We start from the raw sequence: 72089 nt of genomic DNA, 5'->3' as shown, positions 1-72089 counted from the left end.
AACATGATAGAGACCCCTAGAATTTTTCTTCAAAGCCCAGAGCTACTGAGGACGTAAGTCATTTAAAATGAATAAGTGATATTTTGATTTGCAAGGTCAAAATATATACTGAGAACTGGTTTGATTGCAAATTAAAGATATATAAGAAAATGCAAGAATAAGTATAATATATATATATATATATATATATATATTTGTGTATATATATGTTCAAATGGAAAAAGACTCCAGCTGAAAGTTGTTTTCGATTACAACTTTGTATTAGCCTCTTATGTAGGTTCAGTTCAGTTCAGTCGCTCAGTCGTGTCCGACTCTCTGCGACCCCATGGACTAAAGTACGCCAGATCTCCCTGTCCATCATCAATTCCCGGAGTTTACTCAACCTCATGTCCATCGAGTTGGTGGACATGATGGTTGGTTGTTATCCAACCATCTCATTCTCTGTCGTCCCCTTCTCCTCCCCATGTAGGTATTTCTGTTTTAAATAAGGAACTTGTTTACTTTCTCCAATTACTTATACTAAGCATGTCTTTATTTTCTCTCTTGTTTTATCCTTTTCTTTTTTTAAAAAAAATTAACACTCATTTTTAAGTGTTAAATAATGAACAAGTTGATTGCAAAAACATCAGTTGTTTTTTTCTTCCTGTCTTCCCCGTTTTCTCCTATGCATATCCTCTGAAGCACCGTTTTGGTAATTTAGTTATTATCTATGAGATTTACACTTCTACATGTCATGAAATATTAAGCACCTCTTCTGCTATCTTCTGATTTGTTAATTTTGAATATTGACTTTCATTTTGGTATGTCAAGATATGAAACTAGTGGGCTAAATCATTATTAAATGTAATAGCCTTACAAATACATAGGAGTATTGTAGTTGACCCTGGAACAGCTTGGAGGTTAGACCAGATAACTTCTGGCAGTTGAAAATTCAACTATAATTGTACAGTCACCCCTTCCAATCTGTGTTTTATATCTGCAGATTCAAATAACAATGAACTGCTCATCCAGTAGTATGTGTCTATTGAAAAAAAAAAACAACAACAACACTCTGTATATAAGTGAATACTGGCTGTTCAGAGGCTACTGTACTGTGTATCATGGTTATGCTTTCAGTACTATTTTATAAAGTCTTATATTTTTTAAATTTATTTATTTTTAATTGGAGAATAATTGCTTTACAATCTTGTATTGACTTCTGGAATACATCATCATGAATCAGCCATAGGTATCATAGGTACACACATGCTTTTCTACTGTTGAGTTTTAATCCAGCCTTTTCACTCTCCTCTTTCACTTTCATCAAGGGATTCTTTAGTTCCTCTTCGTTTTCTGCATTAAGGGTGTTGTCATCTGCCTATCTGAGGTTTTTGATATTTCTCCCAGGAATCTTGATTCCAGCTTGTGCTTCATCTAGCCCGGCATTTCACATGATGTACTCTGCATATAAGTTAATAATTTTATATAAATAGAAACATATAGTAGGTGAACTTCTGAAACTGACTTTTTTCTTCACTGGGCTAAATGCTATTGAGGTCCATCCAAACTGTTACATGTAGTAATGGTTCACCCTCTTCATTGTTGAGTGGTGATCGGTGGTATGGATACACCACTCTTAAACTTTAAACTTCTGAAAGACATTTTGGTGGCTTCCATTTGGGGCTATTACAAGTCAAAGTGTTATAAACAATCAAATAAATATTCCTGAATGGATATAAGCCATTACTTCTCTAGTCTAGGAGTGCAATAACTGGCATTAGTTAAGTGTCCATTTAGTTTTTAAAGAAATAGCCAAACTATTTTCTAAAGTAGTTGTATCATTAAACATTCACCACAATCTATGAGGGATCCCTCTTCTTCACATCTTTGCTAATATTTGATATTGTCACTACTTTTAAACAAAAGTTCTGCTCTTCTAATGGATGTGTTGTGATATCTTATCATCGTCTTGTTTTTTTTGTTGTTTTTTTTTTTTTAAGTTGTCTGCTTCAGTCTTAATTGCAGCACACAGGATCTTTGTTACATCATGTTGGATCTTTGATTGAGGCCTGTGGACTCTAATTGTTGCGCACCATCTCAGTTCTGTGGCATGTGGGATCTTAGTTCCTTGACCAAGGATTGAACCCATGTCCCCTGCATTTCAAGGCAGATTCTTAACAATTGGATGGCTAGGGAAGCCCCCTGTTCTTAATTTGTACTTCCCTATTGACTAATGATGTCAAACATATCTTCACTTGAGTATTTTCTACTGATGTATTCTATCAGTAGAATGTGTCTTCATGTATTTAGCCAATTTTCTGTTTTTTACTCTATGAGTCCGTTGTCATTTAGTGGGCAGGTCTTTTTTTTTTTCCCCCGACTCTGTAGCTTGTTTCTTAATAGTGTATTTCAGAGAGAAAAAGATTTTCATTATGATGATTACTTTATCAATTTGTTGTTTTATGGATTGTGCTTTTGGTATCACGTTTAAGAATTATTCACCATGCTCTAGTTCTAGCAGATTTTTGCCTGTATTATCTAAGAGTTCTGTGTGTGTGTGTACACACTCAGTCATGTCTGACTCTGTGATCCCATGGAATGTAGCCCAGCAGGGTCCTCTGTCCTTGCAACTTCCCAGACAAGAATAGTGGAGCGGGTTGCCATTTCCTACTCCAAGGCATCTTCCTGACCTAGGGATTGAAGCTGCATCTTCTGCACTGCAGGCAGATTCTTTACCCACTGAGGCACCAGGGAAGCCCTAAGTGTTTCTTTCCTGAATTTTCTGTTAATATTCTTTGCTTTACTCTTTAATCCAAGCTTCAAAACTTTCTTCTGTCCAGTGTTTTTGTTTTAACAATATCTGGAACTTGTTACAGCAAGGATTTGGGGGTTTTGCTTATATAAGCCATATTTAGATAGAATATTATTACTTTGCCCAACCCAGGGATGACCACCACCCCATCCCACCCCCATCTCCTGCATTGCAGGTAGATTCTTTAGCATCTGAGCACCAGAAAATCCCTGGTGGTTAATATCACATATGTTAACCATTTAATGTATATTTTCCCCACCTCATATGTTGTTGATGGTTTATTTGGTTGTGCAGAAGCTTTCTACTAATTTATTTTTTGAAACATTTTAGTTCAGTTTCTTCATTTTCTAGGTCCTTAGGGCATAGATTTTGGTTCTTTATTTGGCAGCCTTCTTGTTTGATGTTGGCATTTCTTGCTACGATCTTCCCTTTTAAATCGCCTTCCAGTTGCATCCTATACATGCTGGTATGTTGTGTTTCCAGTTTTGTCTCAAGGGAGTATTTTTATCCCCCCTTTAATTTCTTCATTGGTTATTTAGGAGACCATTGTTAAATTTTAATGTATTCAAGAATTTTCCAATTTTTTTCTGATACTGATTTCTAGCTTTACGCCAGTTTGCTCAGAGAAAATACTTGTTTTTTTTTTTTTTTCTCTTAAAGGTATTCCTGTCTGGATTGATCTATCCGTCATTGAGAGTGCAGTATTAACGTCCCCAACCATTATCATATTGTTGTTTATCTCTTCTTTTGTCTGTGATAATTTTTTTTTTAGGTCCTCTACTATTGAGTGAATAAATACCTAAAATTTTTGTTTTGGTGAATTGCCCTCTTTACTATTATATAATGACCTTATTTGTTTCTTTTTACCATTATAAAAGAATTGATCATTTTTGTTTTGTGATTTTTATTGAGTTTGTTACAATATTGCTTCTGTTTTATGTTTTTGTTTTTTGGCCCTGAAGCATCTGGGATTTTTAGCTCCCTGACCAGGGACCAAACCCACACACTCTGCATTCAGTTCAGTTCAGTTCTGTTCAGTCGCTCAGTCGTGCCTGACTCTTTGCATTAGAAGTCCATATTGCCTGATATGCGCAAAACTATCCCTGCTTTTGTTGTTGTTGTTGCCACTTAATTGAATCGTCTTTTTTCGTCCTTTCACGCTTGGCCTATTTGTGTCTTTATAGCTAAAGTGACTCGTTGGTGACATATTTCTGGATCTTTTTTTTTTTTTCTTATTTCTTCAAGCATTCTATATTATTGGCTACCTTATTTAATCTACTTACATTTAAAGAAATTATTGACAAGTAAGTCTTACTATTGACATTTTATTCATTGTTTTTGGTTGTTTTGTAGATCAACTGTTCCTGGCTTCTTACCCTACCATCTTTTCTCATATGTTGTTGTCTTTTGGCAGCAGTACACTTTGACATTGTTACTGTGTTCTTTGTTTAACTTCTACAGATTTCTTCATGTGAAGTTTATACAAAATATCTTGAAATTATAAAACCCTGTTTTAAGCACATAACAACTTAACTTCAATAGAATTCCTAAGCTTTGCCCTTTTATTTCTCCCAACCACATTTGGATTGTTGCTGTTACAATATGTTGCATAGCTAATAACAGATTATTATAGTTATGGCTATTTTTACTGCATCTTTTTTACATTTTAGAGTTGCAAATGAATTATGCACAACTATTATCAATGTATAGAATCTAACTTAGACTTTATATTCACCACTGTCAGTGAGTTTTACACTGCCTTATAATGTTTTTAAGATGTTAGTCTCCTTTTCTACTAAAGAGCTCTCTTTTGCATTTCTTGGTAGGCAGATCTAGTGGCAATGAACCACCTCAGTTTTTGTTTGTTTAGAAAAGTTTTTAATCTCTCCTTTTCTGAAGGACAGTTTTACCTAGTATAGAGCTACTGGTTGACAGTTTTTTCTTTAATATTTTGAAAATGTCATGCCATTTATTTCCTCTCCTGACAGGTTTCTGCTGAGCAATCTGTGAATGATCTTATGAGGGTTCCCATGTCACAACTTTTCTCTCTTATCTTGCTGCTTTTAAAATTGTTTCCTTGTGTTTGACTTTTAAAATTTTAATTATGGTGTTTCTTGGTATAGCTCTGTTCAAGTTCAATCCATTTCTTGTCCCTTTTGGCCTCATGAATCTGGATATCTATTTCTCTCTTTAGGTTCAAGAAGTTTTCAAACATTAATGATTTAAATATACATTCTCTCTTTATCTTCCCCTCTGGAATCCCCATAACACCAATATTGTTTTTCTCATTGTGTCCCATGAGTCTCTTAGGCTTTCTTTGCTCTTCTTTATTCTTATTTTTCTTTTAGATCCTCTAGTTGGATAGTATCTACTGTCTAGGTTGCTGATTCTTTGCATGGTTGAGTCTGCTTCTGAATGTCTCTATTCAATTCTTCAGTTCAGCTATTGTATTTTTTAATTCTAGGATGTTTGTCTTTTGATAGTTTCTATTGCAATGTTGAATTTCTTGTTTTCTTCATGCATTTTCCCCCCTAATTTTGTTTAGTTGCTTGCTTCTGTGTTCTTGTAGTTTATTGAACTCTATCATGATTACTCTGAAGTCTTTGACAGCTGATAGATCTCCGTTTCTTTAGGGTCAGTTGTTAGAGCTTTATTATGCTCCTTTAATGTCGTATTTACCTGGTTCTTTGTGATACTTGTTACCCTGCATGCTCATTTGAGTAATTGAGTTCTTCTTCCAGACTTCACAGGTTATGTTTTGGTGGACCGTCTTCACCAATCGGGTCAGTTTAGGTTTTTGGACATGTTTGGTAATGTCTTGACCCCACCTACCCAAGGACACTATCAGCAGACATATCCAGACACCCAGCTGGATTTTTATCAACAAAGCCTTTTGATGTTTATTTCCTCCAACCCGTTATTGTTTGTTTTCCTGACACACAGTCACTAACATGGTCTAGTTCCAAACTGATCATCTGCTTGTTAATATCTTCTGAATAGTCCGCATATTTTCAAAATTTAAAATGAAATGTTTTTATTTTAATGATCTTTCTATTGATTTTTAAACTGACAAGAAAATGGTAAACATACTTCTAACAATCTGAGGTAACAGGTTAAAATTTTAAAAATGACTTTCTCGCTGTCTTTTGTTTGTTAGAATTTAGGGTTATCATTTTTATTCAGTAATTTTATTTTATAAACTGACATTTTGGGCTTTGAATGACATGCCCAATTCAAATCATTTCCCAAACTCGAATTAGAGTTTTCCCCATTTGTTGGCAGTCTGTTCTCACAATCATGTTGTGCTGTTTCCATTTCCAAAATTTGACAATATGATGCAAAAAAGTGTCATTCTAGCAAATGTGAAGTAGATGTTTTCCCCCTGAGGAGAAAACTTTCTGCAACAGGTCAAACAGATGTCTGAAAAACACTTAAATTTATGAACTCTTCATACATTTACATGACAATATAAGTCACAATATAAATTCATGTAGCCTTGTTATGTAAACTGAGAATAAATAGCAAGATATAATTGAAATTGTATCTTTAAAATGACATTAAAACCTAAGAGTGTTTTTTCCTTTGTTCTTGATGTTACTCTTACTCTGTACTTAATATAATAACTGCTAAAACGATTAGGAGAAATACTGTATTCAAAAAGGAAACTAAATTCATGAAGAAAAAGAATTGTACTCTGTCAAGCATTAAATGTAATCAATTTCCTCAGTAATGAACCTTTAAATTCTAAGAATGAAAATAACATTGTGTAGGAAAAAATGAAATGAGTTAGAATCTCTTAGTAGATAAATCTTCACTACTAGACGAGTACTTTAAAAAATTCCTTTAATTCATTTTTTCTCTAAAAAAGGAATAAAATTATGTTGTTAGGTCCTTGAAAAGATTCTATTATATTCAGTCTTACTCGGTATCAAATAACATGCAGAGATTTTAAAAATACAATGTGTGTGCTTCTCCAAAAAAAAAACTGAGAATTATTGTGATGGGATACAGACATCATATTTCTAATTATTGAATTATATGTACATAAATAAAATAGGCGTGTAGTTATATCTATATGTAGATATCTCTACATATTTTATCTGTATATACTGTGAGGAGGTTTAATCAATTTGGCCATTTGTAATTTTCAGTTTGTTTTTATAAGAAACAGCATTTAGAGGCACTTGTGAGGTGTTCTTTCCTTACTTGTAATCAAATATGTCTAATATGTGATTCTACCACACATGCCCCAATATTTACTGACAAATAGTCACAAGAACAGCCTATACTATGTATGGCTAATGACTTGGCATCTATCTGCTGGTTAAGCACTGTCCAAGAAAGGCACACTGAAACAAAAGCAAAACTGTATCGATAACATTACTGACAAAACGTGTAGTTTGAGAATGCTGTGATATATTTTATGTTCCATTGGAGAATGTAGTAATGAAAAGAAGATTAGGTGTAGGATGACACTCAAAATGTTAATCTGTTGGCCTACAAGCCACTAGAAAAAAAAATATAGGCAAAGGTCAATATATCTGTGAAATACACATTTTATGAACACCAGTATGTCAAGATGGAAAATAAAATCAATGGTAGTTTTGCTAATTATTATTCTGTGTAGCAGTGGTCTTGTGGTATTTAAATCTGCCATGCAGACTCATGATTAGTGTCTCTTTAGTGCTAAAAAATACATCCACTTTATATACGAATGAGTTGCATCTTCAATTACCAAATTTTCGGATGTAGGTAGTTAAGAGTTAATTGAGACTAGTGCACAGACTCCCACCACTGGCTATTGATGAAGCAACCAGAAATAAATGAATCCTCAACCTACCTATACACTAGTAAAATGAGGGAAAAGAGAGCAACAGTTCTCAAACTAAGCACCGAGGAAACATGATCCTTGTTAGAAGTGAAACAAACAAGACACATCCTACAATAACCCCAGAATTCTCCATGGAAATAATTTGTGACAGTGATAAGAGGGACTAAAAGTAATAATAAGTCTCATAGGTTGGCTGGTTTAGGTAAATTGGATTTTGGAGATGGTGAAGGCTGAGGAATCTGGAAGTTCTGAGACACTTGTCATGAGAGGTAGGAATTATGTCAAAGAAGAATTTATTTTAAAATGCATTAATACAACAAAGTAAATGGCAACGGGATCATACTTATCAATAATTACCTTAAATGTAAATGGGTTGAATGGCCCAACCAACTGGCTGAATGGATACACAAACAAGACCCCTATATATGTTGTCTACAAGAGACCCACCTCAAAACAGGGGACACACACAGACTGAAAGTGAAGGGCTGGGAAAAGATATTCTACTCAAATAGAGACTAAAAGAAAGCAGGAGTAGCAATACTCATATCAGATAAAATAGACTTTAAAACAAAGGCTGTGAAAAGAGACAAGGATGCTACATAATGATCAAAGGATCAATCCAAGAAGAAGATAGAAAAATTATAAATATATATGCACTCAACATAGGATCACTGCAGTATGTAAGGCAAATGCTAACAAGTATGAAGGGGGAAATTAACAATTACACAGTAATAGTGGGAGACCTTATACCCCACTCACACATGTGGATAGATCAGCTAAACAGAAAATTAACAAGGAAACACAAACTTTAAATAATACAATAGACCAATTACACCTAATTGATATCTATAAGACATTTCACCCCAAAACAATGAATCTCGCCTTTTTCCCAAGTGTACGTGGAACCTTCTCCAGGATAGATCACATCCTGGGCCATAAATCTAGTCTTGGTAAATTAAAAAAAAACTGAAATCATTCCAAGCATCTTTTCTGATCCCAATGCAGTAAGAGTAGATGTCAATTACAGGAGAAAAACTATTAAAAATTCCAATATATGGAGGCTGAACAACACGCTGCTGAATAATCAACAAAGCAGAGAAGAAATCAAAATATGCATAGAAATGAATGAAAATGAAAACACAACAACCCAAAACCTATGGGACACTGTAAAAGCAATGCTAAGGGGAAGATTCACAGCAATACAGGCTTACCTCAAGAAACAAGAAAAAAGTGAAACGAATAACCTAACTCTACACCTAAAGCAACTAAAAAGGAAGAAACAAAGAATCCCAGGGTGAGTAGAAGAAAATAAATCTTAAAAATTAGGGCAGAAATAAATGCAAAAGAAACAAGGGAGACCATAGCAAAAATCAACAAAGCCAAAAGCTGGTTCTTTGAAAGGATAAGTAAAATTGACAAACCATTAGCCAAACATCAAGAAACAAAGGGAGAAGAATCAAATCAACAAAATTAGAAATGAAAATGGAGAGATCACAACAGACAACACAGAAATACAAAGGATCATAAGAGACTACTATCAGCAATTATATGCCAATAAAATGGACAACTTGGAAGAAATGGACAATTTGTAGAGAAAAGTACAACTTTCTAAAACTGAACCAGAAAGAAACAGAAAATCTTAACAGACCCATCACAAGCACAGAAATTGAAACTGTAATCAGAAATCTTCCAGCAAACAAAAGCCCAGGTCCAGATGGCTTCACAGCTGAATTCTGCCAAAAATTTAGAGAAGAGCTAACATCTATCCTACTCAAACTCTTCCAGAAAATTGCAGAGGAAGGTAAACTTCCAAACTCATTCTATGAGGCCACTATCACCCTAATACCAAAACATGATAAAGATGCCACACACACACACAAAAAAGAAAATTACAGGCTGATATTACTGATAAACATAGATGCAAAAATCCTTAACAAAATTCTAGCAAACCAAATCCAACAACATTTAAAAAAGATCATACATCATGACCAAGTGGGCTTTATCCCAGGGATGCAAGGATTCTTCAATATCTGCAAATCAATCAACATAATACACCACATTAACAAATTGAAAGATAAAAACTATATGATTATCTGAATAGATGCAGAGAAAGTCTTTGACAAGATTCAACATCCATTTATGATAAAAATCCTCTAGAATGTAGGAATAGAAGGAACATACCTCAACATAATCAAAGCTATATGTAAAAAACACACAACAAATATTATCCTCAATGGTGAAAAGTTGAAAGCATTTCTTCTAAAGTCAGGAAGAAGACAAGGGTGCCACTCTCACCATTACTATCCAACACAGTTTTGGAAGTTTTGGCCACAGAAATCAAAGCAGAAAAATAAATAAAAGGAATCCAGATTGGAAAAGAAGAAGTAAAATTCTCACTGTTTGCAGATGACATGATCCTCTACATAGAAAACCCTAAAGAATCCACTAGAAAATTACTACAGCTAATCAATAAATACAGTAAAGTTGCAGGATACAAAATTAACATGCAGAAACCCCTTGCATTCCTATAGACTAACAATGAGAAAACAGAAAGAGAAATTAAGGAAACAATTTCATTCACCATTTCAACGAAAATAATCAAATACTTAGGAATATATCTACCTAAAGAAACTAAAGGCCTATATATAGAAAACTATAAAACACTGATGAAAAAAATCAAAGAGGACACAAATAGATGGAGAAATATACCATGTTCATGGATTGGAAGAATCAATATAGAGAAAATGAGTATTCTACCCAAAGTAATCTATAAGTTCAATGCAATCCCTATCAAGCTACCAATGGTATTTTTCACAGAACTAGAACAAATAACTTCACAATTTGTATGGAAATACAAAAAACCTCGAATAGCCAAAGCAATCTTGAGAAAGAAGAATGGAACTGGAGGAATCAACCTGCCTGACTTCAGGCTCTACTACAAAGCTACAGTCATCAAGACAGTATGGTACTGGCACAAAGACATAAGTATAGATCAATGGAACAAAATAGAAAGCCCAGAGATAAATCCACTCACCTATGGCCACCTTATCTTCAACAAAGTGGGCAAGAATATACAATGAAGAAAAGACAATCTCTTTAACAAGTGGTGCTAGGAAAACTATTCAACCACTTGTAAAAGAATGAAACTAGAACACTTTCTAACACCATACACAAAAATAAATTCAACATGGATTAAAGATCTAAACATAAGACCAGAAACTATAAAACTCCTAGAGGAAAACATAGGCAAAACACTCTCCTACATACATCACAGCAGGATCCTCTATGACCCACCTCCCAGAATATTGGAAATAAAAGCAAAAATAAACAAACAGGACCTATGCTATGCTATGCTAAGTCACTTCAGTCGTGTCCAACTCTGTGCGACCCCATAGATGGCAGCCCACCAGGCTCCCCCGTCCCTGGGATTCTCCAGGCAAGAACACTGGAGTGGGGTGCCATTGCCTTCTCCAATGCATGAAAATGAAAAGTGAAAGTGAAGTCGCTCAGTCGTGTCCGACTCTTAGCGACCCCATGGACTGCAGCCCACCAGGCTCCTTTGTCCATGGGATTTTCCAGGCAAGAGTACTGGAGTGGGGTGCCATTGCCTTCTCCGAAATGGGACCTAATTAAACTTAAAAGCTTTTTCACAAGGATGGAAACTATAAGCAAAATGAAAAAACAGTGTTCAGAATGGGAGAAAATAATAGCAAACAAAGCAACTGACAAAGAATTAATTCCCAAAATATACAAGCAACTCCTATAGCTGAATTCCAGAAAAATAAATGACCAATCGAAAAATGGGCCAAAGAACTAAATAGACATTTCTTCAAAGAAGACATACAGATGGCTAACAAACATGTGAAAAGATGCTCAACATCACTCATTATCAGAGAAATGCAAATCAAAACCACAATGAAGTACCATTTCACGCCAGTCAGAATGGCTGTGATCCAAAAGTCTATAAGCAATAAATGCTGGAGAAGGTATGGAGAAAAGGGAACCTCTTACACTATTGGTGGGAATGCAAACTAGTACAGCCATTATGGAGAACAGAGTGGAGATTCCTTAAAAAACTGGAAATAGAACTGCCTCATGACCCAGCAATCCCACTGCTGGGCATACACACTGAGGAAACCAGAATTGAAAGAGACACATGTACCTCAGTGTTCATCGCAGCACTGTTTATAATAGCCAGGACATGGAAGCAACCTAGATGTCCATCAGCAGATGAATGGATAAGAAAGCTGTGGTACATATACACAATGGAGTATTACTCAGCCATTAAAAAGAATATATTTGAATCAGTTCTAATGAGGTGGATGAAACTGGAGCCTATTAAACAGAATGAAGTAAGCCAGAAAGAAAAACACCAATACAGTATACTAACACATATATATGGATTTTAGAAAGATGGTAATGATAACCCTGTATGCGAGACAGCAAAAGAGACACAGATATATAGAATAGTCTTTTGGACTCTGTGAGAGGGGGCGAGGGTGGGATGGTTTGGGAGAATGGCATTGAAACATGTATATTATCATATGTGACATGGATCACCGGTCCAGGTTTGATGCATGAGATGGTGCTCAGGGCTGGTGCACTGGGATGACCTAGAGGTATGGGATGGGGAGGGAGGTCGGAGGGGGGTTCAGGATGGGGAACACAAGTACACCTGTGGCGGATCCATGTCAATGTATGACAAAAACCACTACAATATTGTAAAGTAATTAGCCTCCAATTAAAATAAATAAATTTATATTAAAAATAAAATTAAGTGCATTAATAAAACTGATTATAAAATATAAGTAACAGTAACAATTTACTTATTAAAATGAGGAAGAAATGACAAAAGAAAAATAGAAAGCATATAGCCATATAAAAAGCTTGAGTGCATGCTAAGTCACTTCACATCTGACTCTTTGTGACCCTATTGACTGTAGCCCACAGGGCTCCTGTGTTCATGGAATTCTCCAGGCAATAATACTTGAGTGGGTTGCTATGCCCTCCTCCAGGGTATCTTCCCAACCCAGAAACCTAACCCATGTCTCCTGTATCTCCTGCACTGGCAGGATTCTTTACCACTAAAACTACCTGGGAAGCCCAATAACAGGCTTAAATTCTATCAAATCTAAAAGTGTGTTAACTCCAAATGATCCAATTAATCATTAGCCCTCTAAGTAAAAGACAACGATTGTCATATTGTGTAAAAAGGAAACCCGGACTGTTTATGGTCCTCAAAATAAAAAAGCAAAACAAAACAGAAAAAGGCTGAAGATTTATAAAACAAACTTATGGTTGCAGAGGGGAAGGGATAATTAGGGAGTCGAGACGGTCATGTACACACAGCTGTATGTAAAATGGATAAACAGAAGGACTTATTGTTTAGCACATGGAACTCTACTTAATGTTAAGTGGCAGCCTAGATTGGAGGTTTGGGGAAGAATGGGTACATGCATATGTATGGCTGAGTCCCTTTGCTCTTTCCCTGAAACTATCACAACATTGTTCATTGGATATACCTCAGAAGAGGAAAAAAAATAAATTAAAATACATAAATAGTTTAATACAGCAGGAAATACATCTATGTACCACTCAAACATTAAGCATAAGAAAGTTTAAATAACTATAATATCATACAAACTGGACTTCAGAACAAAGAATGTTACTGGGGAAAATTTATGATCGTTAGATTTGATATATCAGGCAGACATAATTATTCTAAGTATCTGTGAATCCACCAACAGTTTTATAACACATGATGAAAAATCTGACAAGAAGAAACAGATTACACTTTTCTCCTAGAAATTAAACAATATGTAGAAAATCATGACAGATTAGGAAGATTACAACATTAGTGACCAAATTATCCTTTTTGATATTTGTAGATCAATGTCCCCAACAACAGGAAAGTAGTATACACATCTTTTCAAGGGGATATGATTCAAAGAATTTTATTTTTCTAATAAATTCTTTGCCCATACATAGGATGTTAGTGTTGTTATTCAATTTTCAAATACTTTTGTATTTTTTAGATATCTTTTTGTTTATTTCCAATTTAGTTTCCTATGGTGAGGACTCTGCATAATTGAATTTTGTATTAGGCAGAGAATATAGTCTTGTTGGTGTTTGTAATCTGTGATGGGCCAGGATTTAATAGACAGTGTCACAGGGAGCTTTCTTAAGCTTATTAAAATGTTTTGTATATTTTTATATTGGGAGTTGCACAAATGTATACATATAATCAAACTTGTCAAGTTATAATAGTGAATACATTTAATTGTATAAATCATAACTCAGTACTAAGAAAAACAAGACACGAATTTCCCATCATCATTATTAGTTTAGAGACAATATAATGTTTGTAAGGCATGTTAACAAAACATACACTCTCATATGAATGAATCTAAGCATATGGAAAGAGGTATACTTTGCTAATTTATAAGGGAATGAAAAGTAAGACTCTAAAGAATTATACCCACTAGAATTTAAAAACAGATAAAAAGTTTGATCATTTTGAGTGCTACTGAGGAATTAGAGCACCAGGAACAGTTACTGTAGGAAGTTAAACTGTAAAACAGCCTCTTTGAATATACATTCTTATATCTGGTTGAACATGCACAAGCTGTCAATTATAGGTACCAGGCACATGTACAAAATTGCACTTAGAAACATAACTTTTGATAAAACACTGGAGCTGAGATCAATCCAAAAATCTATTTGACAGACAATGGATGATTATGCTGTAATATATTTACCCCAAAAATTATGATTCAAGAATCAAAATAAACTACAACTGAATTAATATAACAGATGAAATTTAGATGTGAAATGCGACTCAAAAGTATTGCAAAGAATTAATATATGGCTTTCATATATCTTAAAAACAGACTTTTATTATCTGTATTTAAAATACACATATAAAATATCTTCATTTTTTAAAGTCAAGATCTTGTAAGATTATAAGTTAAGCTTAATACATAGACAGGGTTGAAAATTATTTTTTTAGAATTAAAAAATACTATTTAAAAACCTACAATTCCTTACCATCACATTTTCCTTGGAAAATTCAATTTTGAAGTTTTGCTTGCCGATCTTCTAACGCATTTCAGTACATGACTAGTGTTATAAAACCAATAAGTGGATTTGGGCAACATGGGTATCTAAGAACAAGGAGTGTAACAATTATGTTACTTTGTAGGAAAGAAAAGAAATCTTCCATTCTTAAGAACCTAGAAGGGGATGAATCTTCTTCAAAGAATTAAATGTGGCACTCAAAATCATGATCCATCATATCTATTTTTTAGATACTTTTTTTGTTGGTGTTTAATCGATTTATAGTGTTGTGTTACTTTCTGCTACACAGCAAAGTCAGTCAGTTATACATGTATCTACTCTTTTTGGATTCCTTTCCCAATAGGTCATTACAGAGTATTGAGTAGGGTTCCATGTGCTATACAGCAGGTCCTCACTGTTGTTCAGTTGCTAAGTTATGCTGGACTCTTTGTGACCCCATAGCAGTATGTATATGTCAATCTCAGTGTCTCCCCAATATATTCCTCTGCATCCTTGCTCCCAGTAACCATATATTTTCTACATCTGTGACTCTATTTCTGTTTTGTAAATAAATCCATTTGTACTATTTTTTTTAAGATTTCACATATAAACAATATCAGATATTTGTTTTGTCTCTGACTGATTTCACTCAGTATGACAATCTCTAGATCCACCCATGTCGCTGCACATGGTGCTATTTCATTCTTTTTATGACTGAGTAATATTCCATTGTGTGATGCACACACACACACACACACACTCTCTCTCTCTCTCACACACTTCATCTTCTTCATCTATTCCTCTGTGGATGAACATTCAGGTTGCTTCCATGTCCTGGCTGTCATAAATAGCGCTGCGATGAAATTGGGTTACATGCATCTTTTCAAATTATGGTATTCTCTGAGTATATGCCCAGGAGTGGAATTGCTGGATCATGTGGTAGCTTTATTTTTAGTGTGAGAAATCTTTATGTTGTTCTTCATGGTGTCTGTACAAATTTACATTTGCAACAACAGTGTTAAACAGTTTCCTTTTCTCCTCACCTTCTCCAGCATTTATTTGTAGATTTGTTTGATGATGGCCATTTTGACTGGTGTGAGTTGATACTTAACTGGAACTTTGATTTGAATCTCTGATAGTTACTGATGCTGAGCATATTTTCATATGGCTCTTGACCATCTATCTGTCTGTCTTCTTTGGAGAAATGTCTATTTAGATCTTCTGCTCATTTTCTGATTTGGTTGTTTGTCTTTTTGATATTGTATGAGCTCTTTGTATATTTTAGAATATAATCCTTTGATTGTTACTTTGCAAATATTTTCTCTCATTCTATATGTTGTACTTTCATTTTGTTTATAGTTTCCTTTGCTACACAAAAGCTTTTAAATTTAGTTAACGCCCATTTGTTTGTTTTTGTTTTAATTTTTTTTTTATTCTAGGAGGTGGATCAAAAATGATCTTGCTGCAATTTTTCTGGGAGCAGTCTCCCTGTTTCCTCTAAGAGTTTTATAGTATCCGTCTTACATACAGGTTTCTAATCCATTGTGTGTGTGTGTTTATTTATTTATTTTTGTATGTGATGTTCGTGAGAGTTTTCATTTCATTCTTTGATAGGTAGCTATCTAGTTTTCCCACCACCACTTAAAGAAGAGACTATGTTTTCTCCATTGTATATTCTTGCCTCCTTTGTCATAGATTAGGTGACCATAGGTGCATGACATAATCCCTTTAGCATAAAGATCCCATTCTATCAAATTCTCTTCAGGTATCTAAACTCTGAATTATCTCAGTGTCCTTTAAAAAATTCTGTGCACCCCAATTAGTTAAATATAAATTTAACCATAAGAATATCTTTGACTAAAATAATACCTATAAAAGATTTGCCATGTGTCCTTTTATTGATTATTATTCACATTACTGTAGTGTCTGACAGAACTCTAATTCCTTCAGAAACTCACCACACCATTAATGAACTCTCATGCCTATCTTACTATCATATCTATCTTAATATTTGGTTGAAAAAGCATCCTATAATAGATAGCCCATTTTAGTTCCATAAAAATAACTGTAAGACAAAAGAGTAAAAACACTATTTCACACTTGTTATGCACCTTACTTTATAATCCATACGTTTTAACATGCTTAGTGTATAGCTTAAATCCCATGGATGGAGGAGCCTGATAGGCTGCAGTCCATGGGGTTGCTAAGAGTTGGACAAGACTGAGCGACTTCACTTTCACTTTCCACTTTCATGCATTGGAGGAGGAAATGGCAACCCACTCCAGTGTTCTTGCCTGGAGAATCCAATGGACGGAGTAGCCTGGTGGGCTGCAGTCCATGGGGTCGCACAGAGTCGGACACGACTGAAGTGACTTAGCAGCAGCAGCAGCAGCAGAAGTACTTTTAAAAATCTTCAATAACTAATGGCATTAAATGTGCATTTGTGTTGCACAGAAAAACTCATTTTATTTTCCTTGTAAGAAATGTTAGCAATACTAAACTGTCGTACTTTTATCTTGGACAGTCAAAATTTTCTCATAACAGCACGTGCAAGCAAAGGATGACATATTTTTTCTCTATCCTCTAGGAAACATGTATTTTTCTGATACATAAAACAATTCTAACTCAATATAATCCTTCCAGAATGAAGCAATTATTACCACTATTACCATCATGAAGTATGGTATTGAAACTCCATATGAGGAAACTAAATATACCAACTTAAGAGCACTTATCCACTTGATTACTTAGATTGACTATTCATAGGCCAATTGCCAAGAAAGAAATTGTAAAGCCAAATATTAAATTTGAATCATAACCATAAAAGGAGGAAACACCCTGTTATCCAGTTACCCAGAGGGCAGTTGGGAGTAAACTGCTGATTTATGGAAACCCTTAAATGTTCCAACAGGTCCTTCCCAACTTCCTATTCAATTAATTCTTTAATAAGCAATTTTTTTTCTTGTATAGCCAATGGCACAGAACAGTTTAAATTATCACTGGCATATTTTCCTTGTGCAAAATCACTTCAGTTGTGTCTAACTCTTTGAGTAAAAGTTGGGGCAAATGTTGTTACTCAAAGATAAAGAAGGAATTCAGAGCCTTAGGTAGTAACTTAGCAAAGAACTTACAAATAATGTTTACTTATACGAAGTTCAGATGTCTACTGAAAAGCATTATTTGATGTACAGTGATCCTTGTTCCTAATAGTATCTCCTTGTTTATTTTAAAGATAAAAATCATTCCTTCATAATTCATAGTTACTGCAGCACAGGGTTAATGGGCAATAATTTGGAATCCCTGCTATGTAACTGAGTCAATATAAACATTTCTCAGCTCTCCAAGACATCATAATATTTTCTATTCAGCACTTAAATAACCTCACCAAAAGTGCTTTCTGATGTGCCTAGCCTGTTGGTCTGAATTGCAGGGATACACAATTAAGTGCTCTTTTCCTGTACATGGTCTATTCTGAGCAGAGAAGCTATTATAGCTACCATCTGTTTTGGCTACTCCTCATCTTTTTTTGGCGTATAAACAATGCTTTAGTGAACAAGTGAATCATGGACTTATTTAATCCTCTAGACAGTGCTATAAAAACTCACTGTCACAGTGAAAATACATACAAATTATGGTTCAGCAACTTTTACTGGGGACCAGCGTTGCAATAGATGTTATCTTTCCCTTGTACTGACACTTCTATTTTATTAATTCTGACCAGATAAACTGAAATTTTTAGAGTAAAGTTCCTCCAAGAAACTGCCAGTTTATTTAAACCTTTCAGAATTAAATCAAGGGAAAGAGGGAGGAAAAATGTAGCTTCTTTCAAAAAGGGTTCATGAAGCATAACTATATTAATTAAAATAATAGACATCAGAACTCACAGTACTTTGATGAATTCAATTCTAAATATATTTATTTAAATTTCAGAAAAATTCCTTTCATCATAATAAAAAATTAAATATATTGTATTAATTTCTTATGGCTGTTATAATAATTTATCAAAAACTGAGCAGCTTAAAATGAAGACATTTTTCCTCCCAGTTTTGCAGCCAGAAATCAAGGTGTCATCAGGGCTATGCTACTTCTCAAAGTTCAGGGACAAATCTCATTCCTTGTTTCCTTAGGATTTTGGTGGCTGGCACAGTAATTGGTTTGTGGATGCATCAATCTGATCTCTTCCTCTATCTTCTTGTTTACTTTTATTCCATCTGAGTCTTTTCTCATCTTCCATTTCTTAAAGGGTTCCTTCAATTTAGTGTAGGGCTTATCCAGGAAGAGTTCATCTCAAGATCCTTAGCTAAATTTTATCAGAAAAGACCTCTTTTTATAAATAAGGTAACATTAACAGGTTTTAGGCACAAGGATGTAGGCATTTCTTTTAGGGCGCTACCATTCAAACTACTACAGATAGTATAGCGAAACTATATCATTCCAACACTCCCTTCTCCAAGGGATCTTCCTGACCAAGGGATGTAACCTGGGTCTGCTGCATTACAGGCAGATTCTATACTAAATCACTAGGGAAGTCCCAGAAGTCTATGGGAGCATGATGAATCAAGTTAGAAGGGTGCTGTGAAAGAAAATTAAATATTTACATAATGAATATGCATCATTTGGTTTATTTTCTAGTTTTAGTCCAGATGGGTACTATTTTCATCAGTTTACAGATAACAAGAATTAGAAAAAGTTGAGTTAATTACCAGTAGTCTATGGAGATAGAGTTGGAGTTGAAACTCCGACTAGATCAAGGTTTTCAAGAATTAAAAGGTCCATTACCGTCTCATATTGCTATACTGCTCTGGCGAGTGTGTTGTGAAGAGATACGTTTAGATCTGGAATACGTATCCAGAGTTTGTTTGTAATATATCATTTGACCACCTGCTTTCACTAGCCAAAAGTTCACAACTTACCCTCCTTGCGTAGTTTTTTTTTTTTTTTAATTTTTCAATATTCTTTTGTCTTCTTTCCTTCTCCTCTTTTTTGCTCACATACTTTTATTTTTCTTTCCCTCCTAAGTTTTCAGTATCTATCAGCTAAATGCATAACTCCAGACTATAAAGGCATAGCAATAAAATAGAATATATTTTGAAAACCATTCTTCCATTTCATTTTTTTTATGGATTAGCTGAGTCAAGGTTTGTGGGTTTATTTCCTCAGTTTAATAAACCACTGACACATGAGCTGTCTGAAAAAATACTCTATTGTTCCTAAATTAGTTGAAATGGATAAAGAAATCCAGATGAGAAAACCTAATGGAACATAATATGAGAAAATTGGGTAGGGTACAGATGTTGAGTGAAGAAGGAAGTGGAACCCACTCTAGTATTGCTGCTTGGGAAATCCCATGGATAGAGGAATTTGACCAGCTACAGTCTATGGGGTCACAAAAGAGTCAGATAGGACTTAGCAGCTATACAAAAACAACAGCAGATGTTTAAGGTGTAATTTCAAAGAGAGTTCAGATTAATGGTAAGTGCAAAAGAGAGGAGGGGGGGGGATTCAAAACCTTAGTGATACAGATTAAGGCAATGTGTTCAAATGGAATGGAGATTTTTAAGATGCCAGTGATCGACTAGACAGTGCCTCAGTTCAGTTCAGTCGCTCAGTCATGTCCGACTCTTTGTGACCCTATGGACTGCAGCACGCCAGGCCTCCCTGTCCATCACCAACTCCCAGAGCTTGCTCAAATTCATGTCCATCGAGCCAGTGATGCCATCCAACCATCTCATCCTCTGTCGTCCCCTTTTCCTCCTGCCTTCAATCTTTCCCAGCATCAGGGTCTTTTCCAGTGAGTCGGTTCTTCTCATCAGGTGGCTAAAATATTGGAGTTTCAGCTTTAGCATCAGTCCTTCCAGTGAATATTCAAGACAGATTTCCTTTAGGATTGACTGGTCTGATCTCCTTGCAGTCCAAGGAACTCTCAAGAGTCTTCTCTAACATCACAGTTCAAAAGCATCAATTCTTTGGTGCTCAGCTCTCTTTGTAGCCCAATTCTCACATCCATACATGACTACCGGAAAAACCATAGCTTTGACTAGATGAAACTTTGTTGCCAAAGTAATGTCTCTGCTTTTTAATAAGCTGTCTAGGTTGGTTATAGCTTTTCTTCCAAGGTGCAAGCATCTTTTAATTTAATGGCTGCAATCACCATCTGCAGTGATTTTGGAGCCCCCCCCCAAAAAAATCAAGTCTTTCACTGTTTCTATTGTCTCCCCATCTATTTGCCATGTAGTGATGGGACCGGATGCCATGATCTTAGTTTTTTGAATGTTGAATTTTAAGCCAATTGTTTCATTCTCTTCTTTCACTTTCATCAAGAGACTCTTAGTTCTTCTTTGCTTTCTGCCATAAGGGTGGTGTCATCTGTGTATCTGAGGTTATTGATATATCTCCCAGCAATCTTGATTCCACCTTGATTCCAGACAGTGCCTGGCACCAGACAATTAAATATTCGTTGATCTATGCAGATAAAATAGAACATTATAAAGTCCAAAACGATTGTATTGACAGTTAAGTACTTTGAAGAGATGATGTATGATGCTGTATTCAAACAATAACAGATCATATTTTCAGAATATTTGACAGGTGAAAAAGGAGCTCTGCCTAAACTCACAACTGCTACTGGAGTTGAATAAGGAAAACATAAAGAACATTGGTATGAAACCCACAGCAAAATTCTCTTTCGAAGTAGGTTACAACCAAGATCAATTTATAGAAATTGATTTTCTGGAAAAAATGGAAATTGGCAATTTCACTTAATACTGTCATTGAAAGAAAATCTCATTTTACTAGAGTAATGGTAAGCAATAAAACATGACTTCCTTCTTCTCCCATTTATTAATGAATTAGTATGCATAAAACCCTTGTAATAATTGACATAAAAAGGCTCATAAACATAATTTATATCTTCCTTGTCAGCATTTTAATTTTACAAAACCAGCATTTTGTTAAAATTATAGAACATTAAAATGACTTTTATCCTACTATTTGGAAAAGAAGTGTGATGACAGTTTATAAAAAGATAAGCATGGGGGTAGAGAATGCAGTTCAGTATTTGGCCTATACAGAGTGAGAAGTTTTTCTTGGAAAAAAAGATATAAAATGAGATCAGCTATATATTTTGGGTTTGGATAGATATGATAATTTTCAAGTTTTATATATTTAATTTCCAGGGATCTTTATTTGAAACTTTGAATAGTTAAAAATCTCTGTGTAAAAAAAAAGAAAAAAAGAAAAAGAAAAGAGAGCATGAATCAAAAAATAAAATGTAGGTTAGTCTCTGAAACATTGAAGAAAGTGCTGAATTTGGCAAATATGCAAATGTGTTCCTGGCAACGATAATGTATAGTTTTATCATCTACTGCTCGATCCTCCAGTGGATAATTAAGCCAGTGCCCTCTCCAAACAGTTTATCCTAAGTACACATAATAATATCACTAATTACAATATCCCATTAATGTCTTCATTTTATTTCAAAGCTCAGTTATTTTTCTAGACAGGTGAACTAATATGTGCATTTTATTAACTACATTTTGAATCATATCCAATAGTAACTCATAATCATTCTATGCCATTTCCAGCTTTGAACTTACTCCATACGCTTAAGACAAAAAATACTCCCTCACTCTTTGCTTGTTTTCTATTACAAATTTTGTAACTTTTCCAAATATAGTCTTAGATGCTTAGATTTTATGACAGTTTTTGTTTATGTATAATTTAGATTAGAAAATACTGTATCTTCCACTCCAACTACCTTTAATGCATGTGTATTATGAAATGAATTTACAGACCTTTTCTTCAGTTAGACATTTTATTCAGTTATTAGAATTTTGTGTGAGGTTAGTTTAACCTGCTAAAATCTAAGATGGAAAAAAATAATTGATAGCAAGTCTATAGGATACTGCTGCTAAGTCGCTTCAGTCGTGTCTGACTCTGTGCTACCCCATAGACAGCAGCCCACGAGGCTCCCCCATCTCTGGGATTCTCCAGGCAAGAACACTGGAGTGGGTTGCCATTTCCTTCTCCAATGCATGAAAGTGAAAAGTGAAACTGAAGTCGCTCAGTCGTGTCCAACTCTTAGCGACCCCATGGACTGCAGCCTACCAGCCCTCCGTCCATGGGATTTTTCAGGCAAGAGTACTGGAGTGGGGTGCCATTGCCTATAGGATACTGCAGAGAAGTAAATGACAACCTACTCCAATATGCTTGCCTGGTGAATTCCAAGAAGAGGGGAGCCTGCCAGGCTGCAGTCCATGGGGTCACAGAGTTGAACACGAATGAAGTGACTGAGCACACGTATGTAGGATACTGGGTTAACAGAATCTAATCTGGGAGGAAGGAAAAGGATGGAGAAAATGAGCACTGAAGAGTAACAAAAAAGGCCAGAGATAAACTGCATTCAGCTTTGTCTTGCCCTTGACTTGTCCCCCACATTTAAACCTTATATACATAACAATCTATTATTCATTTTTAATAACTTGCTTTAAAAATGAAAGCTTTTTAAGGTCTAAGGCATGTTAGTATAACTTTGCAGGGGATATCTTGCCTTCCACAAGACTGAGGAAACACTGAATCATACCCTCCAAATGGGGATTGGTTGCGGACTTTTGTAGCAGTGATTCTGAGATGAGGAGGCATATGACACTCATGGCTTGTACCAAGGTGTTTTTCATAACTTAACTCACTTCAGACTCATCAGACTAATTGCCCTTGAATTTCCTTGATTTTCAGTTTATTCATTTAAAAAAGTAAGTGATTGCTTTGGAATACATTATCTGGCATTCATCCCTTCTGATCGTAAGCCCAAATACTAGTGGGAGATTGGCAACCCTGAAATAAAAGTGTGGAATTAATTGTTGTAATGGCTACCCTGTCTCTCTTGACATTGACTTCTGCAGGAACTTAGGCTTAGTCAGTCAGTACAGGACTGGGAACACGCATATGGGTTCAGGGATTGTCGGGAATAAATTTCTGTTAGAATAGAAAGGAAATTTACCAGATGCCACTGGGAAATAAGGTTTTTTTGTTTTTGTTTGTTTGGTTTTTAACACTTCCTCTAGATACATACAATGGTTCTAATATATATTTCTTTATTAATCTCTTGCATAGTATTTCCCTGTTTGTTGGAGAGTGAGACTATTCTAAAATAAAGCATAAGCAAAAGAAAGCAATCAACTTCAGTATTAGCTATCCAGTTATAACCCCTATATGTATCTTATACTTGCTGAGGAAAATGCAGTCACAGACTATCCCCTACCCCTTGAATTTCTCTGTTTGACTGACATCTTTTGGAATTGGTTGAATAGTTCCAGCTGAAAATACAGGTTTACATCATATCTGAATAGTGAGTAATCAACTTTTAGAGCTTTGTTGCATATTTCATTTATGAAATTGAAATGCACACCCAGTGTTCTTACGAAGTGGATGCAAGCCACATGTCCCATTCAGACAAAATTGTCTTTTCTTGTCAAAACTGTCCCCACCAAGCTACTCAAATAGCAAGAATTAAAGCTTTATGAAATTTGCTTATGAACACATAGGTGCAGTTGAGGTTTTTTGTTGTTTGTTTTTCTTTAAGATTGAATGAAACCAAAGAAAGGGTTTCACATATAAAATAACCTAATAGTTTTATTCTGGGTATATTACCAGTATATTTTAAAATGAGTGTAACAGCTATGAAATTAAAAGATGCTTGCCGCTTGTAAGAAGAGCTAGGACAAACCTAGACAGCATATTAAAAAGCAAAAGACCTACTTTACTGACAAAGGTCCACATAATCAAAGCTATGGTTTTTGCAGTAGTCATGTATGGATGTGAGAGTTGGACAATAAAGAATACAGTTGAGCACTGAAGAACTGATGCTTTTGAACTGTGGTGTTAGAGAAGACTTTTGAGAGTCCCTTGAATAGCAAGGAGTCCAATCAGTTAATCCTAAAGGAAATCAGTCCTGAATATTCATTGGAAGGACTGATACTGAAGCTGAAACTCTAACACTTTGGCCACCTAATGCGAGGAACTGACTCATTTAAAAGGACCCTGATGCTGGGAAAGATTGAAGGCAGGATGACAGAGGATGAGATGGTTGGATGGCATCACCAACTTGATGGACATGAGTTTGAGTAAGCTCCGGGAGTTGGTGATGGACAGGGAAGCCTGGCATGCTGCAGTCCATGGGGTCACAGAGAGTCAGACATGACTGAACAACTGAACTGAACTCAATATTAACTTACTTCCATCAAGAATAGCTCAGTAGGTCTTTAAATACAAGGTAATGTAAAGAAAAAGGTTTGGTAGAAAACATAATTAAAGTGGATTAACAGTCTCAAAAAGGCAGCTAATGAATTTTTTAGGTTTGCTCATCTGAAATTTGGTATTGTTAACAGTATAAAATTAATTTCCTTAAGTCAAAATACATTTTGATTAAAAAATCATTAGACGTATCAGATAGTAAATATATCAACTTGGCCTGATGCTGCCTCACAGCTTTTCATTGGAAGTTTATGGAGGAAATTACAGACCTGTGCTACAAGCATATCAGATATAACAGCCATGTATTTGAAATATCCTCAGAAAAAGAAAGGTTGCTATTTTCAAACACTTTTATAATTGACACCTGCTCAATGGAACTGTCCTCTCCACAATATACATCTCACCTCAGCAGTCAGTAGGGAATGCCCTGCTTTTTAATCATTTCCGGAAGTGCTCCAACCCTCCTGGGAATGGTAGTGCTGTGTCCTTCCCCTTGATTTAATCTGCGACATGCTCCTGGAGGGCATTTCATGGTACCCTATTATATAAGAAATGAAGGAAAGTTACTGCAAAAGAGGAGTAAAAGAAGCATGTAGCACTAGATAACAGTGAAGCTTTCGAATATTAAAAGCATGTCACTTAATCTATCTCTTCCTCAGTGTAACCTCCCTTAACTGTGTCAGTATTATTAAGGTATATCAGCTACTATGAAGCACTTACCTTCTAAGAAATGTACCTTAGATACAGTGTCAAAGAAATATGAATTGCTTTTCTGACACCTAAAAACTATGCTTTAAGGCTTTAATAAACCTCATCTCCATATGCTACTCACATTCATGCACACGAGTGTGTGCACACATGCCCATGAACATGCATACACACACCTACACAGAGGGGATACATTTGTGAGGGTTGTTGAAAAAATGCTTTACTAAGTGTTCTGTTCTAAAAAGTGAAAACTGCTTGGAGCATTTTAATTAACATAGTCTATAAGCATCTAGCTCTGGTTTCCTCAAAATTCTTTTGGTAGAGGCAATGCTTTAGAAGTTATCTGCAACTTATTAAAGAAGAAAAGAAAAAAAGAAGAAAATCTTAAAATGAATTTGGGTAAGTCAAGTGCTGAGTTGATGACTTTATTATACTTACTATTTCAAGTTTCAAAGCTAATCTAATGGAAGTAGAAGTAAAATCTGTTTAAACCGTTTTTGCATAGACTATAAGGCATTTAATTTTAGAAGTTTTACACAATATAGTTTCTCAGTGTTTTCACTTCCTGGTTTTAAATTTGTATTAAATGGATTTATTACTATTAACACATTTTTCTATAAGGTGTGTATTTTATAGAAAAAAATTACAACCTTTCTTGGCTCCAAACGCTTATCAGCGTGTCTGTACCCTGAATCTTATCAGATTTAGCTTGCTTTACCAATTTCCTGATGCAGGAAAGAGTTTCCTAGCATTTTTGCCAAATAATCTAAATATTTTGTTTCTGTGCATTGTTATCTTCTAAAAAGGATTTAAGGCATGCTCCTTATTACATCAGAATTTTGTTTTTTTGTCTTTCTCATACATTTTTACCACAATTTCCAAAATTCTGAGAAAACCAGTTGCCATTAAGTGATTTTTCATTTGAGACCTGGTCATCCACTTCCCTCTAGGGGTCATCTGGTCTTGTTTAATCATGACTGATATTTCTAGCATCGCCAGAAATAGAATTCTGTCTTTTTTAGTCTCAAATAACTAGATTCTCATCCTCCGATTACTTCACATATTCCCAAATCTGATTTACATCCCATGTCATTCCCAGTCCGCAAGTCCTCTCAGTGTACCTCTGGGACTCCTGAACTGTCATCAAGGCAAGTCTCAGATCCTCAAAATTTTCTCTGAACCACACTTGAACTTATTCCTGTAATACGATCCAGGCTGTCTTCTCGGTTTACGAATTCCACTACACTCTTGCAGATGGCTAATCTTTCCACTTCCAAGTAGGTGATCCTTCTTACTCTTAATGCCTGCTTTTAGTCTATTGTGTCTCTGTCCCTCGTAGACACGCATAGCCACACTGTCTCAGCTCCACTGAAGTTCACACAAGACCACACACACCCCTATCATCACTCTTTGTGCGATCTTTCTGGTCAGTTCTCCTTGTTCGTGGATAATTTTAGTATCTGCTTTACTGACATCTACTCTATCACTGTCTGGTCAACGTTTTTCAAATTGCATTACCATTTAAATAATCCATCCAACATCCTGTCCATTTGGTTCCTCATCTTTACTTTTATTGATTTTTTCCCTCCATCTTATACTCCTAATATGATGACCGAAAACTTGGCATTAGAATAAATGCAACAGATTCCAAATCTCCATTTCAATTACCCTATCCTTGGAGCACTACCTGCAATATTTAAAACTTATTCTTTCTAAAACCGAAGTTAATTAATAATCCTATTCTCCTAGGTGAATATTTCACCTAGGTTATTTTTTTATCTCCTTAAGCTTCCAAAATCCACCTTCTTCTCAACCAGTAATCTTCTGCTGTCAGTCCCCTGAAGCCAACAATTGCTAGGGATATTTGGTATTTTTGTAATTTACAGAGTGATCAAAATTTGTCTGTGCTTAAAAAAGATTAAGAGGCAGTGTTTGTTTTGTATTTCAGTCTCACTTCACCATGGTTCTAGAGTGATAATCCACCCATACATGCCCTTTATTAGTTTAGAATAGCTATAAATAACTTTGCATATGAGATAAATTTACTCTGAAAATTTGGCATTAGAAAAAGTTGACAATATGGCTACCAAGGGTGGCATTCACTTGGTAAAATCACAAGTTAAAGGTTATCCAATTTTGAGCTAGCATCCACATGTTTTTAGTAATCACAATTTTAAATGCCCATGTAATATGCATTTTTATTTTTTTCAAGGAATTATGCTTTTGACAGTAATTGGACCTTGTTTGCTAAGTAGAATTGGACCTTACTACATAGACAGATTTTATCTAAGTTCTGAGATTAGAGTTGCTCAACTAAGAAAACCTAGTACTGTATACTAAAGTGGAATGGGGGTGAGATAATACTCGGAAGTAAGAATTAATTTCATTTTGAAGTGCTCACCTTATGCTACACCCAATGTTAGTTATCTTGATTTGTGCTCTCAGAAATACACATAAAGACTCAATTCCTTTTTAACTTCACTGACTTCTTTTCAGTATGTATTAAGGTATAATTTGCATACAATAAAATCTAATTTCTTAAGTGTAAAGTTTGAACTTTGTTAATTGAATACAGTTGTACAACTTCCACCATAGTCAAGATATAGAAAATGCCCATCACCAGTATGATCTTTTCTAATATTATTTCTGTGACATTGCTTATGCTCAATAAGAGAACATCTTGACATAACTGTGAATGTCAGGTCAGCTCCTAATAACACTGAACACTTGCTGTTATTATTAGTTGATGCTGAATATCAGGGGACTCTTTCTCATTTCTCCATTAAATAAGAACAAAATGTTAGTCAGAAGAGAACTTATACATCTTCCAGTACCAAATATAGATATATAATATTGAAATAAATACATGTTCAGCTAGTTTCTGCTACATATATGAAATAACATTATTCATTTACAATGCAAGCCTTTCTCCCTATGTGTTGAATTCTACCCCGTATCACTCAGTCAAGAAACTTCCTCCTACAGTTTTCTTTTCTCTCTTCTGTTTAAAAATTCTTTTATATTTTTGAAGTATGATTGATATAATATTTCACCTGTTTCTAGCACACACTGTATAGATATGATATATGTATGCACTACAAACTGGTCTCCATAATAAATATGTCAAAACTACAGGAACTTTTTTCTTTTATGATGAAAAGTTTTAAGATTCACTCTTTCAAAAATGAATACAATGTTCTTGGCACCATGTTAGAGGTCACCACGATGTACATCTCCATATATATTTTTTTTCATAGCTGGAAGTTTACCTCTCGACTCCTTCACCCAGTTTCCCAGCTCCCAACCCCCTTCCCTCTGGCAGTTACCAATCTGTTCTCTGTGTCTTCTAGTCTAGTTTTGCTTGTTCATTTGTTTTTTGGGTTCTGCACCTAACTGAAATTACGCGGCAATTATCTTTTGCTGTCTGTCTTATCTCACTTAGCTTAATAGCTTCAAAATCCACCCATGTTGTCACAAATGGCAGGATTTCATTCTTTTTTATTCAGCTGAGTTTTTTAGTGTATATATTTGCCACGTAATTTTCATCCATCCATCTATCCATGGACACTTAGGTTGCTTCTTTATCTTGGCTTTTATAAGTAACATTGTAACAAGCAAAGGGGTGCATATATCTTTGAAAATAAGTGTTTTCATCTTCTTCAGATGAATACTAAGAGTGGAATTGCGGAACTGTATAGTTTTTTTTTTAAATTTTCGAGGGAAACTTCATGTTTTTTTTTTTTTCTATAATGGTTGCCATTTTATAATATTCCCAACTGTGGAGAAGGGTTCCCTTTTCTCCATATTCTTCCTGACACTTGTTCATTCTTGTCTTTTTGATGATAGCTATTCTACAGAGACAATCTCTCATTGTGGTTTTGATTTCCATTTGTTGAGCATTATTTCACATGTCTGTTGACCATCTGTGTATCTATTTTGGAAAAAAAAAGGCTATTCTGTGTTCTAAAACATTTCCTCTACACTGTATCATTCCTATAAGCATACAAAAATTCACATTATCCCCCACCTTAAAAATGAAGATAAAAGAACAGCTTTCTCTTGATCTTCATTCTCCTCCAAGTTTTATAGACGTTTAATATGCTTTCCTCACTTCAAATGAGATTGCTTAAATACTGTACGTGTTCAGAATCATGATTTCTTACCCTAGTCTCCTTAAATCTCATCTAATTGTTTCCTGTGTTCGCCAGCAGCAGCTACCATCCAGGTTACTAATTCCACCATAATGTCCAAACTCTGGGTTAGTTCTCAGCCCTCATTTTTTCTCAAGAACAGCAGCGTTTGACATGATTGCTTTCTTATTTTTGAAGCATCACTTTTATTAAAGTTTGCAATAGCAGCACCTTGGCTTTTTCCTCTGTCCTTAATCTCCTTTGATGGCTCGCTACTTGTTAATGTATGTTTTGAAGAGTAACCTCAGATTGTGCCCTGTCACAAATTTCTTCTCTTTTTACAGTTATTCTTTGAGTGATCATCATCTATAGAGAAATAATTATTTCCATCCCAGACCTTTATCTTGAATTTTAGATATTTATATCCACCCAGTGTATCAAATGTGGCCTGCCTCAAGCTGTTTTTTTTTTTTTTTTTTTTCATTCTGTTCTTCTGTAGTCTACTATCTGATATCTGTTAGTATCCTAGGAATCTGTCCAACTCAGGCACCATTTCTTCCTGGGATGATACAAATTATATATCACAGATTCTCTTGCCAGATGCCTTCCTGTTAGGCCTTGCTAAAGTGAGACTCTGGCAGGAGATTGGAAGATGGCAAGAATTACAAGATGCTTTTATGGCTTCTGAGTGTCTCTGACAATGGTTGTCCCAGCTGTACTTGTGGAAATGGCATTTGTGAGAAAAACAAGAGAAGCGGGAGTAGCAGGAGACAGCAACAGGAGTGTGGTAGCAGAACTTAAGGGAGCAGCAGGAGCTGTAAGCAAAGGGAATGGGGGTGAGCCCTTGGCATCCTGCTTAGCCAGATCAAACATAGCCAGCTGAAGTTGGCTGGGAAAAGCAATCCCAGGTGTGAAGCAACATCATTCTACCTTTGCTGCCCCAGTTCTGAGTAACAGTGTCTTCCAGTAGTTGTTCATTATTTATTAAACTTACTGATCCCCTGTGGTTTCTTCAGTCCTTCAGTAACATTTTTGAAACACAAATGATCTGAACTACCTTCATTTATATTCCTTGAGTAATTTGTTAGCATGATTTCAGACTGACTGATAAAAATATTGGATCCAGAAGTGCTATGAGGAAACAGGTCTTTGGAAGGAATGATGCTAAAGCTGAAACTCCAGTACTTTGGCCACCTCATGAGAAGAGTTGACTCATTGGAAAAGACTGATGCTGGGAGGGATTGGGGGCAGGAGGAGAAGGGGACGACAGAGGATGAGATGGCTGGATAGCATCACTGACTCGATGGACGTGAGTCTGAGTGAACTCCGGGAGTTGGTGATGGACAGGGAGGCCTGGCGTGCTGTGATTCATGGGGTCGCAAAGAGTCAGACACGACTGAGCGACTGAACTGAACTGAACTAGCTAACATAATTGAGGTTGAAAAAAGTGATGATATCCTTACTAGAAGGAAATAGAACAGAAGATAAATTGACATTACTCAGTGTATTGGTGTTTCTCCATCTGACTCGGCTTACTTCACTTTGTATAATAGGCTCCAGTTTCATCCACCTCATTAGAACTGATTCAAATGTATTTTTTTTAATGGCTGAGTAATACTCCATTGTGTATATGTACCACAGCTTTCTTATCCATTCATCTGCTGATGGACATCTAGGTTGCTTCCATGTCCTGGCTATTATAAACAGTGCTGCAATGAACATTGGAGTACACGACGCAGGATACAGGAAGCTTGGGGCTGGTGCACTGGGATGACCCAGAGGGATGGTATGGGAAGGGAGGTTGGAGGCGGGTTCAGGATGGGGAACACATGTACACCCATGCCAAATGCATGTTGATGTATGGCAAAACCAATACAATATTGTAAAGTAAATAATAATAATAATAAATAAATAATAAATAAAATAAATAAAATTTTAAAAATGAAATAAAATTTGATGTGGAACAATAAAAAAAAATTGACATTACTCAGAGGTAAATGAAGTGACTGAAGGCTTTGGTCTTCCTTATTTGGAAGAGTAAATTATCTTCCTCTGGAAGAAGGATAGCTCCATCCTATTAGGAAGAAACTTGGTTATTCTCTTCCACTGAAAAACCAACATAGTGGACAGTGCCAAATAGTCTCTTGTCTCTTATGGCCAAACCCACCCTTCCATAATTCATTTTAACTTCAAGTTAGAAAATGTAAATTGCATTTCCTATCTGCTTTACCAGTGGGCTTCCCCACTGCATTCTTTTAAAGACCCAGGTTAAAGATCTGAACACAAGAAGAAAGGAAGAAACAATCCGTTTCACAAAGTTCAGTTCAGTTCAGTTGCTCAGTCGTGTCCAACATTTTGTGACCCCATGGACTGCAGCATGCCAGACTTACCTATCCAGCACCATATCCTGGAGCTTGTTCAAACTCATGTCCATTAAGTCAGTGATGCCATCCAGCCATCTCATCCTCTCTTGTCCTTTTCTCCTCCCACCTTCAATCTTTCCCAGCATCAGGGTCTTTTCCAATGAGTCAGTTCTTCGCATCAGATGGCCAAAGTGTTGTAGTTTCAGCTTCAGCATCACCCAATGAATACTCAAGACTGATCTCCTTTAGGATGGACAGGTTTTATCCCCTTGCAGTCCAAGGGACTCTCAAGAGTCTTCTCCAACATCACAGTTCAAAAGCATCAGTTCTTCAGCACTCAGCTTTCTTTATAGTCCAACGCTCACATCCATACATGACCACTAGAAATACCATAGTTTTGGAGACAGATCTTTGTCCATCCGACAAAGGTTCGTTTCTCCAAATTGCTAACTAATCTTTCAGCAGTTATAAATTATCAGTCAGGAAGTGATAGTTTAAACTGCCATAATAAAGAACTCCAGCATTTCACTGGTATGTTTATTATTCAGACTACATATCTACCACTGGGTAATCATGGGTTACTGTTTCATGTCTCTCTAAACCAGCCATGCAAAGGTATACTGCACCCACCATCTGGAACATTGTCAGCTCCAGATGGTGGGAGCTCCTTTTTGACATTTTATTAGCCCAAGAATGTCACTTGGCCATGCCTATTTCCAAAATTGTTAAGAGTCTGGATATAATTTGTGGACAGTATTAATAAGCATGACACTAACCTTCTAGCTTTGCCATAGGACTGGAAAAGGTCAGTTTCAATCCCAAAGAAAGGCAACACCAAAGAATGTTTAAACTATCATACAATTGCAATGAAGTCACATGATAGCAAGGTAATGCACAAAATCATACAAATTAGGCTTCAACGGTACATAAATTGAGAAATTCCAGATAGACAAGCTGTATTTAAAAAAGGCTGAGGAACCAGAGATCATATTGCCAACGTCCATTGGATCATCAAAAAAGAAAGGGGATTCAAAAAAAAGAAAATCTCCTTCATTGACTATGCTAAAGCTTTTCACTGTGTAGATCATGAGAAACTGTGGAAAGTTCTTAAAGAGATGGACCACGTGACCTTATCCTGAGAAACCTGTATGCAGGTCAAGATGAAACAGTTAGAAGTGGACATGGAACAACAGAATGGTTCCAAATTGGAAAACGAGTACATCAAGGCTGTATATTGTCGCTCTGCTTATTTAACTTATATGCAGTGTACATCATGTAAAATGCTGGGCTGGGTGAAGCACAAGCTGCAATCAAAATTTCCAGGAGAAATATCAATAACCTCAGATACACAGATGACACCAACCTTATAGCAGAAAGTGAAGGGGAGCTAGAGCCTCTTGATAAAAGTGAAAGAGGAGAGTGAAAACACTGGATTAAAACTCAACATTCAGAAAACGAAGATCATGGCATCCGGTCCCATCACTTCATGGCAAATCCATGGGGAAACAGTGGAAACAGTGACAGACCTTATTTTCTTGGGGTCCAAAATCACTGTAGATGGTGACTGCGGCCATGAAATTAAAAGATGTTTGCTCCTTGGGGGAAAAAAAAAAAGCCCTGACAAAACTAACAGCCTATTAAAAAGCAGAGACATTACTTTGCCAACAAAAGTACATATAGCCAATGCTGTGATTTTTCCAGTAGTCATGTATGGATGTGACTATTGGACCATAAAGAAGGCTGAGTGCTGAAGAACTGATGCTTTTGAACTGTGTCTTGGAGAAGACTCTTGAGAGTCCCTTGGACTGCAAAGAGATCCAACCAGTCTATCCTAAAGGAGATCAACCCTGAGTATTCACTGGAAGGACTGATGCTGAAGCTGAAGTTCAAATATTTGGCCACCTGAGGAGAAGAACTGACTCACTGGAAAGACCCTGATGCTGGGAAAAATAGAAGGCAGGAGGAGAAGGGGACAACAGAGAATGAGATGGTTGGATCCCATCACCGAGGCAATGGACATGAGTTTTAGCAAACTCCAGGAGACAGCGAATGACAGGGAAGCCTGGCATCATGCTGTCCGTGGGGTTGCAAAATGTTGGACACGACTGAGTGACTGAATGACAACCACAACAAGCCTTCCACCATATGAACATGTATTTCCCACCCCTTTGTAAACAATTGCCAGCATTAACATCTCTGTTAGAAAAATAAATAAATAAAAAGGAAAGAAAGAAAGAAAAGAAACAGAAATTCGAGAGTGTTTTCAGCTTTTATACTTATATTTAATGTAAGCATCATTTAAAATCAGGTTTTTCCTTTACTATTTCTCATTGAAATAAATTAGTCCTCTATTTTCCCAGTTGTTTTTTTTTTTTTTTTTTTTTAAGCAAAAGGTTTTATATTCCTCTCTTGGTGTTACATCACATATCCAGTATCAGAAATGCTGGCCATCTCCAACTTTGGCATATTTGCCAAACAAGAAATTTGTAGCACTCCCACTGCTACCATAGTGGTCCAAGTCACCATCACATTTTGTCAGTTATGATAAAAGCTTCCTAATTTCGTTTCTGCTTTCACTCTTTTTCTGCAACAGTCCTGTTGGCCCCTTTGATTTGTAAGTCGGAGTTTGTTTTCTAATCAAATTTATCTGATGTGTGTGTGTGTGCATGATAAGTCATTTCAGTTGCGTCCGACTCTGTGACTCCATGGACCATGACCGCCAGTTTCCTCTGTCCATGGGATGCTCCAAGCAAGAGTACTAGAGTGAGTTACCATTCCCTCCTTCAAGGGGTCTTCCCGGCCCGGGGATGGAACCTGCATCTCTTCCGTCTCCTGCCTTAGCAGTCAGGAGCTTTACCACTAGCACCAGCTTCATCTGATGGCATCTTTTCAATTGTGAGGAAAATTTTCAAAGATGTTATCTAGCTTGCTCTACAAAATCTGATCCTTAACTGCTTGATGGCATCCCCTGTTTTAGTCTTTTTAATGCTGCCTTTACACTCTCCCCTCCTCCAGTCTTTGCTGTTGTATTCTCCTCTGTCTGAAATATTCTTCAACAGATACATCATAACCCACTCTTTCCTTTGACTAGGACCTCTGCTCAAACATCGGCTCTTCTTGTTCAGTTGTTTTATCTGAAAGGGAACTCTCAATATTCTATACCCATACCATAATTGATTTGAATTCATGGCAAATTGTATTTTTTAAATAATTGTTTATTGGGGTATTATTTGCCTCACTAAATATGATGTATATGGTATGAAAGCAATAAGTTTCCCTGTTTTGTTTGCCTGGCAAATGATATATGCTTCATAATTTATTGAATGAATGATTTATTTAGGTAAATAAAGCAATATTTTATGAAGGTTGTTGGTACCGTCTGATATCTTTGTTTACAAAAAAGTACTTAGTACATCACAGACCTGCTGTTATGAGGTCAAAGGTTCTTTTCCCTTCTATAGTGTCTCTGGATGCTGCAGTTTGGGTGGTAGCTACCCTAGTGACAGATTCAGTTATACTGGTATAGGTAAGAAGGTAGACAGACATGCACATATATATGTGTATGACAGCCAGTTATTTCTATCCTCGTTCATGTCTTTCTGTTCTTTCTCATTCTGTTTCATATCAAACTGCATTGATTCTGTACTTTTATTTTCTGTAAGCTGTCCATTAGGTCTGCTGCTGCTGCTAGGTCGCTTCAGTCATGTCCGACTCTGTGCGACCCCATAGACAGCAGCCCACGAGGCTCCCCCGTCCCTGGGATTCTCCACGCAAGACTACTGGAGTGGGTGCCATTTCCTTCTCCAGTGCATGAAAGTGAAAAGTGAAAGTGAAGTCGCTCAGTCGTGTCTGACTCTTAGTGACCCCATTGGCTGCAGCCCACCAGGCTCCCCCGTCCCCGGGATTCTCCAGGCAAGAGTACTGGAGTGGGTGCCATTTCCTTCTCCAGTGCAGGAAAGAGAAAAGTGAAAGTGCTAGCACTGTGTAGTTGTGTCGTTGCTGTTCAGTTGCTAAGTTGTGTCCGACTCTTTGCAACTCGATGAACTGCAGCATTCCAGACTTCCCTGCCCTTCACAATCTCCTAGAGTTTCCTCTAACCCATGTCCATTGAGTAGGTGATGCCATCCAACCATCTCATCCTCTGTTGCCCCCTTCTTTTCTTGCCCTCAATCTTTCCCAGCATTGGAATCGTTTCCAATGAATCAGCTCTTCACATCACGTGGCCAAAGTATTGGAGCTTCAGCTTCAGCACCAGTCCTTCCAGTAAATATTGAGGGTTGATTTCCTTTAGGATTGATTGGTTTGATCTCCTTGTGTCTGATATGTAATTCTTCTAAAATTGTTCTTCATCAGGATTGCTTTGGCTATTTTTAGCTCCATGAACTTCCATTTATTTTGTAAAATCAACTTAAAAAATTTTGTGGAAAAAAAGTGCTTTGATTTTGGATGAGATAATGTTGAAAAGATATTTTTTGTAGAATTGTCATATTTAAAATATTGATTTTCAAACTACAAATATGGCACATTACCCCATTTTAGTTTATCTTTCACAAGATGTATTTCTAATTGCATTTTGTTTTTGAGTCAATTTTAAATAAAATTGTTCTAAGCTTCTAATTATTCATTTTTAATATGTAGAAATTCAGTTGAATTTTGTGTACTGAAGTTTTATTCAGCATCTTTGTTGAATAACTTAGTTAATTCTAAAGCCTCAATTTAGATTATTCAGAATAATCTTCCTAGACAATTATTTCATCAAAATTATGGTACTACTTTTATTACCTTCTTATTAATGTTTATTTTTGTGTTATTATATTATGCTGTCTTGTAACTTCAGAATGCTGAATAGAAATGGAAAAAGAAGATGGCAGCATTATATCACTTTAAATATCCAGAAGGAAGGTTACAATATTTTAGCACTATGCATGATGATGAAAAGACTTCCCTGGTAGATGAGCTGGTAAAGAATCCAGCTGCAATGCAGGAGACCTCGGTTTGATTCCTGGGTCAGGAAGATCCACTGGTGAAGGGATAGGCTACCCACTCCAGGATTCCATGGAGAGAGGAGCCTGGCAGGCTACATCCATGGGGTCACAAAAGGTCAGATACTACTGAGCAACTTTCACTTTCATTCTAGGAAGAGGGTAGCAGCAACTTTTGGGAGAAATTTCTCAATCATGTTAATTCATGTTCAGTCATTAAAAGTCTTCTGTAAAAGATTTGTTTATGTTAAAGGATAATAAACATAGAAAAGGTCTCAGTAGAGACATTCAGGGTAAAGGTCTATCCCTCACCTCCTCGCAAAAGATTTGCATATTTGTTTAAGAAAGTTTTGGTGTAAGAAACCTAGTGTCTTTCTTGAGAGGTACTAATGATCAGGTTTACAACAGTCCTTTAAAAGGGGAAGGAGGTATCATAAGCTGAGTGTTCTTGAGCTATGACTTTAATGCACTATGTATATAGGGTCCATCTGGTCTGCTTTAATATCATCTTCATGGAATTTAAAAGCGAGGGAAGCTGATGTGAAAAACCATGTCTGTAAATAATAAATTATCTAAATCTGGTTGGGCTTATTGTCTCCTGACTACATGAAAATGTGGCAGAGCAGTTTAGCAATAGACACCATGGAAAGTATTTGGCCTCTTGATAACCCTATTACTAAAGACTTATTAACATTCCTGCTCTTCTTACTGTCAGTTCTAGTGGTAAGAAGCAAAGCTTGAAGGTATCTGTTCTGTTATTACTAATTTCTGATTAAAATGAATACACTGTTCTCTCATTTCATATACTGAAGATATGTTTGCTTACACTTTATTGTATTTGGTGACTATTTTAGCTCACACAGTTATATAATACAATTTACTGTTTAGTCAAGTACTATTCAGTACTATCATTATTACATTCTCTCTCTTTTTTTTTACAGCTCTCATTTCAGTTCAGTAGCTCAGTCATGTCCGACTCTTTGCAACCCCATGGACTGCAGCATGCCAGGCTTCCCTGTCGATTGCCAAGTCCCGGAGCTTACTCAAAAACTCATGTCCATTGAGTCGGTGATGTCATCCAACCATCTCAGCCTCTGTCATCCCCTTCTCCTCCTGCCTTCCCAGCATCTGGGTCTTTTCCAATGAGTCAGTTCTTCCCATATCAGGTGGCCAATGTATTGGAGCTTTGGCTTCACTATCAGTCCTCCCAATGACTATTCAGGACCGATCTCCTTTAGGATGGACTGGTTGGATCTCCTTGCAGTCCAAGGGACTCTCAAGAGTCTTATCCAACACCACAGTTCAAAAGCATCAATTCTTTGGTGCTCAGCTTTCTTTATAGTCCAACTCTCACATCCATACATGACTACTGGAAAAAACATAGCTTTGACTAGATGGACCTTGTTGGCAAAGTAATGTCTCTGCTTATTAATTCACTGTCTAGTTTGGTCATGACTTTTCTTCCAAGGAGCAAGGAGCTCTCATTTACCCTTGGAATTAATAATATCCTGCTCCCTGGTGGCTCAGTTGGTAAAGCATCTGCCTGCAGTGTGGGAGACCAGAGTGCAATCCCTGGGTCAGGAAGATCCCCTGGAGGAAGAAGTGGCAACCCATTCCAGTATTCTTGCCTGGAAGATCCCATTGATGGAGCAGTCTGGCAGGCTACAGTCCATGGGGTCCCAAAGAGTCAGACACGACTGAGCAAATTCACTTTCACTTTACTGTTTAATTAGTTTAGTTCCTCCTCCTCTTCCTTCTCTTCTTTTCTTTCTTTATATTTAACTCAGTCTCTCCATACCTTCCCATAGCACCCACTTACATATTTCCTCAGAGTAAAATGGAAAGAAAATTAAAAGATATGTTTCCCTAGAGATATCCCTACTAGATTCCTCTGTCTTCATCACAATAGATTAATAGGTCTCTTGATTAACTGTAAAATTGTGTTAACTTATTAATTGCCTTCACATTCCTCTTGTGTTGGTTCCCTGTTTTCTGAAACCCTCAAATTCTGTTTTTTGCTTAGTCTATCATTGTGAACTATAGAATCTTTAAAACATCTTTTAAAATCATATTTTGACTCTAAAAGTAATTTTCTTTTTAATAGATGTGCTTAATTTGTTTCTTTTATGTACAACGATAAGTGCTAATAATAAAAAGAAGGCACTATTAAAAGAGCTTTAACCTTCACAAAATATATGCAGTCATTTACAAAGCAAGTCAAGGTGTATTTTATGATTTTCTTTTTTACATATGAATAAATTGTAGCATAGTAATATATCAAAGGCTATACATTTAGGAAGAAACTGAGACAGATTTCAAACCTTTACAGTAAAGCCCTGCAGTTATGATCTTAAACATGCACTATTTTGTTTCTCAAAACAAGCATATTGTCTTTTTTTGCATACAAAAAAGACATACTTTTTTGCATACTTTTTACTCTGAGACTTTGTTTTCTATTTACTTGTTTTTCATTTTTTCTCCATACATATATTTTCTTTTAGTGTTTTTCTCCAGTAATGAGTGCATGTTGACTATTTTCCAATACAGTAGTAGTTCTTTTAAAAAAGTCATATAGAGTATTCATAAAATCTGTTTCTCTAAATACTGAGTAAAAATTGTATGGCCAGTTGACAGCACAGAAATAAGACAAAAACATTAGTATGCATTCCCTTACTGGACGTTTTATAACATCTTAAATTTTAAGTGACATAGAAATTTTGACCAAGTGTAATATTGTTATTTTTTAAGTATTATTTTCCTTCTTGATAAAATGTCAATTTTTATAAGCTGTCAAAGCTTGACTTTTCATTATTATTCTTTTAAATTTAACGTTTTTCACTGAATGAGGGGGTTTTATATGAATGAGGGAATTTTTTCCCTTGAATCCTTAGTTTAACTCCTAACATGGACGACAGCCTTGTCTAACTCAGTGAAAGTAAGCCATGCCATGTGGGGCCACCCATATGGACGGGTCATGGTGGAGAGGTCTGACAAAATGTGGTCCACTGGAGAAGGGAATGGCAAACCACTTCAGTGTTCTTGCCTTGAGAACCCCATGAACATTATGAAAAGGAAAAATCATAGGATACTGAAAGAGGAACTTCCCAGGTTGGTAGGTGCCCAATATGCTACTGGAGATCAGTGGAGAAATTACTCCAGAAAGGATGAAGGGATGGAGCCAAAGCAAAAAACAATACCCAGTTGTGGATGTGACTGGTAATAGAAGCAAGGTCCGATGCTGTAAAGAGCAATATTGCATAAGAAACTGGAATGTTAGGTCCATGAATCAAGGCAAATTGGAAATGGTCAAACAGGAGATGGCAAGAGGGAACATTGACATTCTAGGAATCAGCAAACTAAAATTGACTGGAATGGATGAATTTAACTCAGATGATCATTATGTCTACTACTGTGGGCGGGAATCCCTTAGAAAAAATGGAGTAGCCATCATGGTCAACAAACAAGTCCGAAATGCAGTATTTGGATGCAGTCTCCAAAACGACAGAATGATCTCTGTTCGTTTCCAAGGCAAACCATTCAATATCACAGTAATCCAAGTCTATGCCCCAACCAGTAATGCTAAAGAAGCTGAAGTTGAATGGTTCTATGAAGACCTACAAGACCTTTTAGAACTAACACCCAAAAAAGATATCCTTTTCATTATAGAGGACTGGAATGCAAAAATAGGAAGTCAAGAAACACCTGAGGTAACAGGCAAATTCAGCCTTAGAATATGGAATGAGGCAGGGCAAGGCTAACAGAGTTTTGCCAAGAGAACACACTGGTCATAGCAAATACCCTCTTCCAACAACACAAGAGAAACTTCTACACATGGATATCATGAGACGGTCAACACCAAAATCAGATTGATTATATACTTTGCAGCCACATATGGAGAAGCTCTATACAGTCAGCAAAAACAAGACTGGGAGCCGACTGTGGCTCAGATCATGAACTCCTGATTGCCAAATTCAGACTTAAATTGAAGAAAGTGGGGAAAACCACTAGACCATGCAGGTATGACCTAAATCAAATCCCTTATGATTATACAGTGGAAGTCAGAAATAGATTTAAGGGACTAGATCTGATCGAGTGCCGGATGAACTATGGATGGAAGTTCATGACACTGTACAGGAGACAGGGATCAAGACCATCCCCATGGAAAATAAATGCAAAAAGGCAAAATGGCTGTTTGAGGAGGCCTGACAAATAACTGGAAAGAAGAGAAGAGAAAGCAAAGGAGAAAAGAAACATATTCCCATTTGAATGCAGAGTTCCAAAGAATAGCAAGGAGAGATAAGAAGCCTTCCTCAGCAATCAATTCAAAGAAATAGAGGAAAACAACAGAATGGGAACAAATAGAGATCACTTCAAGAAAATTAGAGATATCAAGGGAACACTTCATGCAAAGATGAGCTTGATAAAGGACAGAAATGGTATGGACCTAACAGAAGCAGAAGATATTAAAAAGAGGTGGCAAGAATACACAGAAGAACTGTACAAAAAAGATCTTCATGACCCAGATAATCACGATGGTATGATTACTCACGTAGAGCCAGACATCCTGGAATGTGAAGTCAAGGGGGCCTTAGAAAGCATCACTACGAACAAAGCTAGTGGAGGTGAGGAAATTCCACTTGAGCTATTTCAATCCTGCAAGATGATGCTGTGAAAGTGCTGCACTCAATATGCCAGCAAATTTGGAAAACCCAGCAGTGGCCACAGGACTGTAAAAGGTCAGTTTTCATTCTGATCCCAAAGAAAGGCAATGCCAAAGAATGCTCAAACTATCACACAATTGCACTCATCTCACACGCTAGTAAAGTAATGCTCAAAATTCTCTAAGCCAGGCCTCAGCAATACGTGAACCATGAACTTCTAGATGTTCAAGCTGGTTTTAGAAAAGGCAGAGGAACCAGAGATCAAATTGCCAACATCCACTGGATATTCGAAAAAAGCAAGAGAATTTCCAGAAAAACGTCTATTTCTGCTTTGACTGTGCCAAAGCCTTTGACTGTGTGGATCACAATAAACTGTGGAAATTCTAAAAGAGATGGGAATACCAGACCACCTGACCTGCCTCTTGAGAAACCTATATGCAGGTCAGGAAGCAACAGTTAGAACTGGACATGTAACGACAGACTAGTTCGAAACAGGAAAAGGAGTACATCAAGGATGTATATTGTCACCCTGCTTATTTAACTCATATGCAGAGTACATCATGAGAAACGCTGGGCTGGAATAAGCACAAGCTGGAATCAAGATTGCTGGGAGAAATATCAATAACCTTAAATATGCAGATGACACCACCCTTATGGCAGAAAGTGAAGAGGAACTCAAAAGCCTCTTGATGAAAGTGAAAGTGGAGAGTGAAAAAGTTGGCTTAAAGCTCAACATTCAGAAAAAGATCATGTCATCTGGTCCCCTCACATGGGAAATAGATGGGGAAACAGTGGAAACTGTCAGACTTTATTTTGGGGGGCTCCAAAATCACTGCAGATGGTGATTGCAGCCATGAAATTAAAAGACACTCCTTGGAAGGAAAGTTATGACCAACTTAGATAGCATATGAACAGCAGAGACATTACTTTGCCAACAAAGGTCCGTCTAGTCAAGGCTATGGTTTTTCCAGTGGTCATGTATGGATGTGAGAGTTGGACTGTGAAGAAAGCTGAGCGCCAAAGAATTGATGCTTTTGAACTGTGGTGTTGGAGAAGACTCTTGAGAGTCCCATGGACTGCAAGGAGATCCAATCAGTTCATCCTAAAGGAGACCAGTCTGGGTGTTAATTGGGAGGACTGATGCTGAGACTGAAACTCCAATACTTTGGCCACCTCATGCGAAGAGTTGACTCATTGGAAAAGACCCTGATGCTGGGAGGAATTAGGGGCAGGAGGAGAAGGGGACGACAGAGGATGAGATGGCTGGATGGCATCATGTACTCGATGCACATGAGCTTGGGTGAACTCCTGGTGTTTGTGATGGACAGGGAGGCCTGGCATGCTGCAATTCATGGGGTCGCAGAGTTGGACATGACTGAGTGACTGTACTGAATTTAACTAAATGCTAGATAAAAGAAGAAATCCCTAGATAACAGACACTCTCTCTGTTTTTGCAAATACGTATTTTGGTAACTATTTGCACCAGACCCTGTTTCTCTGAACACAGTGAATAGAAAAATATATTTCTCTGATGGCTCAGTGATAAAAAGTCCACCTGCCAATGCAGGAGATATGGTCTTGATATCTGGATTGGAAAGATCCCCTGGAGAAGGAAATAGCAACCCACTCCAGTATTTTTGCCTGAGAAATCCCATGGGCAGAGCAGTCTGTGGTTTGCCACCCATGGGGTCACAAAAGAGTCAGACCCAACTTAAAGACTAAATCAATATCACCGCATTGAGTTCCTTCTTTTACTTTGAAGAGTTTTCAATGATACTGGGAAATGCTGCTGCTGCTGCTGCTAAGTTGCTTCAGTCGTGTCCAACTTTGTGCGACCCCATAGATGGCAGCCCACCAGGCTCCCCCGTCCCTTGGATTCTCCAGGCAAGAACACTGAAGTGGGTTGCCATTTCCTTATACTACTAAATGTGTGTGCAGTTGTGTCCGACTCTCTGTGAATCCATGGACTGTAGCCTGCCAGGCTCCTCTGTCCTTGGAATTTTCCAGGCAAAGATACTGAAATGGGCTGCCATTTCCTTCTCCAGGGGATCTTCCCGACCCAGGGATCAAATCCACAACTTTTGTGTCTCCTGCATTGGCAGGTGGGGTCTTTACCACTAGTGCCACCTGGGAAGCCTGGGAGATGTATATTTCAATGTAAGGATTGGGTGGTCCAAAATATAGAATTGTATTATCTTAACATGTATCTGACCTTAGCTAGTCTATGAGATTTCATTTGCATTAGGTAAGTGCATAGGTAAGCACCATTAATAATAATAATTATGGTGTTCTATTTGAGTATCAGACTTTCAAGTGATGGTGTACCAAATATTAATTTTATTACATAAAGTTCTAGGTAAGATTGCATAATTATAGCAAAGCAAAGTGGAGATAAACCTTGCATCTAGGGCTTCAGTGAATCTTGTCTAGTGAAACTGGATATAGATTGTTCCTAAATTAATGTGAGAAATAAATTGTACTTCTTCAGGGAATCTCCAAGGCATCTGTCTTCCAATTTCAATCGAGTCCTATAAATTTGCCTAGAATATCTAAAATTCAATCCCAGGAAATGCTTTGAAATAACTTTCACTTATATGAAAGATTAATGATCATATTTACTTAGAAATTACCTTAAAACAATATTGTCAGAGGGCAAAACATGAAGGAGAAAAGGGAGATGATGTTAGTTGGGTTACTAAAATATGTTAGTTACATAGTGTCCATTTGATTCTTATGGTAACGCTTACTATAAATTCTTATAGTAAGCGTTATATTACTGTTAATAATATAAGCATTATTTATATTACTGTTTAGCAAATAAAACAAAGACGACGCAGGCTGATTTTACAGTTATGACTACATTTAGTATATGTTACTTAGCATTTGGATCTACTTTATCAAGCTGTAGAGAAGACGTTTGAGGAAAGAGAGACGAGATTGAGATTATAATGGAGATTATATAATTATATATTGATTATTATATAATCTCAACTATATAATTCAGATTATAATGATGGAAGGACTGATGTTGAAGCTAAAACTCCAATACTTTGGCCACCCGATTTGAAGAACTGACTCATTTGAAAAGACCCCAATGCTGGGAAAGATTGAAGGTAGGAGGAGAAGGGGACGACAAAGGATGAGACAGTTGGATGGCATCACGGACTCAATGGATGTGAGTCTGAGTGAACTCCGGGAGTTTGTGATGGACAGGGAGGCCTGGCATGCTGGGATTCATGGGGTCGCAAAAAATCAGACACGACTGAGAGACTGAACTAATGCTGGGAAAGATTGAAGGCGGGAGGAGAAGGGAACGATAGAGGGTGAGGTGGTTGGATGGCATCACTGACTCACTGGACATGGGTTTGAGTAAACCCTGGGAGTTGGTGATGGACAGGGAGGCATGGCATGCTGCAGTCCATGGGGTGGCAAGGAGTTGGACACGACTGAGTGACTGGACTGAACTGAACTGATAATCAACATAGCTATTGATTATATGTTGATTATAAACACTAGCACGTAGGGGTCTCTTGGATTATTTTAGTTACCACCAAAGCCAATTCACTGATAGAACTTTTAAATATTGAAAAGTAATAAAGTTTTAAACAGTTTGAATATATTTAATTGTTCATTTATATTATTTTCTATATAGTTAGCTTGTTTTTATTTTATTGTTTGCTTCAATGATTTTTAGAGTCAATGATTTTAAGATAACAATTATCTTTTGCTCATGTTTTATACTTGCTTGTACAGCTCAAACACATGTTTATCTACATATTGCACTGTTCTTTTGTCTTTATTTCTTGTACCTTACATTTACTTTTTGTCTATGTTTCTCTCTGATTTTCTCTTCTTTTCTCCACTCCTCTGTAATACTCAATCTTTTTTTTTTTTTTTCTGAAGTATAGTTGTGCCAATCTCTGCTCTACAGTAAAGTTGTAAAAATCTTAAACAAGAAATACTACCATTTTTTCCTATTCATCTCATAACAGAAAGTTTGTAGTTTTTGATGGCCTTCATCCAATTTACCCTCCTCCAACATCTGGTAGCCACAAATATCATCTCTTTTTCTTTGGCTCTGTTTCTGGGTTTGTGTTTGAAGTGTAATTGATCTATAAGACCATATTAACTCCTGGTACACAAGACAGTGATTCCTGTACACTTCAAAATCATCACCAGGACAGGTCTAGTGGTTATCTGTCACTCTATGAAAATATTATATGACTATGAACTACATTCCATACACTGCACCTTTTATACCTGTGAGATTGATTTTGTAACTCAACGTCTTACTTCACTGATGTACCCCTCTCCTCCTTCTGGTCCATTCCCTCTGGCATCTGCCTGCTTGTTCTCTGTGTCTATGTCCCAGCTTTTGTTTAGTTACATCATCTGCTTTGTGTTTATATTTGATATATAAACAAAATGATATAGTCGTGGTATTTCTCTATTTGACTTATTTCAATTAGCATAATACCTCTAGATGCATCTATGTTATGACTGCAAATGGCTAGGTTTCCTCCTTTATATGACGCATATCTCATCGTGCATTTATGCTACATCTTTATCCATTCATCAGATCAGTGGGCACTTAAGTTGCTTCCCCATCTTGGCTATTGTAAATAATGCTGCAGTTAACATAGGGATGCATATATCTTTTCCAGTTAATGTTTTTATTTTCTTCCAATAAATGCGCAGGATGGGAACTGCTGGATTGTTTTGTAGTTATAGCTTTAATTCTTTGAGCCACCACTATATGTTCTCCTTAAGAGCTGTGCCAACTTACATTCCCACCAACAGTCACGATGATTCTCTTTTCTCCCCAACCTTGCCAATAATTATTATGTGTATTTCTGATAGTAGACATTCTGACAGATGTAATGTCATATCTCATTGTGGCTTTGAGTTGTATTTCCCTGATAATGAGTGATGTTGGGCATCTTTCCATATGCCTATTGGCCATTAGCATGTCTTCTTTTGGAAAAATATCTAGTTGGGTCATCTGCCCATTTTTTAATTGGGTTGTTTGTTTTGATATAGAGTTGTATGAGTTCTCTTCTGTATTTTAGCTATTAACCCCTTTTTGGATGTATTTTTTGCAAATATCTCCTTCAGTTCATGAGGTGGCCTTTTCCTTGTATTGATTGTTTCTTTAGCTGTACAAAAGCTTTTTAATTTGCCCTAGCTTTTCTGCTTGTCCTCAAGTCTTTCTCATCAATAGTGCTTAAAAATCGTTGTAATTTTGTCGTGCCCATGAGAGGAGGTGAGCTGAGTCTTCTCCGTCATCGTGACCACTCTTTCTGTTCAGCACCAATTTTTGCTAGCTCCTGTGCTAGGTGCCTCTCTCTTTGGTTCACAGCGTCATTCTTCCCATCTTCAGAGCCAACAGCAAAGCTGAAACCTGTTCATGTTGCCCTCTCTCCGGTCCTCATTCCTGTTTTATGTACTTAAAATATGTATAATAATTTTTCTCTCCCCCTCTCACTTTTATTGCTTATTGTCTCTGACTTCTTTGTTCCTACTTATGAAGACTTGATTTCTCTGACCAACAGGCATACGATTAGATATGACTCTCCTGGCCCCAGTCTACCATGATTGACCAATGAAAGCTCCATGCTGCTAAGCTGCTAAGTCACTTCAGTCGTATCCAACTCTATGACCCCATAGACGGCAGCCCATCAGGCTCCCCCGTCCCTGGGATTCTCCAGGCAAGAACACTGGAGTGGTTTGCCATTTCCTTCTCCAATGCATGAAGGTGAAAAGTGAAAGTGAAGTCATTCAGTTGTGTCTGACTCTTTGTGACCCCGTGGACTGCAGCCTACTAGGCTCCTCCATCCATGGGATTTTCCAGGCAAGGGTACTGGAGTGGGGTGCCATTGCCTTCTCCAGAAAGCTCCATAAATTGACTATAATTTTGATGTCTCATTTTCAAATTTCCTGAGTAATCTCATTTATCCATTCATTGCTGCCTTTCTTTTTCATCAGTTTCACCACTTATCCAATCACATATGGCTTGGGTAGCAGATAGTGTCACTTTATGCTTCTGCCTGTTTATCAAATTTGATTCCTTGTTACACTTTCACCTGCATTGCCAAATGTCTGAATTTAAGGAATCACCATAATAAGTGAGCCTCCAAGACTCAGCTAATCATCATCTTTGTTATTACTGGTGTTCCTCCACTACTCTCACTCTATATGGGATATTGAGTAGAGTAGAATAGGTTTTTTTTTTTTTCTTGTTGGTGTTATTTAAGCATATGAAATGCATTAAGTTTTCAGTATGTTTTGGATGAATAACCAGAAGAAACATTATTTGTCACATACAGTAGGCATAAATGTAATTCATTTGATGAGGAAAAAATTTCAAAGATGATAGTTTTCCATTTCTTCATAGCTATAGAAAAAAAAATGCAAATAATAGCAAAAGGTTTGTACTAGCAATTTGAAAAAAAAGTATGATTCCTAAGTGGTCAAAAGTCTGTTAGAAATGATGACACAAGGAGCATTCCAACTTTATAGTATTTTGATATTTAACTTGTAATTACTATTACAATATATAGTATTGTTTTACATGTATATTCAACAATGAAATCGCAATCTATTGTAATAATTTAACAGTTGCAAATAACTAGTGTGTAACAAGTTTTAAATACTGGTCTCTTTTAATGGCTGATACATGTTGAATTTTGGAAGAAACCATTGCAATTGTAAAGCAATTATTCTTCAATTAAAAAATGACAATTTTAAAGACTCAAAGGTGACATCAAAAATGATTAATTAATTTAAAAATATCATTTAAATAAATTACAACAGGTATTAGAAGAGGACATTATAAAATATCATATAAAATCATGATATTAAGTCCTTGTGTATCACAAAAATATATTAAAATTTTTATAGAACCTGTGAGATAATGGTCATATAATTGAAAAGAGAGATGTGTTCACTCTTTTCGTTTAGTCTTCTGTGAAGTAGCAGATCCAGCTCACATTTTCCTATATAACCCTGTCAGGATTAAGCATTTATATCCTAAATCACAGCAAGACACCTTTCACTGTAAGAAGTCTCCTTGTTTAGAGAGTAAATTCATATTTCCACTCATTCCATTATTACTAAATAATCTAAAGTTCAGTATGAAAATCATATAGTTTTTTCCCCTAAGTTCATAGACTGTAAACTTGATGTTGATACATGCATTTATTATATATTAGTTTGTATGTATGCTTATGCATGCTATAAAGTAATAAATGTACAGTAAAACTGTATGCAGGTCAGGAAGCAATGCTTAGAACTGGTCATGGAGCAACAGACTGGTTCCAACTAGGAAAAGGAGTTGGTCAAGGCAGTATGTTGTCACCCTGCTTATTTAACTTCTGTGCAGAGTACATCATGAGAAATGCTGGGCTGGAAGAAGCACCAGCTGGAATCAAGATTGCCAGGAGAAATACCAATAACCTCAGATATGCATATGACACCACCCTTATGGCAGAAACTGAAGAGGAACTAAAAAGCCTCTTGATGAAAGTGAAAAAGGAGAGTGAAAAAGTTGGCTTAAAGCTCAACATTCAGAAAATGAAGATCATGCCATCTGGTCCCATCACTTCATGGAAAATAGATGGGGAAACAGTGGAAATAGTGGCTGACTTTATTTTGAGGGGCTCCAAAATCACTGCAAATGGTGATTGCAGCCATGAGATTAAAGGCACTTACTCCTTGGAAGGAAAGTTATGGCCAACCTAGACAACATATTAAAAAGCAGAGACATTACTTTGCCAATAAAGGTCCATCTAGTCAAGGCTATGGTTTTTCCAGTGGTCATGTATGGATGTGAGAGTTGGACTATAAAGAAGGCTGAGCGCTGAAGAATTGATGCTTTTGAACTGTGGTGTTGGAGAAGACTCTTGAGAGTCCCTTCGACTGCAAGAAGATCCAACCAGTCCATTCTAAAGGAGACCAGTCCTGGGTGTTCATTGGAAGGACTGATGTTGAAGCTGAAACTCCAATACTTTGGCCACCTGATGCGAAGAGCTTACTCATTGGAAAAGACCCTGATGCTGTGAAAGATTGAGGGCAGGAGGAGAAGGGGACAATAGAGGATGAGATGGTTTGGATGGCATCATCGACTCGATAGACATGGGTTTGGGTGGACTCCAGGAGTTGGTGGTGGACAGGGAGGCCTGGCGTGCTGTGGTTCATGGGGTCGCAAAGAGTCAGACACGACTGAGCAACTGAACTGGACTGAAAATATGTAAGAATTTACTTAGAATTTGTGTTGGCTTTGGTTGTTAACACTTCAGCTTCTTTAAGAGTACATTTTTATAAGATACGAAAGAACAACATTTTAAGATTTATTTTAATTCTTGCATTCCTCAGGGATCAACTGTTTAAGGAAAAACATGTTGAATTTTGCTATCAATAATTAGAAAAAATGAGTTATCCTGCTACCCTAAACAAGTAAGCTTCTAAGGACCCTAAAGCTATATAAAATTATGTGTATGGATGCACATTTTTCTTTGGTGCTTCAGTTCACAAATTCCAGTCCCTAATTTGGAGTTGTCACATGCTGACACACACAGCCAAGAGAAATGGCTTTCAGTGTAAGGGCCTCACATTTTGAAAGGAAAGTAAAACCAAGGTCTTATTCTATGGTCCTCGGAGAATATCCAGATAAAAAGTCCCTTGGCATTTTTTAAAAACAATGGGAACAACCGTATCTTTATGTGAATGGTGGTAATTTTTCTCAGTCCAACAGTTGAAAATTTCAGTGAATTTGAATTATGTGAAATATATACATAGCACATACATATATTAGCCCTACAATAGCCCAGTAAATTGTGAACTGCAAACTATTCAGTCCCAGATTTTTAATATAGCCTCAGTGTTCTTTGGACACGACTGAAGCGACTTAGCAGCAGCAGCAGCAGCAGCAGCAGCAGTGTTCTTAAAATATATACTTATTTTTTTTTTAATCCATGCACTTGAAAACATTTCAAATGCACTAGTTTACTTTTCTGCCTTTGAGAGAAACAAAGAATTTCAAATTACTGCAGTTTTCTCCAAGAGTTTTGTTATTTAAAGTGTTAAATGTGAGAAACCTTTGTGTCTACATATATATATATATATATATATACACACACACACACACATGATGTTGAAAATTGATTAAATGTGTATCATAGAAGTTCTATTTTTAATTAAGTTCCTAATTATATGTGTGTGTGAATCTGTCACTTTTCACTTATAGAAAGAGACATTAGAAAATTTCATTATATAATATAATTAGTCCTCAGTCAGTTGACAATTTATTCTATTCAGAAGCATGTTCTTTATTACTTTTATAGGGTAAAGCAAAAGTAATTCATGAAATGAATTCTGGCTGAAAAAGAAAATGTGCCTTATCCCAGCCTCCAGGAAATAATGAAAAATGATTCATTTAGTCAGCATTTCAAGATACACAAAAGTGTCCACATTTTGTACCAGGTACTCAATGGAAATTCCAAAGGTGGTTAACACTTTTATAAGAAAAAGGTAGATATCAGTACAGAAAGAACATAGAATTCAGAATATGAGAGCCCCAAATTTGAGTTCTGGTTGCTCAAATGACAAGCTCCTTGACTTTGCGAAGTTTTAGTACTTTTAAAACTAAAGTTACCTCTTCTGCTAAATAGAGATAATAACATTAGGATTGTTAAGATTAAATGGCATAAACTTCTTATAACCAATATGAACTCAATAAATATACATTTTGTAATCTTGTCCATATATAATTAGTATGTTTTTGCATGACTAGGTCCATGGCTAAAAATGTCTGATAAAAGCAATGTGTAATATTATAGTGTAAAGTTAGATATGTATAAAAACAATTTTCCTCTAAAGGGATATTAAGTTTTAGGATAGGTTCTGTTAAAAAAAAATACACATTTTTATATTCTAATCTTAGAAGTTCTTGACTCATTTAGTTTGGTGTGAGAACTTGAAAAATGACATTTTTAATTGATTCTGATGCTGATTTTTTGGGAAATCAGATTTTGATGAGCACTACTATTGATAATAGCTGATCATTTCACAATAAGAAATACCTGTAAACTATGGGAGAAAAATACAATGAACAATTAAGGAGCTTTCCATTGTTAATTACTAATATTGGACAATTTTAATTAAATAGTTCCACTGTCCCAAACACCAGTCAATGAAAATGTGTTTAAGAAACTTGACATGATGATTTTGAGTGAAATAACCAGATATATAATTCAAGTCTAAATAAGAGGAAAATGAGTATAAATTCTTCTGGAGTTAAGCCAGGAAGACTTATTCAGGAAGTGCTATTCCAGAGGATTCTATATTGTGAAATAATTTGACTCTGCATAACCCTTCCACAGGCCTTAGGTTCTAGGGTGCTGAGTCACCTATACATATTGAGCAGATGAAGCATTATTGAGACTGGAATCGAGTGGAGATGATCCCTTTTCCTTTACTGGATAACATAGGGGGAAAGTACAATATTGAAATTGGTAATGAAGTTTATTATTACCACATATTTATACTGTTGACACAATCTGTTGAATTGAGGATTTACATTTAAATGTATTTCTACTCTTTCTTTTACTGTTGAAAGTGACTACTTTTTCAAATTACATTTAACTACCATTATCTTCTTTTCTTGGAAGAGAATATAAAACTTTTTAATGGCATTGGACAACAAACTGGGCTGCGTAAAGAATGAGGGGTATTTTTAAGTTCAGAGAAGTGACAATTGAAGTGAAACAATGTATCTCTACACATATATGAAATTATTCACTTTCTTTGTAAAGGGAGTGCTATCCCTTTCTGCTGTCTATAATAGCACAGTCAACTTTTATATACTTACCCTAATGCTATTTTATGAAATGAATAATGAAGATGAAAGCCGGTGTGTATAGAATTATCTCTCTGTTAGTTTTTAGAATGCAAAATAAAATGAATGCAAAATAAAATGAAAACAATATTAGTGGTGACTGATGCTCCAAGTAGCTTGTTTAAGCTTTTAATAATTACTTTGAAATCCCCTGTATAAGTAATAAACACAGCATTTATCAAAACTTTTTGTTTATTTTTTAATTTATTTTATCTTTGGTTGCCCTGGGTCTTCATTGCTGTACCTTGGGTTTCTCTAGTTGCAATGGAAGGGCTTCTCATTGTGGTGGCTTCTCCTTGCAGAGCATAGCCTCTGTGGTGCTCAGGCTTCAGTAGCTGTGGTGTGCGGGCTCCGTAGCTGTGATGCACCGGCTCAGTAAGTGAGGTGTGAGGCTTCAGTAGTTACTGCTCAGCAGTCATGGCCCATGGGCTTAGTTGCTTCCTGGTATGTGGAGTCTTCCTGGACTAGGGATTGAACCTGTCTGCACTGAATTGCAGGTGAATTCTTAATTGCTGGGCCATCAGGAAAGTCCTATCAAAGCTTTTTAAAGTAAAAACTAGGGTGTCATCTGCTAACCACACTAAATGTAAATTTAGGAATTCCTTTCAAATCATGTATTCTTGACTATAATCACATCAACTTTATTCTTTACTTTCTTAATACTGACTAGGATATTGATCCAAAGATAATTTGCACATCATTGTGAATAGGTAAATATAACATTAAAGAATCAGAGCTTCCTTTCAGAAATGTTGTCAGCTAATGTGTCTGAGAGGAATATGGCAAAAATATGCTTCAAAATCAGTTGATAACAAGGTATTTCTGGTAAAGAAAAATTGACATAAAGAATTACTTGACTCAAATATATTGAAAATTATTTGTTCCATTTTCCATGCATGTTTTAACTTATGTAAAAAATAAAACACATGCTTACATATTTAAAATAATGATCTACATTATATATTCCAATCCCTGAAACAGGAATAACATTTTAAAGCCCAGAGAAAAGTTTAACTTTCAAAAAATTGATAGAGTTTTTTAAATGAGTTTAAAACAAATATTTCTAAGTCTACAAAATCACTACAGGAATTTCTGTTTGTAAACAGATAAAGGTGATTTGGACTTCAAGAGGCAAATGTGGACATTAGAGCATTAAAAAGAAAAACACAACTTGAGAACTGTTCTGTTCATAGCATTTTGTATTTTGTATTTTTTGTTTTTTTGTATTTTTTTTGTATCTTTTGTATTTTTGTTTTTATTATTCACTGAGCTCTTGTCCTTACAATTTTCACCTCAAGCTTAATACATAATAAGTATTTAGATGAATAATGATATTAGATGAAGAGGATATATGTGATTTATAAAACAACCTATGTATTTTGAAAGCCTATTAACCCACAACAAACTAAATTCTTGAGTTTCTAGAGGAATAATAAAAGAAGATTTTAAAATATTATTTTAAAATTATATAAATCAGATTTATGTTTTATAATCTTTCTATAAAAATAGAACAATCATATTTCTTTTTCAATTAAATAAGAGATGCGGGTTCCATCCCTGGATTGGGAAGATCCTCTGCAGGAAGGTATGGCAACTCACCCCAGTACTCTTGCCTGGAGAATCCCCACAGATAGAGGAGTCTGGCCAGCCACAGTCCATGAGGTCACAAAGAGTTGGACATGAATAAGTGACTCAGCATGCATGCACAGTTGATTTAAAATATTAGTTTCAGATATACAGCAAAGTGATTCAAATTTATGTACATATTTCAGATTTTTACTTTTTTTTTTTGACAACTCGTTTTAGAAGTGGAACTTTGTCACTTCTACAAATCTTTAAAATAACCACTATCAGGAAAATAGTAATGATTATTTATACCTACCTTTTATTAAATGCTAACTAGGTGGCAGGCTATGTATTAAAAGTATTATAGATATGTATTACTTGTCCCTCATAACATATTTATCATATTTATAAGTAATTTTATAACAGAACCAAGTCTCAAAGAGGATAAAATGCTCAAATTCACGCATTTAGCTGAGTAGTTTTATGCTGACTTCAACGTTGTTTAATCACGATGTTCTACTAACTTCCACATGCTGATATTTAAATCAATTCAGATATATAGTTAAAACTATTAATAGTCCCTTTCTTTACTTGGTTAGAAAGTTTCATCAGTAAATTTATGTGTTGTTACCTCTCATCTGACAATTCTTTAAGTGTAAAATTTCTTCATGCTTTCTAATTCCACTATCTGAATGATTTGGTCTACTACCTCTATTTTAAGTTTAACCTTGTAGGGTACACTCAACTGGAATTTCAATGCTAGTGTTAGCTGTGTCCTTTGGTGAGCATGTGATTATAGGTTTGTGTTCGTAAAGGTAAATTGACTCACTAGAGAAAGTTCTCTTCAAATGCATTGACTAAAGTCTAGTTTTTTTAGTAGCCAGTTAGAGGTAGTTGCTTAGAAAATTGAGTCAAATTTACACAGATAATGAAACATAGCCTCACCCTACTGGTTTTGTTTGGGATTATCCAGCTCTTTGCTGCCATGCAGATGGCCAGTAATTTTTCAATGTATTATTATTTTTTAACAGTTCTATTGAAGTATACTTTACATACCATACATTGCAAATCTTTAACTATATACATTGGTAGGTTTTAGTATATGTTTACAAATGTGAAATCATCACCACAATCAAGACAATGAACTTATTACAACCAAAGTTTCCTCATGCTCTTTGTAATACTTCCCGCCCTGCTATTTTATACCCCAGCTGTCCACATTCACAAGCATCTGCTAATATGCTTTCTGTTCTTTAAGATAGTTTGCATTTTCTAGTTTTTATATAAATGCAATAATACAGTGCATGTTCTTCTTGTCTGGCTTCTTTCATTCAAATAGAATAAATTTAAGATTCATCCATGTTGCTGTGTATATTAGTATCCCCAAGTAGTTTGCCACTGTATGGATATGCCAGAACGTGCTACCTATATGTTCATCTGTTGATGAACATTGGATTGTTTCCACTTTAGAGTCAGTATTAATAAAGCTATTTTTAAAATGTGTGTTCGTGTATTTTCATGAAAGTTTTCTTTCTGTTGTTGTGGAAAATACCTAAAAGTCAAGTGGCTGATCATATGATAGGTGTATGTTTAACATTTTAGAGAAATTGTCAATCTTTTTCAAACTGTACCATTTTACATTCCCAGTAGCAGTGATACAATCATATTTTAAATTTTGGCTATTTTTTTAATCATTGTGTCATAGTGTTTTATTTTACTTTTAATTTGCATACCACTGACAGGAAGTTTCACAAAACCTCAGTGTGTGTGTGCAGGCATGTCATCTAATGACTCCAGTTGGATTTGTGAGAAATATGGAAACGGTTGTCAAAGGAAGAATGCCAGCTTGGGAAAAACCAGCAATTAGAAGAGCAATGGAGTCCTCTGGTCCTTGCAAGGTGAGAGTGCGAGTAGTGGTTTGTCCCTCTCTCCTATCGTTGTGTGGACTCGTTCACAGGATACGTGACACACTTGGAATGACTTCTATCCCTGCCGGGTACCTCTCAGCTGCCAAGGTTAATTGTTCCTTCCTCATCTGTATTCAGAAAACATACTTTATCCTCCCTGGGACATTGTGCGATCTTTGAAGGCAAGCACAGAGTGAAACCCATCACAGCATCGCCAGCACCTCGTCAATATGTGACACAGGGCATCCACAGACTTCATATTTACTTGTTGGACCAGGCGGCAGTTTTCTTCACAGAGTGACACATGTGTTGGATTGACCACTTAAATATTTGGGTAAAGGGCAGACATAAAAAAAATTAGCTTGGTTGTTTTTACTGTAACACTCAGATCAGTTCAACCACTCAGTTGTGTCCAACTCTCTGCAACCCCATGGACTGCAGCATGCCAGGCCTCCCTGTCCATCACTAACTTTCAGAGCTTCCTCAAACTCATGTCATTCAAGTCAGTGATGCCATCCAACCATCTCATCCTCCGTCATCCCCTTCTCCTCCCACCTTCAATCTTTCCCAGCATCAAGGTCTTTTCCAATGAGTCAGTTCTTCACAGCAGGTGGCCAAAGTATTGGAGCTTCAGTGTCAACATCAATCCATCCAATGAATATTCAGGACTCATTTCTTTTAGGATAGACTGGTTTGATCTCCTTGTAGTCCAAGAAACTCTCAAGAGTCTTCTCCAACACAACAGTTCAAAAGCATCAATCTTCGGCACTCAGCTTTCTTTATTGTCCAACTCCCACATCCATACATGACTACTGGAAAAACCATAGCTTTGACCAGATGGGCATTTGTTGACAAGGTAATATCTCTGCTTATTAACATCCTGTCTAGTTTTGTCTTAGCTTTTCTTCCAAGGAACAAACATCTTTTAATTTCATGGCTGCAGTCATGATCTGCAGTGATTTTGGAGCTCAAGAAAATAAAGCCTTTCACTGTTTCCATCATTTCCCCATTTATTTGCTACGAAGTGATGGGACCAGATGCCATGATCTTTTGTTTTTTGAATGTTGAATTTTAATCCAGCTTTTTCACTCTCCTCTTTCACTTTCATCAAGAGATCCTTTACTTCCTCTTCTCTTTCTGCCATGAGTGGTTGTCATCTGCATATCTGAGGTTATTATAACTCATTCTGTATTCCTAGTTTATTTTTCCATTCAACAAACATTGTGTGCCTTCTGCATGCCTTGTGGTATTCTCAGTATGCGGATACAGACATAAAACTGATCCAGTCCCTGTTTTAACAGATACTACATTCCAGAGGAAAACAGACAGCATGCATGACAGATGCGTGTTCAGTGGTGATGCACAGGAGGAGAGAAGAGTGAAGGAGTGAGGGATGCTATTACAGCGATCAGGGAAGACCTATGGGAATCTGTGAACTGAGACCTGAATGCAAGGAGGGATGGAGTCATGCAAAGATGATGATGTTTATTTCAGGCAGTGGAACAAATAAAGATCAAGGTCAGAGGCCAGAATAGGCACCGTGTGTGTCATCGGGGAGGAGATGTGGCTGGGAGGGCAGTGACCAAGGGGAGAGTGGGAGGAGGTGAGGTCAGGGAAGACAACTCTGGCTAAATGGCCTTTCTCCTTGTAGACTTTGGAGAAGGATCTAGATTTCTCTGTAGTGTTTTAAAAATATGCCTGAATTGATTTTTAAAAACTCCTTCCTGTGTGTGTATATATGTGTTCTATTGTGGGGCAGGGAGATGTCCTCAGGAAGAGAAGGAGCTAGCAAAGAAAAGACCAGGAAAGTTTTGCCCTAAAAGCACATTAAAGATAGTGTTTTCAGAAAAGGTAGCGTGATCGGTCAGATGCTTCCCCTTTTGTTTCTTTCACACTCTTAAAGCCTCTGCGTGTTTCCAGACTTTCAAATGCTATCATTTTCTCCAAGCAGAAATAATTGTTATTTGCATTAAAATAAACTATAATTATTTTTGGACATCTTCAGAGTATGTTGGTATATTTTCCCCATAAAAGAAATGGTTTAAAGGACTATGATGTGGGCCCTGGCCAGGAAAGATTTGAAAACTGCCTTCCCTCCCTTGATGGATGATTCAACGTTGATTGATGCTGATATATAGAGTATAGATGGGTTCTGAATTAGGAAAACTGAACTCTATTTTCCACTGTCACTTAGACCAGTTTCCTTCCACTATTTAAAATCACTGACTTTATTTTTTTTTTATGATCTTTCATATCAGTTCATTGACTTGTAATCAATAAAGCTCCTAGGAGCTTTTAGAATGATGACACTTTTTCTCCTGTTGAAAAGCAAAGCTATTAATCAAACAGATTATGACCAGAAAGGTGCCAGGCAAGCCTACAATTAGACAGAAGAGTGGACTGTTTTGGGTGGCACCGTTAAGAACTTTCTTTGATTTGCATTTTGTTTTATCCAAACCATTTGTGTGACTGCTGAGGAAACTGAGGCATGAAGGCTGGTTAGTGGCAGAGGGGAAGTGCAGAACCAGATGTTTTCCCTTAACTCCCAGGGATGATTTTTCCTTTCTAGCCTCAACTTCCTCAGTTTCCATAGCAGAAGATTTGATTTGAAGTATGTTTTTTATAATAATAGTCTACAATTATTTTAAGAGATGGAAGTCTAATTCTTTAGTATTTTTATCTGCATTTGATATTACTACTAAATCATACTGTTAAAATAATTAAAAGATTTTACTTTTAGCTCTATGATTTTTGGGTGTATTGTAGTAGTCTGCACTCCATGGGCTTTTATCAATCAAGATTGTTGGGGCCTACCAGATAAAAATCCAAAAGAACTGTATGTTCTATTTGAGGTGATAGATGATCTGAGCTTCCTTGGTGTCTTAGTAGTAAAGAATCTGCGTGCGGAGTTTGAACCCTAGGTTGCAAACATCCTCTGAAGAAGGAAACAACAACCCATTACAGTATTCTTTCCTGGGAAATCCCATGGACAGAGGAGCTGGGAGGGTCTCAGTACATGGGGTTGCAAAAGAGTCGGACACAACTGGTAAAGTCGAACTTTATGTCCTAGGCTTATAAGCCATCTGTGTATCTATTTTGGTGAAGTGTTGGTTCAAATATTTGGCCCACTTTAATTGGTTTTTTTTTTTACTATGGAATTTTGATTTCTTTACACATTTTAGATATTCCTTTAATGAGATACATGTCCATACATATTTTATCCCGCTATATAACATGTCTTTTCATTCTCTAATAGTGTGTTTCTAACAGCAGAAGGTTTTAATCTTTATTACATCTGATAGGTTTTTAAAAGGATTCTGCTTTTAGTATCATATCCAATTTTTCCCTAACCTAAATTCCCAAGATCTCCTATCTTTTCTTCTCCAAATGCTATAGTTGGGTTTAGATCTACGGCATATTTTGTGATGTATATGTGTAGTGTGTGAAGTGTTGATCAAAGTCCACTGTTTTCCATATGGATTTCCAGGTGTTTCAGTACAGATTTATTAAACAATTTTTATCTATTTAATTACCTATTTTCCAAAAATTAGTTGTCCATATATGTGTGTGTCTATCTCTGAATTCTTTCCTATTTCGTTGTTCTATCTTGATGCCTATAATACACTGACTTGAGTAATGCACTTACATATATGTATATGTACATATACATGTCTACATATAAAATTCAGGTAATTTGAACCTTCCAACAATTTTTAAGTTGTGAGTCTTGTATTTCCTTTTCATTTATAGACTAGTTTTAAAATCAGCTTAACAATTACTATAAATAGTTGGCTGATTTTCTTTTTTGCTGTATTTATATTGGATTCATAAACTGATCAGGAGAAAATTCACAACTTTATTAAAACTTCCAACTTCTTAACAAGGCCAATGACTCCATTTGTTTCTATCAACTTCTAATTTATCTCAGCAGCGTTTTGTGGTTTTTAGTATAAAGATCTTATGTATTTTTAATCAAAAGTTTCATATTTTTGATAATAAGCTAAATTTTTAAATTTAGACTCTCATTCGGTTATTCCTAGTATATAGGAAGGTAGTAGATACTTGCGTGGTTGTTATCTCACAACTTTGGTAAACATACTTATTGATGGTACTTCTTGTTTATATTCCATTAGGCTTTCTACATAGATGATGACATCATCTGGGAACAAAGGCAGTTTCATCAATACTTTCTGTGCCGTTTGATGCCTTTAATTTATGTCTAGCCATATTGCATGGCTGGAATCTCCCATACAATGTTTAATAGAAGTATTGACAGTTAATATCCATTGCTTTTGGTAGTGTTGTTCTTGAACTTAGGGCTAAAGCATTCAACATTTCTCTTAAGTTGTTAGTTGCAGATTTTTTGTAGATGGATTTACTCAGGTTGAAGATTTTCCTTCCTGTTTCTAGTTTTGTTTGTTCCTTTTCTTAGATGTTAGTTCTTGTCACCTGTTCTTTTTCTGCCTATTGAGATCACCATTTGTGTGTGTGTGTGTGTTCATATGATGGATTTAATTGATTTTTCCAAGTTGTAGCCCACCTTTATTACTGGGACAAACTCCATACTTTATTTTTCACCTTTATTGTTTCATATTTGTCTGGCTTAGTTTGAGGTAGGTGATGATTTTAAAGAATTGTTGTGTAGTAATATAAATTTTAGGACATAATAGTTCTCCATATATGCTTGCTATAATTCACCAGTGTAGCATACTGGGCTTAAAGTTGTCTTTGTAGGAGAGTTTATAAAAAGTATTTTCTTTAGTAAAATTCAACTCTTAACCATAGCTTTTTTGTTTTTTCCTAGAGCAATTTTGTAATTCATGTCTTTGAAGGAATTAGTCATTCTCCTGTAAATCATCAATTTTAGTGGTGCAACACTGTCTTAATATTAATGTTACCTTCTTTGTACTTTGATATCATCCTTTCCATTCATGTAATTAACAGTTTCTCTTATCTATTTTTTCCTCATCAGTCTCTCTAGAAGTGTATCACTTTATTGATCTTTTTAAGGAGACTGACATTGACTTCACTTGTTCTCTTTTCCATTTCTAATTTAATGACTTGTGCTCTCAATTTTATTTCCTTTCACTTATTTTGGGCTTAATTTTCCCTTTCTTTTCTAGTTTTCAAGGTTGAAGCAAAGGTTCTAAGTGGCGATCTTCTTTGTAATGCCATAAACATGCTCTTAAGTATTGCTTTAGTGGCATCCTGTAAACTTTGATATGTTTTATTTTCATTCAGTGAAAAAGTTTGTAATTTCCTTTATCTGTTTTAACCATGGTTTATTTAAAAGTATGTTGTATAGATTTTAGATGTTTGGTGGTTTTGCATAATTCTCTGTTATAAATTTCTAATTTAATTGCACTGAAGTCATTGAAAATCTTTCAGTATTTTGAATCATTTAAGTAACTATTGAGTATTTTCATGCCTGTAATATATTCTACCTTGGAAAAGGTCTTCAGTGCACTTAGAACGTCCTCTGCAGTTGCTTTGGTTTGTTTGTGCTTAGTTGCATGTTTGACACTTTGTGACCCCATATACTGTAGCCCACCAGGCTCCTCCATCCAGGGCATTCTCCAGGGCAGAATACTGGAATGGGTTGCCATGCCTGCCTCCAGGGGATCTTCCCAACCCAGGGATCAAACCCAGGTCTCCCTCATTGCAGGCAGGCTCTTTACCATCTGAGCCACCAGGGAAGCCCCTCTATAGTTGTTTAGTGGTGTATTGTAAGATGTGGATCATATGAATTTTCTTTGCAGTGTTTTCCAACTCTTTTATTCTTGCCGATTTTCTATCCATATATCCTACCACTTGTTGATAGAGGAATATGGACATCATCGACAAAATTGTGTATTTATCTATTTTTTTAAAATTCTATCAGTTTTTCATTTTGAATCTGTTATCAGGTTTAGGACTTTTAAAAGTGAAGTCGCTCAGTCGTGTCCTATTCTTTGCGACCCCATGGACTGTAGCCTACCACACTCCTTCTATGGGATTTTCCAGGCAAGAGAACTGGAGTGGGTTGCCATTTCCTTCTCCAGGGGATCTTCCTGACCAAGGGATTGAACCCAGGTCTCCCGCACTATAGGCAGACGCTTTACCACCTGAGCCACTAGGGAAATACGAATTAGGACTTTTAGGGCTTATATATCCTTTTGAAGAATTGACTTTATACATGATAAAATAAGCTTTTTTTTAAAAAATTAGAGTATACTTGCTTTACAATGTTGCATTAATTTCTGCTCTACAACATACTGAATTAGCTATATGTATATACACATCAGAGTCTTTTCCAATGAGTCAACTCTTTGCATGAGGTAGTCAAAGTACTGGAGTTTGAGCTTTAAAATCATTCCTTCCAAATAAATTCCAAGGCTGATCTCCTTCAGAATGGACTGGTTGGATCTCCTTGCAGTCCAAGGGACTCTCAAGAGTCTTCTCCAACACCACAGTTCAAAAGCGTCAATTCTTCAGCACTCAGCTTTCTTCACAGTCCAACTCTCACAACCATACATGACCACTGGAAAAACCATAGCCTTGACTAGACGGACCTTTGTTGGCAAAGTAATGTCTCTGCTTTTGAATATGCTATCTAGGTTGGTCATAACTTTCCTTCCAAGGAGTAAGTGTCTTTTAATTTTGTGGGTGCAGTCACCATCTGTAGTGATATTGGAGCCCAGAAAAATAAAGTCTGACACTGTTTCCACTGTTTCCCCATCTATTTCCCATGAAGTGATGGGACCAGATGTCATGATCTTCATTTTCTGAATGTTGAGCTTTAAGCCAACTTCTTCACTCTCCTCTTTCACTTTCATCAAGAGTTTTTAGTTCCTCTTCACTTTCTGCCATAAGGGTGGTGTCATCTGCATATCTGAGGTTATTGATGTTGGAGGGATTGGGGGCAGGAGGAGAAGGGGATGACAGAGGATGAGATGGCTGGATGGCATCACTGACTTGATGGACGTGAGTCTGAGTGAACTCTGGGAATTGGTGATGGACAGGGAGGCCTGGAGTGCTGCGATTCATGGGGTCGCAGAGAGTCGGACACGACTGAGTGACTGAACTGAACTGAACTGAACTGATACACATATCCCCTCCCTCCTGAACTTCCCTCTCACCCCCACGCCCCCATCTAGGTCACCACAGAGCATGGAGCTGAGCTCCCTCACTGTGCAGCAGGTTCCCACTAGCCATCTGTCTTACACATGGCAATGCAACCAGGTCAATACCAGTCTCCCAAGTCACCATTGCCCCCCACACACACTTGTCCACACATCTGTTTTCTATGTGTACATCTCTTTTCCTGCCCTGTGAGTAGGTTCACCTGTATCATTTTTCTATATATATGTGTTAAAATGCGATATTGTTTTTTCCTCTTTCTGACTTACCTCACTCTGTATGATAGACTCTAGGTCCATTCACATCTCTACAAATGACCCACTGTGATTCCTTTTATTGCTTAGTAATAGCCCATCTTTGCTCTGAAGTCAACAGTATCTAATCTGTAATATAACCATTCCAAGTTTCCAACTTCCTTGAGACTATTGTTAAATTCAAATGTATTTTCTCAACATTTTACTTTCAACCGATTTGCTTCTTTATATTGAGGTATGTCTTTTTTATGGAAAACATGTAATTAGGTCTTTTTAATCCAAACTGACAATATTTGACTCTAGCAAGTTTAGTCCATTTAAGTTAATGTGATCATTGATATGGTCAGGTGTAGATTTATCATCTTGGCTCTTTTTTTAAAAACATATGTCCATCAGTTCTCTTTTATTCCTTCCATATTTTGTATTTTTATGGTTGTTTGGGCTCCTTTGTTGACCAAATTGAGCTATAATCATTTTGTTAATAACTAGTTTAGCATTTACAATATATAATTTTAACATCACAGTTTGTCTACAAGTCATATTATCCCATTTCACCTCCAGTATAACCTTCATACAGTATTATAATTCCATTTCCTTCCTGCAACCATTATGGTAATGTTTTCATGTATTTTACTTAGTCATATGTTACAAACCCCACAGTAAATACTACCCTTTTAAGGAACTTATTTTGAAAAGACAGTTAAATGATAATAAATCGCTTATGTACTCGCATATTTACTACTTCTGGTCCTCTTCATCCCACTGTGTTGATCCACATTTCTATCTGCTCTCATTTTTCTTTTTGCCTGAAGTGTTTTGTTCAACACTTCTTAAAGTGTGAGTTTGATGGTAATGAATTTTTCAACTTTTGTATGTTTGAAAAACATTTTATTTATGAATATTTTTTGGAAAATTTCATTGGGCATAGAGTTCATGATTGACATTGCTTTTCTTGTCTCCAGCTCTTTATTTTTTTTTTCTAATTTTATTTTATTTTTAAACTTTACATAATTGTATTAGTTTTGCCAAACATCAAAATGAATCCGCCACAGGTATACATGTGTTCCCCATCCTGAACCCTCCTCCCTCCTCCCTCCCCATACCATCCCTCTGGGTCGTCCCAGTGCTCTAGCCCCAAGCATCCAGCATCGTGCATCGAACCTGGACTGGCCACTCATCTCTTACATGACATTTTACATGTTTCAATGCCATTCTCCCAAATCTTCCCACCCTCTCCCTCTCCCACAGAGTCCATAAGACTGTTCTATACGTCAGTGTCTCCTTTGCTGTCTCGTACACCGGGTTATTGTTACCATCTTTCTAAATTCCATATATATGCGTTAGTATACTGTATTTATGTTTTTCCTTCTGGCTTATTTCACTCTGTATAATAGGCTCCAGTTTCATCCACCTCATTAGAACTGATTCAAATGTATTCTTTTTAATGGCTGAGTAATACTCCATTGTGTATATGTACCACAGCTTTCTTATCCATTCATCTGCTGATGGGCATCTAGGTTGCTTCCACGTCCTGGCTATAGTAGTCTTCCAGCTCGCATAGTTTCCAAGGATTCTGCTGGGATCCTCACCTCTGGTATTTTGGATGTACTGTGTTTTCCTTCCTCTGGATGCTTTTGTCTTGTTATGTTTGCCGTGTTTTAAGTGCTTTGATTACAATGCACGTTGCCGCAGCTCTCATCATGTTGCTCGCCCTCTTAGTTTGCTGAAATTCTTTGAACTATAGGTTTATAGCTTCCATCACATTGGGAATACTTCTGGCCACTATTTGTCAAAGATTATTATTTTTTCTTTCTCTCCTTTGGACTCATAAGTTACATGCATATTAGGCCTCTATGTCATTCAATGTTTTCCCTTAGCCTATTAATGATTTTTAATATCTCTCCTTTTCTGTATGCCTTTTCAAAATTTGTAGTGTTATAGCTTCAAGTTCAGTAAATTTTGTTTGTTTTTTCTAAAATGTCTAAAGAATCATTAATTCCATCTAGTATACTTTTCATCAAAGATATAGTTTTAACCTCTGGATGTTTAACTTGGACCTTTTAACACATTTTCTATGTCTCTATATAAATTCTTTGTATATACAGAATATATTTTTAATAATGTTTTTAATGCCCTTGTCTGTTAATTTAAACATCTAGTTAAATTATGGGTGAGTTTCACGTGGTTGATTTTCCTTCTCAGTACTGGTCAACTTTTTTTTTTTTTTTTAATTCTTTGCTTTGCTGGTGATCTTTCATCAATCTTTCATCCTAATCTTTTTTTTTTAAATTAATTTATTTTTAATTGAAAGATAATTGCTTTACAGAATTTTGTTGTTTTCTGTCAAATCTCAACATGAATCAGCAATAGGTGTACACATATTCCCTGCCTTTTGAGCCTCCCTTCCATATCCCATCCCCCATTCCACCCCTTTAGGTTGATGCAGAGCCCCTGTTTGAGTTTCCTGAGACATACAGCAAATTCCTGTTGGCTGTCTGTCTTACATATGGTAATGTAAGTTTCCATGTTACTCTTTCCATACATCTCACCCTCTCCTCATGTCCATAAGTTTATTATCTATGTCTATTTCTCCATTGTTGCCCTGCAAAAATAAATTTTCAGTACCATTTTTCTAGATTCCATATATATGCTTTAGAGTACAGTATTTAACTTTCTCTTACTGACTTACTTCACTCTGTATAATGACTCTAGATTCATCCACCTCATTAGAAATGACTCAAATATATTCTTTTTATGGCTGAGTAATATTCCATTGTATATACATACCACAACTTCTTTATCCATTCAGCTATCAATGGACATCTAGGTTGTTTCCATGTTCTAGCTGTTGTAAATAGTGCTTCAATGAACAATGGGATACATGTGTCTTTTTCAATTTTGGTTTCCTCAGGGTATATGCCTTTAGGAGTGGGATCACTGGGTCATATGGTGTTTTTATTCCTAGTTTTTTAAGGAATCTCCATACCATCTTCCATAATGGCTGTATCAATTTACATTCCCACCAACAGTGCAAGAGCATTCCCTTTTCTCCACACCTGTTCCAGCATTTATTTTTTGTAGACATTTGGATGATGGCCGTTCTGACTGGTGTGCTGTGATATCTCATTGTAGTTTTGATTTGCATTTTTCTAATAATGAGCAATGTCAAGCATCTTTTCATGTGTTTGTTAGCCATTTGTATATCTTCTTCGGAGAAATGTCTGTTTAGGTCTTTTCCCACTTTGTGATTGGGTTGTTTGTTTTTCTGGGATTGAGTTGTATGAGCTGCTTGTATGTTTTGGAAACTAATCCTTTGTCAGCTGTTTCATTTGCTATTATGTTCTCCCATTCTGAGGGTTGTCTTTTCACCTTGCTTAGAGTTTCCTTTGTTGTGTAAAAGCTTTTAAGTTTAATCAGGTGCACTTGTTTACTTTTGTTTTTATTTCCATTACTCTAGTAGGGATTCATAGAGGATCTTGCTTTGATTTATGTTTGAGTGTTCTGCCTACATTTTATTCTAAGAGTTTTATAGTTTGTGGTCTTACATTTAGGTCTTTAATCCACCTTGAGTTTATCTTTGTTCATGGTGTTAGGAAGTGTTCTAATTTCCTTCTTTTACACATAACTGTCCAGTTTTTCCAGCACCACTTATTGAAGAGGCTGTCTTTGCCCCATTGTATAGTCTTGCATCTTTTGTTAAAAATAAGGTACCCATATGTGCATGGATTTATTTCTGGGCCTTCTATCTTGTTCCATTGGTCTATATTTCTGGTTTTTTTTTTTTTTGCAAGTACCCTACTTTCTTGATGACTGTAGCTTTGTAGTCTAATCTGAAGTAAGGAACATTGATTCCTCCAGTTCCATTCTTCTTTCTCAAGACCGCTTTGGGTATTTGGGGGTCTTTTGTGTTTCCATATGAATTGTGAAATTTATTGTTCTAGTTCTGTGAAAAAAAGCCATTGGTAAATTGATATGGATAGCATTGAAGCTGTAGATTGAGTTTGGTAGTATAGTTATTTCCACAATATTGATCCTTCCTACCCAGGAACATGGACTATCTTTCCATCTGTTTATGTCATTTTTTATTTCTTTCATCAGTGTCTTATAATTTTCTGTGTACAGTTCTTTTTTCTCCTTAGGTAAGTTTATTGCTAGATATTTTATTCTTTCTGTTGCAATGGTGAAAGGAATTGATTCCTTAATTTCACTTTCTGATTTTTCATTGTTAGTATGTAGAAATGCAAGTGATTTCTGTGTGTTGATTTTGTATCCTGTGACTTTGCTAAATTCACAGATTAGTAATTTTCTGTTAGTATCTTTAGGGTTTTATTGTACAGTATCATGTAATCTGCAAACAGTGAGACCTTTACTTCTTTTTTTCTGATCTGGATTCCTTTTATTTCTTTTTCTTCTCTGATTGCTATAGCTAGAACTTCTAAAATTATGTTGAATAATAGTGATAATAATAATTATTATTATATATAATATAATATAATATAATAATATATAATAATATATAATAATAATAATAAGACAAGGTCTTATTCCTGATCTTAGGGGGGATACTTTCAGTTTTTCACCAATGTGAATAATGCTTGCTGTGGGCTTATCATATATGGCCTTTACTATGTTGCTGTATGTTCCTTCTATGCCCATTTTCTGAAGTGTTTTTCATCATTAGTGGGTGCTGAATTTTGTCAAAGGTTTTTTCTGCATCAATTGAGATTGTCATATGGTTTTGATCTTTCAATTTGTTAATGTTGTGTATCACATTGATTGATTTGCATATATTGAAGAATCCATGCATCCCTGGAATAAACCCAGATTGATCATGGTGTATCAGCTTTTTAATGTTTTGTTGAATTCTGTTTGCAAAAATTTTGTTGAGAATTTTTGCATCTATGTTCATCAGTGATATTGGCCTATAGTTTTCTTTCTTTCTTTTTTTTTTTTTTGTATTGTCTTTGTCTCGACTGAGCGACTGATCTGATCTGATCTGTCTGGTTTTGGTATCTGGGTGATGGTGGCCTTCTATAAGGAGTTTGGAAATGTTCCTTCCTCTGCAATTTTTTGAAAGAGTTTTAGAGGATAGGCATTAGCTCTTCTCCTAATGTTTGATAGAATTATTCAATATCCTGGGCTTTTTGGGGGGGTAGGGGGAGATTTTGACCACAGCTTCAATTTCAGTGCTTGTAATTGGGCTGTTTGTGATTTCTATTTCTTCCTGGTTCAGTCTTGGAAGATTAAACTTTTCTAAGAATCTGTTCATTTTTCCTGGTTATCGATTTTTTTGGCCATATAGTTGTTCATAATAGTCTCTTATATTCCTTTGTATTTCTGCATTGTCTGTTGTAACCTCTCCTTTTTCATTTCTAATTTTGTTGATTTGATTCTCCTACTTTTTTTCTTGATGAGTCTGCCTAAAGGTTTGTCAATTTTTTTATCTTCTCAAAGAACCAGCTTTTAGTTTTATTAACCTTTACTATTGCTTCTTTTATTTCTTTTTTTTTTTTCTTTTCTTTCATTTTCTTTTATTTCTGCTCTGATTTATGATTTCCTTCTGCTAATTTTGGGGGTTTCCTGTTCTTTTTTTTCTGGTTCTTTTTGATGTAAAATTAGATTGTCTATTCAATGTTTTTCTTGTTTCTTTCTTGTTTCTTGAGGTAGGTCCATCTAGTCAAAGCTATGATTTTACCAGTAGTCATGTATGGATGTGAGAGTTGGACTATAAAGAAAGCTGAGCACCAAAGAATTGATGCTTTAGAACTGTGGTGTTGGAGAAGACTCTTGAGAGTCCCTTGGACTGCAAGGAGACCCAACCAGTCCATCCTAAAGGAGATCAGTCCTGGGTGTTCTTTGGAAGGACTGATGCTAAAGTTGATACTCCAATACTTTGGCCACCTGATGCAAAGAATTGACTCATTGGAAAAGACCTTGATGCTGGGAGGGATTGGAGGCAGGAGGAGAAGGGGACGACAGAGGATGAGATGGCTGGATGGCATCACCGACTCGATGGACACGAGTTTGGGTGAACTCCAGGAGTTGGTGATGGACAGGGAGGCCTGGCGTGCTGCGATTCATGGGGTCGCAAAGAGTCGGACATGACTGAGCTGAATATTTTCTTTTTCACAGGCCAGATACTCCTTTCTGCTCTCAGCTGTTCTGCATGCACTTCTGTGTCAGAAGGTGTATTCCTAATGCATCCGTGGAGAGAGATGTTCTCTACTTCATCTACATCTCCACAATCTTGTTCTCTGTATCCTAATATTTTATAATATATTTTGTGAATTTACCCTTTTATTTCCTGGCTTTTTTTCTCTATAGATTTTTATGAATTTTGTTCTGAGATGTAAATTTCCTGAAAACTTTGTTTGATTCTTGCTTTGGGGTGTAGCGCCAGAGTGGTGTTTGCTGCTGCTGATGCTAAGATGCTTCAGTCTTGTCCGACTCTGTGTGACCCCATAGATGGCAGCCCACCAGGCTCCCCCATCACTGGGATTCTCCAGGCAAGAATATTGGAGTGGGTTGTCATTTCCTTCTCCAGTGCATGAAAGTGAGACGTGAAAGTGAAGTCGCTCAGTCATATCCAACTTTTAGTGACCCCATGGACTGCAGCCCACCAGGCTCCTCTGTCCATGGGATTTTCTAGGCAAGAGTACTGGGGTGGGGTGCCACTGCCTTCTCCGAGAATGGTATTTAGCCTAGCACTAATTATTCTCCATTCATGGCTCCTTCTTCTCCGTTCATGGATCCTTTTGTGTACTTTATTCACTGGCTCATGAATTATGAGGTTTTCTGGCTTATCAAATGTGGACAGACTGTATTCTCAAGCCTATGTAAGCACTGGACAATCTTAACTTTAATCCTCTCTTTTATTTACCTATTGTGGGGTAATTTTCTCTCATGTACTCAATTCAATTAGTACTCTGTCAAATAATTGAGAAGTCCTGCATATTTATCTAGATTTCTCTATCTGCATAGACTTTTATTCTCCTCTACATTTTTGTGTAAACTCTTTGCCTTTCAGTAGAATCTTTAACTCATCCATCTCAGAAATTCTTCTCAGTTTCATATGAGTTTCCTGTTTCCTTACCTGGAAATTCAGGACAATAAACTGGAGAGATCATAGTATCATTTCCTTCTCACAGCTCAAGGATCATTCTACTTTTTTGTCTTAATATTTTGGTTGTTTACAATGGGAAAATGAATCCTGTGCCATTTTCTGAATTTTGGCTAGAAGCAGTAGTCTTCAGTGTATTACTGAGAATCTGATTTGGTTATAAAAGTAATAATTATTAAAAACATTCCTCTTTGGTAAAACATACTGAAATATTGACATATTGATATTAGAGTGTTTCAGAAAGCTGCAAAAATATTGTATTGCAGGCCTTCATTTGGGTTGAGTCACAGTCCTTTTTATACAAAATTACTAACTTTATGATTTGCTTCTCAAAACTTTGTAGAGTGTTATGAGAAGTAAAATTTTGGCCCATAAACTGCAACTATTTGGAACTCTTTTTCTATGAAGCCTGAAGTCACTCATATATCAGAAAAAAAAAAAAAAAAAAACCAGAACTCTGGCATAGTAAACATGTGTGAGACATTTTTATTTTTGGCCTGGACTCTTTGCAAATCATAAGATTTCTCTGAGCTTGTATTCTCATATAAAAAATAAGCATGTGATCTAAAATACTATGAATGCTGAAACAGACTCCTATACAAAATAGGAGTTACAAAAACTTTATAAGTGTATATACTGAGAAGAAGTTAATTGGAGTAGTAAAATATTTAAGGACTTAGGGTGAAGGATAGTAAGACTCATGTTAACACTGAAGGTTCACCTTGAAGTCCAGCTACTTTCAACAGAGGAAAATCATCTTAACCCTGAAACACACAGAAAATATTCCAGAAATGGAAACAACAAGAAAAAGAAAATAAATCTTGAAACAGCTTGAGTTGTATATGCACACCTTTTGTTATAAATGTAATTATTACTGTAGGGAAAAACACATTATGGAATAATACACAAAAATAATTTCATGTGTTGTGGGTGTGTTAGTATAAGTATAAGGTGCTTGCGAACTGCCTTATGTTTTTACTTTAAATACTATATTCAATTTTGGTTTTATTGATAAGTAAAGCAAAGAGCAAAATGCATTTATTTAAATAAAGTCCAGTTTATATAAGACATTTACTTCCTGATACTAAATATTTGTAGGAATTTATTTACATGACAATGTGTTATATATGTAATTTGAAAAAATTGATATAATACATATAATTCATCATGGAGTAAGCAATAGAATTAACTTTGCAATCTCAATGAAAAGAATGGCTTTCATTCGTCCTTTGCTTTTTTAAAAAGTACAACGTTCCTTGGTATCCTCTTTCATTTTTTGACTTTGAAGTTAGAGGAATTTTCTTTATCAAATTAATAAAAACTGACAGCTAATCACAGCTTCCATTGTTAGAGGGGTAGAAAAATTAAGTGAAGATAAATTGATAAAATATGTTTCAGAAGACTTTCCATTTTCTTATCTTTTAATGAACTTGATCATTTTAAAGCCCTTCCATCA

Source organism: Bos taurus, chromosome 7, assembly GCF_002263795.3.
Source record: "Bos taurus isolate L1 Dominette 01449 registration number 42190680 breed Hereford chromosome 7, ARS-UCD2.0, whole genome shotgun sequence".
Classification (NCBI taxonomy): Eukaryota; Metazoa; Chordata; class Mammalia; order Artiodactyla; family Bovidae; genus Bos; species Bos taurus.
The sequence above is the reverse complement of the archived record's forward strand: the minus strand, read 5'-3'. Positions refer to the sequence as shown.